This window comes from Hyperoodon ampullatus, assembly GCF_949752795.1.
Source record: "Hyperoodon ampullatus genome assembly, chromosome: 11".
Lineage (NCBI taxonomy): Eukaryota > Metazoa > Chordata > Mammalia > Artiodactyla > Ziphiidae > Hyperoodon > Hyperoodon ampullatus.
This window is the reverse complement of record NC_136924.1, coordinates 54,167,606-54,237,734: the sequence shown is the minus strand read 5'-3', so window position 1 is coordinate 54,237,734 and position 70,129 is coordinate 54,167,606. Positions and strand designations below refer to the sequence as shown.

Sequence of the window (70,129 nt, the reverse complement as noted above, 5' to 3'; positions counted from 1 at the left end):
TCAGGCATCCTGCTCCGGCACAGGCATCTTCCTGCCCTGTTCACAGACAGTTCTAGACATTTCCTCTCAGTGCAGAGCAGCGTGTGGCCTGGGGGCCCAGGGACCTGTGATGGTGGGATGTCCTCGGAGCTGGGTGGTCCAAAGGTGGGCTAGAAACTCCTGGGGACACCAGTAGGGCAGGTCGCTAAATAAAAATTTAATCATGTAATCTCTGCTATTTGATTTTTTTTTAAGCATACAGGTGGTCATCATGGTAAAAGCCAAAACTTTGTTGGACTTCTTTATGCTTACTTTACCATTTGAATTGCTTTTATTGGAATATCAATCTTTTCAAAGCTGGCACTTGTAAAAGTTTTAATCCAGCTCCAAGGGCTCTGCATTGTCCCTAAGCAAAAGGAAAATCAGCCTGGAAAAGTCAGTCCTATGTGGCCCCCAAAATGGGGGTGGAGTGATGGCAGTGTGCCAGAAATAAGGGGTATAGGCTTTGGGGCCAAGGGGCTTAGGTTCAGGCCCCAGAGCCATAACGTGCTACCTGAGAGACCCTCAGCTCACCCTGTGTTCTCTCCCCTCTAGACGGTGCAGTATTATTTGACTCTACTTCAGTGGACTGAAATGAAGGTCAGTAGGACTGCAGATGCCCAGGCATGTTGAAAACAGTCATGACATCAATATCAGTCATCATTAGAGCAAAGGGAATGTCCCAGAAAGACCATCAGACGCTTTATGATGGCCTCTTGTCCACCTCTTGGCTTCTAGTCCAACCCAAATATACACAGGGAAGGAGACCCCAGGCCTTCTCAGTCTAATTCTGGCCTCACCACACTGTGAGGGTGGTCTCTCCCTCTACTGCTGAAATAAACACCTTTGGGTTAGTAAACAACAACAGTTTAATTCAAGGTAAATTTCCAAAAGGATTCCTTTTGCTAATTACAAACACAATGCCACCGGGCCTCCAGGGAGACGGGACCCCACCGTAAGGAGCCCTGTCCAAGTAGGGCTTCTTGGTCCCTGTGGTGTCAGCGGGGACTGTGATCTCTGAGTTCACCCTCTTCCTTCTGGCCAGAGCAGAGTGCAGCCCCGTGTGCTGTTTCTATCGTGTGAGCGCACTGGCACAGCCTACTAGTTGAAAATTGGCTCTCCTTGGATGGCCCTCAAGCACTGCATTTTTTTCCAGCAAGTCTCACCAGACCCACAGATGAATTTATCTTCCCTGCGTGCGCCATTCGGCTGTTTCTGTTTCAGGAACTGCTAGCTCAATGAGTTCCACTGTTCTATGGAGCTGGCCAAACAGCCGTGGCTCTGTTCTCTCCGCCAGACCCTGGGGCCTGGAGTTCTGCCTCCGGGAATTCCAGAATTTGAGAATGTTAGAGCTGGAAGACACCTCAGCCCTCACCTAGTCTTGCCCCAACCTCTGTACAGATGGGGAAACTGAAGCCTAGGGAGGGGAAGTCCTTCAGGGGCACAGAACGTCAGCCTTTCCTTTAAGCTGTGCAGGCACCACTTTCCCTGGCCTGCTGGCCTCTCGGCCATGGAGAGCTGGGACCCTCCCAGGCAGCCCACTCCATTGCTGGAACACTAGGAACGTTCTTCCTAACATTGGGCTAAAACTGACCCCCTGACTCCCTTTGTTGCTCATCTTTTTGTGCAGCCTCCATGGAGAGACAGGACCGACCTATAAAGAACAATTTAGAAATCAGTTCGTCCTCAAAGGGGGTGGAGCAGACCGTCCCGGGTCTTCCCCGGGCAGCCTCTGCCACCAGATTGGAGAGAAGGCCCGGCATCCTCATCACAGATACTTGGATTCAAATCACACTCGATTGCTTAAGAGCTATGTGATGGTGAGCATGTTACTTAACCTCAGTTCCCTCATCTGCAAAAATAGGGATAATGGTAGTTTCCACCTCTAAAGGCTGCTGTGAAGATGCAACGACATAACATGAAAAGTGATTAAGCACAGAGCTGGTCTATGGTCAGAAGGCAAGCAATGTGGTTTGTGGATGCTGTTGGAAGAGCATAGGCTCTGGATTCATATTGCTTTCATTTAAATCCCAGCTCCTTCACTGCTTCATTTATGTATCATACTTGACTTCGAACAAATTACTTAACTTTCCTGGGCCTCATATGCTGCATCAGTTTGGATACTTGCAAGTTCCAAAAAAAAAAAAAAAAAAATTCCAACTCAACTATCTTAAATAATAATGGACTTTATTAATTCACACAACAGAAAATCCTAAGGTCATAAGAGTTTCAGGAATAGTCTGATCAGGGCTTCAGCTTGTACTCTGTGACTCTCTTGGCTTGGCTTTGCTGATATGTTGGTTCATCCTCACCTATGATTATGGCTCACCTATGATCCTAAGATCGCCACCAGCAGTCCCAGGCCTCACACCTGCACATATCACAGTCTAACATAAAAAGGAAAGAGAAGAGCGGTCTTTTCTTTCCTCATCATTAAATCAACTTCTGCTCTGCACTTCGTTTGGATCAACCTGAAAGAGTTTCTTGGGCATGAGTGATAGGATTACTGATCTGATTGGCTCAGATCTACCAGGTTCTACCCTTGGAATTGGGCATGGTGTCAACCCTACCAAACTGCAAGTTTGCTCCATAGTGGGGCTGGGGTGTGATGGATGCTGAGGAAGTAACCACCATGTCCTCTACAGAGGACATTTGTCAGGGCTGGATTAGATAAGGTAGGAAAAGTGTTCAGAGTAGCACCCACAGGTTTGTGTGTGTGTGTGTTTGTTTGTTTTTGTCTGTAGCACCATGCGGCATGTGGGATCTTAGTTCTCCAACCAGGGATTGAACCTGCCCCCCCTGCAGTGGAAGCACGGGGTCTTAACCACTGGACCACCAGGGAAGTCCCAGTGCTAACCATTTTTTATGAACTGCCATCGTTATTAGCATCCTGAGCTCATGCGGTGAAGGAGTTTTCAAATGCATTTCTGATGGCCAGTTTGGGGTACAGTCCCAGCAGCATCACCAAGCCTATTCCTTTCTCTTTCACAGCAACCATGTTGCTGCCACCCTACTCCTTGTTTCTTTCTCCCTTAGGACTCTGTTCAGCCTCAGGCCACTGGGAACCCTTTAGGCGCTGCAGTGCCGACAGCCTGCTTGTGATTATGGCTTCTGTAGCTCCCCAGCCCTCTCCTAGCTTTGCTGGACAGCTGTGCTGCATGTCTCTTTGTTCCCAAAGTAGAGCTTCCTTTATAGTCTTTCCACATTTTAACTTCTCCCTCCAAAAGTTGCTTTAAGGCATCCAGGACCCCAGCCTTATTCTCCCCTTTGATCTGTGTCACTCAAAGTACCCCAGTTCCAAGTCCCAGGGAGATAATATGTCCCCTCTGCTGGCCCCATAAATTATCTCAGGAGAGATAAACCTTCCCTCCTAGACAAAAGTTTCAAGGGTGTCTTCAATGGCACGTGTCCTACCAACCTCTGATTTTAAGTGGATCAATCCCAAGTTTGGGTGATAAAAAACTATGGGAGGTTTCTTACAGCAAAGGACTTCACTTATGTGGTTAATATTAGAACCTACTCTTCTCCAAATGGCTGATGCTGGAGGCTCCTCTTTGACCTTCTGGCTGCAGAACAGAGAGCCTCTCCTGCAGCTTTCAGGTGGCGTGAGTGGTCTGGTTACTAAGACTCTAATGACGTCTAGGTCAGCATCAGCCCGTTGCCAGTGCCTGGAGAAATGTGTCCGAATGGGTCATCCCCCCTTGTCATCTTGCTGGCACCGTACAGCTCAGAGAGCTGTACATTGGACACCCTTCTAGGGATGTGCCCAGTGGCCCTGGCAGTTGGGGATGGCGGGGGGTAGTTGTTATTTTTCTAGTTTACAGAGAAGAGAATGAGGCTGGAAGACTTTAAATGGTTTGTACAACACCACTCAGCTCAAAAGTGGGAGAGCTGGGACTTGAATCTAGGGCCTCTTGACTCCAATGCCAGTGTTCTTTTTACTCCTGCAGATTCGTTTCTTGCCTTTGGACCTGTCTCTGGGGAAGGAATACCCTGAGAAACCTCAGTCAGGCTTGTCTTCCTGCCTAGCCCAGCCTGAGCCAGAGCAGGAGCTGGCGCAGCTAAGCAGGAATGGGCCCTGAAGCCCAGCTCTGCCCCTGCGTGGCCTTCCCTTGGGGCTGGGGGCACACAGAGTGGGGATCCCAGGAATTGGACCAAATCCTTAGTTACATCTGTAAACATGGCGGCAGTCTCTTCCGATCCCTCGAGCTCCACAGCTGTGTGGGTGGACATTTCTCACTGTTTTCTTTCTCCTTTAACTTCAGTCTCCTCCCCAGGCCTCCTCTCCATTGAACTTGCTTTTCCTGTTAATTTCTCTCTTGTTACCCAGCGTGTCTCAGTTGGCCTTTATCTCTTGTTGATTTCTTCTTTCTGCCTTTTCTCTCCCTCCTCTTTCAGAACTTCCTGGGTTAAGCAGGCAGGGAGATGCTTCAGCAGTGCTAGTGGGGAGAGGCTGCCGAGCTGCCTTCCCCTCCCCCTCCTCTCCCCCGTCCCCCTCCCCACGCCCTCCATCGGCAGCTACCCTGCACCCCTCTCACTTGGGCCCTGGACCCTCCTCACCTGAGCCAGCTCCTTCCTGATGTGTAGGGCTGAGACGAAGGTACACGGGGGCCGTCAGAGCCACTTCTCCGGGTATAAAAGCTTCTTTCTCCCCTTCAGAGATGAGGTTTCCAGGCAGGTTATTTTTATAACAAGGCTCAGGCAGGAGCCTTCAGAGAAAATAAACAAAGTCACACACACCAGTCCTTCACACTCCTCAGCCCCTTCCCTGGAGAGGGGCCCAGCCTGGCTGTGCCGACACAGGGACACCCACCTCCCCAGAGGGGCCGCGGAAGCTGCTGCCTGCGTGGAGAGAGAACGGGAGGTCCGTGTGGGGGGAGGGGCTCCTGCGAGGGAGACAGACAAAAGCCCTCTGCCGCTGGTCCTGGTCGTCCGAGGAGAGTGTTGAAACCCTGGGGCCCCATCTCACAATCTGGGCCAGGGTCTTGGGTTCTGCCTCTGTAGGGGAGAGTCAGATTTAAGTTCAGATTTAACCCCGATTTTCTAATTGCCCGCCAAAGCCAGTCACTGTGCTTGGAGCTTTCAGACACATTGCACTTACTCCTCATCACTGCATCCAATAGAATTCAGTTCAACAAATTGCTACTTTGCATCCTCCGCTATGTGCCCTGTTTCAGGCGCCTGAGAGACAAGAATACACAAGACACATAGAGGCGAGTCCTCAGAGGGCTTTCTGGACTGGGGAGAGGTGCAATATGGGACTACAAGAACCTGAGGTAGGTATTGTCATGCTCACTTTGCAGATGAGAAAACCGAGGCTCAAATGAGGTAAAGTGGCTTATCCAAGGGAAGCCTGGGCCTTGGAAATCAAGGGCATCAGGGATTTCTCGGGGCAGGTTTCTGCTAAGAGGATGAGGAGGGCAAGAAGCCTGAGCAGGGGTGGAGGACAAGGCACAAGTCCACGTCCAGTTTTCCTGGGGTCCCCGGTGCTCACATTCCAGACCTAGGGTGGGGCATGCACAGTTCCCAACCCTTGAGGGCAGGCAGGCGGGCAGCAATGCCTTGTCTACCAGATCCCCAGAAAGGAAGGCCTTTCATAACTAGGTTCCCTGAAGTCTCCTCAAAGCTCCTTTATGAGGAAGCATCAGGTTAAAAAGGCTTCATAAATCACACACATTCCCCGTTGGGAAGGACAGAAATATACAGCCCCCGAGCATACCTGCCCAGAGAAGGCAAACAGCTCACGGCAGTGGTCCGGAGTCCACCCAGGCCGGCACCCTCCCCGCCCTCACAGAGCCAGTCCCTGACTTAGGGGCAGGCCCTCGCCGCCCCCAGGACAGGGAATTCCAGATCCCAGCGTTCACACTGATGACCCTTCAGGAGGAGTGAGCTTCAGTGCTGCCTCAGCCCCAGTGCTCATTCAGCCTTTTTATGACTAATTGTGGAGTGAAGGAATGTGTCCCCAGTTCAGCCGTCTCGAGGATCAGGAGGTCACGTTCTAGTGAGTTCTTGAAGAGCCAGAGGAGCCCCAAATAACACATTCTGGTATCTGTACTCCCTTATCTTTGAAATGGAGCTAATGATACTTGGGCGGTGGGGTTACTAAGAGCTTCTAGATAGGCAGTGCTTAGCACAGCGCCTGACGCACCGGAGGTCTGAGCTGTTGCCGGCCCCGCTCCCCAAGGACCAGACTAAATATACATTCATTCATCAAACGGATGTTGAGCGCATGCCGGCACTGCGTACGTGCCAGTGCTGGGCACTGGGGGCTCAGGGTCCCCTGAGGCCCAGCCTCCATCTCCAGATGTTCACATAATGGAAGATGTTCAGACCTCACCTCTGGGGCCCTTAGGATCAGGCAAGAGAAGCTGGCAGCCCTTCCAGGACCCAGGGCCTTCCCTTCCTGCCTTGAGCCCAGGGCATCCCCTTTTAACACCCCCAGTTCGCGTCCCACCCCTCTCCCAGGTCGCAGTTGATTATTTTCATTCGACTGCCGGCTGACCTCAGTATGGTTTACTGGCCTTTTCCTCCTGCGGCCACTCTCATCTGACACCTGGAATGCCGCTCTGAGCTGCTTCGCGCCTTTCTGTCTCTGCTAATGAGGCTTTCTAACAAAGCCCTGCGTCACCGGAGTCTGCTCACAGAGGGACCGCTGGAACGCCGCCTGGGGACCCGGGCTCTGTGGGTGGAAGGGGAGGGCTGAGGGAACACAGCATTTCTTTCAGAAAAGGCTGAGGCCTGGGCGGGGCAGGGAAGGCACGCTGCTTCCTCCAGGCCGGCTCCAGGGTGGCCACCGGCCATTTGCTGGAGAATTCGTCCTAAGCCCCAGGCTCTGGGACTGTCTCTATAGCCAACCTGAGCAAGGGCAGAGGGGCCAGACCAGGGAACAGGGCCTGGACCTGCAGGGGGCGCCCAGCACAGGGCCTGGGAGGAGTCCTTGGTGGGTGTGGGCTGCGGGCCTCTCTCCCCTGTGCACGCAGGTGGCCTTGCACGTGTCCAGGCACCGTCCTGTCTCCACCCACCTGCTCTGGGGACTCTTCGTGCTCCACCTCCACTGGCCTCTCCCGCTCCTGGGAAGAAGACTCCAGCTATTGGACCAAATTTGAAGAATAAGAGGTAGATGGTTCCACAAAGAGCCCTGGAGGCTAAAGATAACTTGGTCCAGAGAAGAGAAGGCCATGAGATGGCCCAGGAATAGATGCTCTTCAAGGCTCCAAAGGGTCCTTAGACCCAGGAAAAGGAACGCAGCTCTCAGGCTCCATGGAGCCTACTATCAAGAGAATGTAAGAAAACACACCACAGGACAGCCACGATCAATCAACAAATGTCTATCAAACACCTACTCCCTGGAAAACAAGTGCCAAAAGGCTGCTCTTGGCAAGAACTAATTCAAGGAAAGTGAGGGGTCAGAGGATGGAGGAATCCCTCAAGAAAATGAATTGACCCAGAGTAAAATGGTGGTACTTGGTGAGAATTCTGGATATAAGACAAAGGTTCAATTAATGCACACCTGACACTACTTCTACCCTGAAAATTGACTCAATCCCAGTCAGGCCTTTGACCTGGGCTGGACACTGAACCCTGAACTTGTCTCAAATTAGGTCCCAATTCCAGTCTCAGAGGACGCCCCTGTCCCAGCTACAAACTAACCTCAAGACTGAGCCCTGGTCCCAGCTACAGATTCTTCTGAACAGTGCCTCATGAGCCCACAGATCTCTGAAAATAGGATTCACCTCAAAGAATCCCAAGACCAGTAGGATTCCTTAAAATGGTAAAATAGTCCCACACCTCTGAGGCATGCTGGCTTCCAGGAGCAGCTACAAAGACCCGGGCTGAATCCCTCTCAAAACCCAGAGCGAACGGACTCTCCCCTCCCTGCTATGGGAAGGTCTTCTGTTCAGATGTAGCCCTGTGCCATCCTGAGCTCTTTCCAACATGAGAAAGAGAACCTGGAAGGAGGTCAGTGGACCAGGGGTTAACCTGACCCGGAGTCAAGACGCTGTTGGAGATAGAGATACAGACTGTGGCGAGAGAGAGTATCTGGTGCTATGCCAGGAGCATCTCATTCGGTTCTCCCAACAAAACTGGGAGGAGGTAGATGTTGCTGTCATTACCCACTCGTTACAGATGAGGCAATTGGGTAACAGAGAGGGTAAGTAACTGACTCAAGGACACACAGCTGGTAAGCAGTAGAGTCAGAGTCAGAAGTCACAGCCTGCCTGTGAGCATTGCGCTGTAGTAGCTGTCCCTCCTCAGGGAGGGGGAGGTTTGGGGGCCTCGGAGGAGGTTGAGGAGGAGCAGGACCGGTTGGAGGTGGGTGGGCAGTTCACCTCGGTGGAGCAGTATGAGCAGAGGGGAGATCAAAGGAAGGAGACCAGATGCCTGGGCAGTGAGTGCACTGCGCCAGGGGCAGAGACCGGAAAGACGGATTCAGAAGGGCTTCGAGTGCCAGGCTGAGGAGTCGGCCTCCATCCGGTAGGCAATGGGGACTCACAGAGGGCTTCTGAGCAGTTCGACTGAAACTCCATGAGAGTAGCATTTGAGGACAGCAAGTCGGGCCAGGTGTGCAGACCACAGCGGGCAGACAGAACCACCATCCAGGGAGCTGTGACATGTCACCAGAGCTCTTTGGACATGGAGCAGCCCCTCTCTCTGCCCAGCCCAGGGTAGGACCCTCCTGTTTAGATCAAAACCTTGTGCATGTCTAGGAAGCCTTAGGTGAGGGTTGAGATCAAGTATGCAGTGTTGCCAGATGGACCTGTCAGATCTGAGGGCCACCTGCACTACTGTTGATTTAATAGTTTCCTTAAGTCAACTCTCATTCTCTTTTCCTTTACTCAAGTTTACGTGAACTGAAAACTCTATATCATGGCATTGATATTCTACCTTTTCCTCCAATGCACATTAAAATAAATACATTACAAAAATTTATAACTATTAAGATGAAAAATATTTATCCATGTTCCACCTAAGGTCACCCCAGGGACCTCTGTACTTAGGAAATATTGGTGACCCTCCCCCGGCTCCCCCACTCGAAGTGACCTCATTCAAAGATTTCACATTTGGAAAAAGCAAGTCAGAGATCACTCAGAGCTCAGGGAGGGGAGGAGGCCAGGCATGGGGGGTGGGATGCTCTGTAAACCAGGCCCAGCCGGCTGGGTTCTGGTGGGTGTGAGACTGAGGGGCTGGGGGCAGCAGAGCGAGCTGCCCGGGGAAGTGAATGAGGTCTTGTTGAGAGCCGTGGCCGCTAGGCAGTGTGCAGAGACCATGCTGCAAGTGTAAAGTTTCCAATAACTTTTATGGATGGTTTCTTAATTAAACATTTGAGCCATCTGTCTGGACTGGAACATCCATTATCCCAGGCTCCTGGAGATGGGGCTGGGGGAGGGGCTGCTGTCTCGTGCACCTCTCCCACGATGTCCCCTCTCCCCGTCCTCGACTTGTCACCTTGTTCTTCGTTTTTGTCATAATTGGAATAACTTCCGTCTGCTGAGTGTCGACTGAGCCCAGTGCTGTCCGTTGTGGTCTACATTCTGCCTTATTTAATCCTCACAATTACTTTATAAGGCAGGTGCTTGAATGGAGCCACTTTTACATGTCCGGAAACGTGTAAGCACATCAGGTTGCAGAGCTGCTAAGTGGCAGAGCCTGGCTAGCCCTTTGGGCCCAGATCTGTGTGACCCCCAAGCCCATGCTCTGAGCCACCTGATAACTCTTTCTCGCCCATGTCAGCACACTGCCTGCCCTTTCCTCCTCTACTTCTCCTTTCAAAGCCAATCTCAGCTGGTGCCTCTCCTCTCAGACATCACTAGGGAAATACCTCCCCCCACCCCAGGTGTCAGAACGGGCATCACTCATGAATAGAGCAGGCCGGTCCATAGGGCAGCTGACCTTTCTGTGATGGGACTGATTAATCTAACGCAGAGAAACCTTCTGAGCCATTGAAAGCCACTTGGATTATTGGCTCTGGCTTCAAATAAACAGGATAAATAAACTTCAGCCAAAAAAGAAATGGTTCCTGGTGTCTTTCTCTGAATCTGGTGACTTTCTCTGAATCTGGTGCATCAAAAACAACCGAGTTCTAGTTGGAAGCATGATCTTCTTACAAGCACCTTCCAGTGGTGTCCCTTGCTTTGTTTAGTTGATGTATATGAATTGATAATAATTTTTTAAAATATTATAGATGCTTAATGGCCTGGCTGGGCCTATCCAAAGATAGAATGTTATAGGAGAGGAAAACATCTCAAGGAGAAAGGTTCTCAGATGTCAAGAGGCAGAAATGGTGGCCTTGAAGCATTCCATCTACAGCCCTAGTAAACCCTCGACACACAGCTCATAACGAATCAGTCAGCCTGTTGCGTCTAGTCCACTAAAACTAGCCAAACTGACTTCAACCCTGTATTTCTTGGGTCTGGAGTTTTGTAGGGCCCATTTGATCTGTAAATGTATAATTTTCAAAAAACCCCAGTGAGGAAGCAGCCAGCTGGTAGTTATAACCCATGAATAGGAGGTGCTCTCATCCTCTGTGCAGAAAAAAAGTCAATTTAGATTATTCAAAACTCTGGATCGACTGATACATATATGTGTGCACTCAAACCCTGCCATGACCTCTCTTACTTTGTGTTTGCATGCAGATTATAAGCTTCCTCAGGGCAGAGACCATGGACCAGGGAAGTCCTTCTCCTTCTAAGATGGAGACCAAGTCAGAGAGACCCTCAGGGTCCATGGGGTGCCATGTCCATGTGTCACCCTCTGATTAGCATTTGGCTCGCAGGGCTGTGGGCCTCTGCGGTTGGAGGACCCACATTTGTTTTACTCTAACACAATCAAGAAGGATAAAAGATGGAAAGATAAAAACATTAGCTAAGGAACCTCAGCAGCTGATGAGCCCAAGTACCAGCCATCCAATGGATGGAGATGAAGCCCTGGGCCAGGGGTCAGGCCTGAGAACTGGTCCAGTTCCTCCCTTTGCCTGGTCTATGAAGGCTGCTCAGAGGGAAGAGTCATGGACCCAGGCTCTGGACGGCTTCACTGAAGGACAGAGAGCACTTGTTACAAGCAGCTCTTCAGGGTTGACATTCCACTTCAGGTCTCAGTACCTAAAGTCATTTTTCTTCCTTATTTATGTTTCCTGTGGAAAGTCTGAAGAAAAACCTGTGGAGCATCTTTTGAGCATGCATTTGGAAGGGAGGAAATATGTTCCCTCTCTGCTGGGCAAACACAGCAAACATTGGTGCTTTCACAACTCGGACACAGCTGGTTGTCAAAGCCACCGCTTGGCAGCCCCGAGGAGCTCGTCGGAGGGGTGAGGGGAGCAGCACCTGGGCCGAGGAGGTTTGCTTTGGAAGCAGAGCTTGGAATTTGTGAGTCTTCCGCTCCAAGCACATCCAAACGGAGCAGCCACGGACCCCTTCGGCACAAGCTCGCTCAGGCAACTGGGGCTCCGTCTGCCCGGGGAGGGGCTGGGGGGCCAAGGGCCTCAGATGACCGGCTCCCTGATCCCACGAAACCTGTGCTGGGGTGTTGGAGGCTTAGCAGAGAGGATGCAGATGAACAAAGATGGCCTCAGGGACTCTGGTCCCCCCCTCTGGGTGATGCTGAGGAGAGAGGGTGGAGGTGAGTGCGAAGGGGACATGCTTCTGCACCCACAAATATTTCCAGGCTTCCAAACACGAATCAGGGAAACCACTGGGCAGCAGTTGTTCCTGTAAGGCTAGAACTGTGAGATGGCAGCTACCCACTGTGGGTTGCCTGGTTTTTTTCAATGTGGTCTGCAGCAAGGGTTTCCTTCCCCCACCCCGCCCTGCCTCCCTCCCTCCCTTCCTTCTTTCCTTCCTTCCCTCCATCATTCCTTTCATGAGAGAATAATATAATAAACTCCCAAGCACCCATCAATAGCAATGATCAACTCATGGCCAATCTTGTTTCACCTATAACTTCACCTACCCCACCCACTCCATGCCCTCCAACTGGAATCTACTGAAGCAAATTCTAGACCTCATCTTATCCATATTTCTTTTCTTTAAGTATTGGACTCTGACGAACACCAAGAACCCTCCTTCCCCTAGGCCTATGTATGCATTTGCAAATCACTGCAGGGGTTCAGAGAACATCTGAAGTGCATCCAAAGGCCTTAAATTGAAAACCTCTGTTATATAGGATAATCTCTATCTCCAAAGGAAAACTTTCCTTTTGATATCTTGGAACTCTCAGCTGTTCCTTCTAAGGAGATATACTTACTTGTTTTATTTGGAATGGCTGTTTATTGAGTGCAGGGGAGCATGCTGGGTGATTGTGGGGAGAGGTGAAAGAAGCCAGGGCAGGGCAGCTGCCTTCCAGGTGCTTTCAGTCCAGTGGTGGGGTGGAGAGGGGGTGCTGTAGGAAGGAGCCCTCAGGCTGAGGGAGCAAGAACTCCGCCTTGAGAGGAGGAGGAAACTCTTCTGCAGAATCTCTCCTGGGGGGTTGTTTATTGGCCAGCATTAGTTAGGTCTCTTAGTGGCTGTTAATGTGTTTGTTTAGGGTCTGTTGTAATGTCTCTAAGATAAGGACCAGCTCAGTTTACACTCCACCTTCAGGAACTGGGCTTGGGGCCTAGGGTACCTGTGAGGGAAGCAAGGCGGTGACCAAAGGCCTTCCTGGGCTCCCGAAATTGGCAAGGAAGACACTTCGAGGATCAGCCAGTGCACAGGGGAGAAGGGTTTCCCTCTGGGCTGGACAAATAGCCAGATTTTTTAATGAGGAAACAAACTTTGTTCTCTTTTTGATTTTCTTTTGAGAGGAGGTATGGGAGCAAAGACATTTTTGACGTGGGGGTTCTTTGGAGAGAGCTTAGAATCTTTCTGATCTTAATAGCCAACTTTTTGCTATTCCCCCACCCCCATTCCTTCCCACCCCAGTGTCTGCAAACCCAGAGGCCTGCAGTCAAGTCCAAGTGGCACCTAAAGAAAAGACAGGCTGTGGTGCTGGTGCACGGGGACCTAGGCCAGTGGGGCAGCAGGGGAAGCACTGAGACAGGCACAAACACGCTCTGGAAGTGACAACATAGTAAAGATGGCATTTCCACCAGTGAGGAAAGATAGACTTCTCAATAAATGTTCTGGAACAACTGGGTAGACACTCGGGGGAAAAAGTTAAAGTCAGATTTATACCTCACACCTTAAAATGAAACAAATTGCGTATGGATGAAAAGTTTACATGTAAAAATTAAACTCTGAAAAAAAACTCAAAGAAACCATGAGGAAAAATTTAAATCTATGAATTAAGCCAGAAATCAAAATAAAATAATTTTGACCATAAAAAATAAAAGGTTTTTGCATGGCAAAACAAAAAATAAAAAAAATCACCATAGGCAAACTCAAAAGACAAAATGTTAAACCGTGAGAAAATACTTGCAATTATTATTGCAGCATTATTTCATCAAAAGACTAGAAATGGCCCAAATGTCCATCAAAAGAGGATTGGTTAAATAAATTACGGTTTATCCACACAGTGGAATACTAAGCAACCAATAAAATAATGAGGCCATTTTTAATGTGTTGATATGAAACCATCTCCAAGATACAAAAAAAAAAAATGAAGTCCCATGTAGACCAGTGTGTAGAGTATGTTACTATTTGTGTTAAAACAGAGGATGGATGATATTTACCATTTGTAATGCGAGGTGGGGGAACAGTTGCTGAGCTATGCTTGGAATCTCTGGGGAAGGATACCTGAGAACTTGTCATGTTGGTCTCTTCTGGGAGGGGAAGTAGGTGACTGGGAGGGAGACTTCACTTTTTGTAACTTTGGAATCTTGAATCATGTGAATGAATTACCTATTAAAAATAATAGTAAAGTTATGATATTTTTTCTTTAAAAAAAAAAGAAGAGAAAAAAAGGAGAAAAACCAAGAGTACTTTCCTTTCTTTGTAGATGATGCAAAGTTGACCCAACCTGGTTCATGGTGAGATGGCACCTCACTGCACTCTCCTCTCCTTCTTTATGGGCTCTCCCAGCAGCCATGCCCACAGAGATTTTTAGGGAACGGTTGTCTGTAAAAGCTTACCACCAAACCACGATTTCCATAAATTTGGGTTTCCAAGCCTTTCTTTTGAGTGGGGGACAGTTGATCCTATAGCTAGAAGATGTGAATCACAAGCAGCACTGATTCTGGGCAGGGACCATGTACTCTTTCTAAGAAAACTGTGTGCTTTACATGACTGTGCAATGGAGAACCCTGGAGAAACAAAAGAGGGTTATCCCCAGCCAAAAAGTTAGAGGGGAGAGAGAAAGAGAGATTGAGAGAGAGAGGAGGGGAGGGGAAGGAGAGAGAAAACAAAAAGAAGCAACTGAGTGTCCATCAACCTGTGACTGGTGCGCCATGGTGCATCCATGCAGAGGAACGCCATGTCACATGACCGTACAACGAAAGAAGAGGTGCTTCATCGGTGCCCAGTTGTTGCATATTGTTCACACTTTACGTGCCTAAGGCTGTGCTTTATGCCAGGAGCATGGGGTGAGGAAAAGAACCACAGGTATGGTGAAGCTGTATCAAAAAAACAAAACTATTCTGAAGAAGGCCAGCCTGGATTTGGAAAGGATGGAAAGGGCTTCCTCACTTCCAAAGTAGTACAGGTGAGAGAGGGTTGGGCAGGGGAACTGGCCCACATTTTAGCCCATGTTTCTACATCTCTTGTTACCTCACTGCAGTGTCACTATTCTGATACTATCATCAATAGCAATCTGTTATTTAGGGAATAATTTTGCAGTTTCTTAAATGTGCAGATATTGCTTCTCTGACTGGACAATAACAAAGCGAGAGTGTTATTATTCCACAAGTTCAGCTCCCTGCCTGTTGAAGCGCTCCACTTATTTGGAGAAACAAGATCTCACACTTGAAGTCGACAGAGAAGAAGGAGGTAGACGTCATTGGAAGGCCCAAGCTCTCCTTTTGCCTCTGGTCAAAACTAGCACTGCTTTGGTCAAGTCCCTACCCTTCCTGCCAGGGCCAGCCAGGCCTAGGGCGAGAGGCAAGTAAGGCACTTGCTTTGGGTGCAAACTTTTAAGGACACACAAGAAAGCCTTAGTAATCAAGATAAAGAGTATTTTAAGGTAACATTTTAAAAATAAAAATTAATACCAAAAATCCATGAGGAACAGAAGGTCCACCTTTGAAATAAAGATGGGGACAGCATGACTGATTTCTCCTTTAGCTTTAGGCTCCATTGTGGCTCACAGCTCTGTTCCCTAGGTCTCATTTCTCCAGCTCTAAGTCAAGAGGGTTGGACCATTTGACCTTCCAGTAGCCTGCTGGGCCCTGATGATTTATGGCTCAGTAATGAAGTACCATTGAAGAATTAGGGAGCATTTAGCAAAGTGCTAATTGTGCAGCCTAGATAACAGTACAGGTCAGGTGGGTGACAGAGAGTCTTCATCAAGTCAGTGGGACAGCAATAAAGTTAAGAGAGTTGGAGGAGATAACATTTAGCCAGCTTTCTTTCTCTGTTCCCACTGGGCATAACCTACCTATGCAGCCATGGAGGGAAGAAAATCCTCTCACTGTCTCTTTTCCTGATTCTCCCCCTAGAATTAGGTTCACATCCAGTCGGAGCAAAGAGAGAGCTTCATTCAGATGTGGCTTGCGGCCAGGGGCCTGCTGGCCAACAGAACCTCCTAAGGATGTCTGGATGTCTGCAGGATGCTCGGTAACCTGCAGGTGGAGGTGGATTTGGAGGAGACAGCAGCAGATGTCCTTGCTCCAACACTCCCAGTGTTGGCCCTTACTCTTCTCTTGCCCCAAATGGGCAAAGCATCATAGCTTGTTCCCTTGTTTCTGAGGTCACCCTTGTCTTGACAGAGTCTTCTAAGGTCGACATGGAGAAGAGTTATGGATAGAAAGCTTAAGAAACTCTATGGACACATCAAGACAAACGGTCAAATAATCATATAGCTGTGGATCCTATTTCCACAGTGCATCACTTGCATCTCCAAATTACCCAAGTCAAGGATGAAATTCCTCAGTGAGACTCTGGAAATTGATGTTCCATACAGGGGCTGCAGCTCCAGCCCTTGGGACAGCCATGCTGTTCATGGGACCCAGTTTTCTCAGAGCCTAGTTTCAGATATGCTTTTCCTGAGTCTTTGCCAGCTGGAGGATGAAGACTCATCTTCTAAAAAGTCATTCATCACTAGAAAGTGACTGGGGCCTTTAAGGTCCTGTTCGAATCAACAGGATGAGAGAGTCCGGCTCTTCAGGAAAATCCACCTTTTCTCTTTGGCTCCAGTGACCCTTGGACATTTGCTGAGCTACAGGGAAGGACAGCTGAAGAGAGTGGCATTGGAAAAACCAGCCGCCTCCACCCTGGATGGGAAGAATATCTCCCTTCATAGGGCTGCTCTGGGATGCCAGTGGTATCCAAGTCCCAGAGTAAGGAAGTGAATCAGCCCTTCCCAGCCTTCCAGTCATCAGGCCCGTTCAGTATCCTCTAGTGGTGTGGCATTTGGATGTGTTTTGTCAAAAACTTATGAACAACTCACTTAGGCATTGGAAACAAATATAAGCCCCAGCCAGTTCTTTTACTTGCTGAGGATGAATAACTCCCTTTGGCTTCCCAGCCAGCCGGGCCCAACAAGTGAATTTAGAGGCTGAGAGATGAGGCACTGGTCCTCACACACACTCATCCATCAGAGTGTGACCCAGGCTGGCTGCATGGCCCAGGAGCAGCCATTCTCAAACTTGGGAGCACACTGGAATCACATGAGGAGGGGGCTTAAAAAGCACTGGTGCCTGAAATTCTGATTTAACTTGTCTGGGATGCAGTCACAGCTTTGGGAATATTAAAAGCTCCCCTTATTAGGAATTTGAATACACAGTCAAGTTTGGGAAGCACTGCCCCTGGACTAGTACTTCTCTAACTTCATGTGCAAGTGAGCACAAGACCCTGGGATATTGTTAAAATACAGATTCTGACTCAGCAGGTCTGGGGTGGGGCCTGACATTCTGCATTTCTAACAGTCTCCCAGGCGATGTGATGTTGCTGGTTTGTTTGCAGGCCACACTTTGAGTAGCAAAGGTTGTGACATGTGGTCCAAGATGATAGTTACTAGCCTCATGTAGCTAATTAATTAAAATGAAAACCAATTAAAACTTAAAAAGTCAGTTTCTCAATTGCATTAGCCACTTTTCAAGTGCTCAATCATCACATGTGGTTAGTGACTACCACACTGGACAGCACAGATGTAGAATGTTTCCATCATCACAGAAAGTTCTGTTAGGCAGTTCTGTCTTAGAGCATCTCTTTGTCTCTGAAGCTGTATTGGAGCAGCTTGAAATGTGGGTCATCTCTTGAAATGTGGGTCAAAGCTTTCTTGGTGTGAGGACTACAAAACACTTCTTTTGCACTCCTCACATCACACCTGTGCACTGGGCTTGTGGAAGATGCTTGGCTAACACGTGCTCAGGTTAGCGCACTCAGGCTTTTGTCCACAGACAAGCATCACATAAACACTGGCTGAATGACTGATGTCTACTTGGGCATCAATTAGCATTCTCATGGAGTTTTATCCAGGACAGCTCAATGGGCTTGTCAGAGGTTGATGACCAGGTTGCACTGGGAATGCCTCCCCTACCTCTGGCCAGCCACTGATTCAGGCAAGAAAATGCAGGGCTCCAGGTGATGGCCTCCCAGAGCATCTGCTGTTGTCAGCCCTTATAGCCTGGAAGATGGACCAGGATACACTGGTGCAGCTGATGGGTGCTTCATCTTGTAAGCCCAACTCAGAGGTGACAAATCTAGACATATTCTCTCTTCTCAAGGTATTTTTTTCTGGGTCTTGGGGACAGGGAAGTACTGGAGGCGGCCTGCTTCCTGTGCCTGAGTAACCACTCTGCTTCTCCTTGGTGACTAGCATGGACCCAGGTGGAGCTGGGAGAGGGGTGCTGAGCCCAAAGGCAGAGGAAGTGCCCTCTGACTTAGTCACACTGGATGGGAAAGTTAAACCCTCAGCCAGTTGATCCCTTAGCTTCACAGTGGTTGATTTTCAGATTCAACTGATGGATCATTGATAGTGAAACTAGGATTAGGGTGAAGTGATAGAGGAAAAGAAACTGGAGCTGGTGCCTGTCATTGTAAAACCACACGCAGCTACCTCATTTTACAGATGAAGCATCTGAGGCTCACCGAGTAAAGCAATTGGATCAAGATCACGAGGCAGGGCTTCCCTGGCGGCGCAGTGGTTGAGAGTCCACCTGCCAATGCAGGGGACACGGGTTCATGCCCCGGTCCGGGAAGATCCCACATGCCGCGGAGCGGCTGGGCCCGTGAGCCATGGCCGCTGAGCCTGCGCGTCCAGAGCCTGTGCTCCACAACAGGAGAGGCCACAACAGTGAGAGGCCCGCGTACCGCAAAAAAAAAAAAATAATAATAATCACGAGGCAAGTTAGATGCATGGGTAGGTGTAAAATTTAGGTTTCCTGACCCCAAGGCCAGTGTTCTTTCCACTGCTCCATGCCCAAGAGATTTGCAAGGATGCATAAGCCATTCAAGAGAAGAAATAAAATATTACATACATTTTTATCTCTAGTACAATACATAATGTAGGTAGGTGTTCATTAAATGTTTGCTAGTAAGGATGATAATGAAACTGCTTTTTTCTCATCTCCTCACTCCCAGCCACCACATCCTACTGCTGGATTCACCTTGCACACACTGCTTCTGGGATAACTAAACCTCCCCCCGACCCATTACTTTTTCAATAGTAAATATTACAGTACTACACAATGCGCAGTTGTTGAATCCTCAGAGGCAGAACTGTATATATGGAGGAACCGTACATACAGAGGGTCAGGGTAAATTATATGCCGATTTTCGACTGCCAGAGAGTCGGCGCCCCTAATGCCTCTCCCCGTCAGCTGTAGAGCATTGGTGCTACTGTGACCTGAGAAGAACCAGCTCTGCTCTCTCCCATCTTTGAGTTAGATCCTCTGGAGCTTCTCATCAAACTGGATCAAAAAGACTTACAGGGTAATTTCCCCCCAAATCTTGGTCTTTCCACGGTTATGTTTTTGTTTAAACTGATAGGTATTGAGAAGCGTAACCACTATCCTAGTCTTCCTAGCTTTCATGGTAAACTTAGAAGCTCCTGTTTTCCTTCTCAGGGAGAAGTTGTGCCCAAGTATTGGGTCCATGTATCCCTAGTGCCAAGTTTCCTTTTCAGGTAATACTAAATGTTTGTGAATCCCGAGTTTGTGTTACTGACTTCAAAACAATGAAAACACTTTCATTTCTATACCTCAAATCCCAGGATCTTCATCAATCAAACTAGATACTATCAGTTGTCATCCAAACTCATGGAAACATAACTGGTAAGACAAAAATGTTAACAGGACTAGACTAAATTAAAAACAGAGAAGTGAGATTGTTTCTTTATGGTATGGTAGGCAGGTGGGGCAAGGGTAAATACATAGGGTGGGGACCACGGAAAGCCGGGATGAAGATAATGAATGTGACTCTGAACCTCCTCTGTGGAGTGCGCTGCCGAGGCTCCACATCTGTATTTCATTTATCCTCACAATGAGCCCAGGAGAAAATGGCTATTATCCCTGTTTTATGGATGAAGTTCAGAGAAACCGAGTAACTCGCCCGAGGGGACAGAGCTGGGAAGTGCAGTGGCCTTGTCTCGCCGGGGCAAGTCGAAGGGCAACGGTAAGGGCATGTGCGTCTCTAAGAACTTTTAGGATTAAACCAGACAGGCATCTTGACGGGCTGGCATAGGAGGGAACTAGGGTGTAAGTGGGATTCTTTACTCTGGTTTCCATGAGAACGGAGCTCTTGTACAACTGGCTGAGGATTCCCGGGCAGGGTCCCCAAGTGACAATGAAAAAAGCCACTGTCGGGGCCTTGCTGCTGGTGTCTTAGTTAAGTTGCCCGAGGAAGAAACTTACAGTTGGAGGTGTGGAGGTGGGGTTGATGGCAGATCTCTGGAGATTCTAACGATTAGGAAGTAACACTTTGGCACAGATTCGACGAAGCTGCCTTCGCTACCCAAAGCTGTGCGAAGAAGAGCTATTCTCAGTTGAATGCCAGGCCAGAGGGCTTCCACGTACGGCATTGCACTGAGCTGCCTCACACCGCGATACACTATGTTGCAACCTGTTGACCTCGTAGTTTGCCTCTTTATGTGACTATCTCCCCTGAGGTGGTGGTCTCCCTAAGGACAGGATCCACATCAAACAGATCTTTCTGCGTTGGTGCTCAGCACAGTGCAGTGGAAAGGATGCCGGCTGAGGCATGGGAGAGGGAAACGGGCAGGGAGGGGGCCTGAGTGAGGGGAGACAGTCAAAGGGAAGTCCCTGCCTTTGAGCCCAGGAGTCTGGGGGGCGGTGTCAGGGGTAGTGGGTGGGTGTCAGCAGAGGGCCTGGCCTGCAGGCTGGAGTGGGGTGCAAGCGTGCAGAGCAGGGGCGTGTCCTGTCGGGCCCTAGACAGGTGCCTCGCTCAGCAGGACAGACGAGGCGCCTTCGCTGGGTTTGCGGCTGGGGAAGGGAGCACATACGTCCTCTGCTCTCTCCTGAGGTTGTTTTTGGTAGAGGAACCCACCAGAAGCTTACCACACATTCCCTTGAGCTTTTCAAGGACTTCCTGGAGGGCAGGTCCACCCCACCCACGGGCGGTAGAATAAACTTGGTTTCCAGGTGCCTGGCTTTCTTGAGGCGTAAGAGAGGGAGAGGCAGGGGTATGTGCCCTGCTAGGCCCAGGGGCTCCAGTCTAGCTCCTAGCTTTCCATGATAAATTCCCACCCAGGAAGAGTTCATGGGTCACGACCCTGAGTGGCAGGGCTGGTGGGAAAGAGGTAAGACATCAGCCTCCGCTCCAGCTCGGCCCCGACACTCTCTCCATGAGTTCCGGACTCAAGTTCTAGAATGGGTCCATCTCTTCCTGGCACCGACCCCACTTCCTATCAGAGAAATGGAACGGAAGAAGAGTGACCTGCCACCTACCACAGAAGGAGATGGCCCTTGAGAGTTAACACGCTCGCACCCCCAGCAGCAGGCTTTCCAGGGTCCTGCATCCGCCTCCCCCTCGGCCAACCCTCTGTCCGTCCCTCTCCCTCAACTCACTTCTCCTTTCTGCCACCCCTTAACTCAGGCCCCCTCCTTGCCACGCCGGCAGACAGTGCACGCACGATCGCGGCTGTCTGGAACTGAAGACAACACCCGCTCTATTAGCCAGGGCCGCAAATAACTATCCTCAAACCAACATTTAGACCAGCACTTCTCCAGCCTTATGGGCGCATGAGTTATCTGGAGATTCGGCAAGATGCCAAATCTGATTGAGTGGATTCTGTGGACCACTCTTCCAGTAGCAAGAACTTAGAACACTTACTACGTGACAGCACTGTGCTAGATAGACTTCGTGGGGAAAACCGTAAATGTAAAAATTACGGCCCCTGCTCTCAAGATGTGTGCATAAACTCAAGTAGGATTTTTCTACATGGTTGAGGCTTAGATGAATGGATGAATGAGGGCACAACGGTATGGTATGGGCTATATATTAGTGCAAAGAGTTCAAGGGAAGGAGAGAGATAGGAGATAGAAGCCACCCACTTTCACATGTCTGTCAGGTTGTCGGTCCCTCGAAGGGTGTCCCCTGGAGCCACCATGCTGTGCCATTGCCTGACGAGTGCCCAGAGCAAATGCTCCCTGGCTCTTGTAGACAGATGTGGCTGGACAACCATGACTGCTTCACATGTAACCTCTGCTGAGAGTGCTCCAGCGTCTCTGCATCAAGGCACTGATATTTTTCCCTTCACCCCATAACCAGCAAGAGCTGATGAGAGACACACATGTTCCGTTAAGCCAGAAAGCCACGTACTTCAAGAAGATGCAAGATATTGTGTGAAAGGGATTTGTTTTAAAAAAAAAAAAGTGAAAAGGGAAGGTATTTCCGTGTAAAAGTACAGCTATTTCTTCAAAAAGTAAGCCTTTAGAAAACCCAGACATCTTTTTCTTTTGCCCCAAAGGCCTACCTAGTAGGAGATAAGTAGAAAAGGAAAAAATGAGAAGTAAAAAAGGCAGGTCTGAGCCAGACCCAGTGACAACTAGTGGCACTCATGGAGTCCTCTGTGTCTGGCCTTTATCTCATCCCTAGTGCTACGTCTTATTCCCACTGGCCCCCATGGCTGACTCCACACTGTTCTGGGGCCCCTACCATGTCTTCTGGTTCATCTACCCTCCTTTGCTTTCTTATAGGTGCCTCCTGTCCTCTCACTATACCTCCACGTTTCAAAACCCCACCCACCCTTGGAGACTCACTTTTCCTAGGAAACCTTCCCCAGCTTGCTGTATGGCTTCCAGAATGCTGTTCTTTCTGTTTTTGTTTGGTTTGCATTTTAGGAGGAAGGAGGGTACCTTGCTTGCAGCATTTTTCACAGTCTTTTTTTCTCATTTCCCCTGCAGATTCAAAGACAGTCTCTTAATCCTCACCGTATCTCCATTTCATACAGAAGTGGGTGTTCGGTATGAGCGCTAAATGGAACGCGTATGGCGCCGGGATAGGACCGAAGAGACAGAGTTGGATTCTTAATGCTGTTTGCGCTGAGACTACATAGTAACACATTTATGCTCCCATGAAATGGAATGTACGCCATGAATCTAGAAACCCTACCCTGGACAGTCCTGATCCTGTTACTCTGCCCCAAAAATGCCAAAGAAAAACATAAACACATCTTGAAAAGGTGTCTCAACTGAGCCCAACCAACAGAAGCTGAATGTGGCTGAGCAAGTTGGCGCGGCTCTCCCTCCACCGTGGCTGGCTGTGTGAAGTGCGTGCATTCACCACCTGCCATATTTGGGGCTTACCTTTTTGGAATGTGAATCCTTTCTCACTTTATCACTATTTTTAAATGGGATTTGTGTAGAGGGAGAGAAAGCGATCTTTTCTTTACAGTTTACCTACAAATATCTTTCCCAATAAGGCTGTGTCCACTATAAGTCTAAATTTAATATCCCCATAAAAGAGAGAAAAATAGTGAAATAGTTATTTCATTTATACAACACAAAATGGTTTAATCCACCTGTCTCGCTGAGTTGGTCTGATTTGGGGTAGATACACTGATGGTGTCTGTTTAATTTCTAACTGTTCTACCAAGACTGCCGTACTTAAAGATGTAAGTGAACAATGAAGGCCACGTGGGACCTTCATCCTTAGCCATCGATGCCTTCCTTCCACTAAGTGGGGGGAAATAGCAGCTCTTTGATTCCACTTCTACAGTTCTAGACATTGCAGTGCTTCACATCTATTTAACACTGCTAGGATATAAGGTTTTCCACATTAAGTGAACAAACATTTACTTTCATTATGTTTAATGGAAACCTTTCTAAAATGGAATACAAATTTCCCTGTCTCCCCGAAGAGACCATATTAAACTTGAGTTAACATTTTATTGGACATTTAAGTTCATCATATGAACCACAGGGACTGCAGCACATGCTATAAACCAGGATACTCCCTGGAACTACTGAGGACTTTAGGACTATTGACCCCTAACCTATTGGCCCTAGGCAACCGTGTTCTTTATTGGTTCCTTTTCTATCTCCTGTCTTATTGTCCCTTCTTGCTGTTCTTCCTGTGTTTCATCAACTGCTCTCCTGTCTTACCTCGATTTTTCTGCATCTAATTGGTGAGGTCAGATGACTATCTATTAATGCAGTATCTAAACTATGAATTAATAGACGCGGGATAAGAGGGACACTGTTACACATAAAATGCATAAGGTTTAGCACATAACACAAATTCTGGCTGCCCAGAATTCTGAGTGCTGCTTCTCCCCCCAGCTCACAGGTTTATTTCTCTTTCTTTTCAGTTTGTTGGCTATGTTCTGGATAGTGAGATTGCTGGGTAAGTAATCTCCAAATCAGTGATTTTTTTGCCTCCCACATACAGGTTCAGTCCCAGTCTGAGTCACAAATTAGGGGTTTTTTAATTGTAGTTGTTTGGATTCATGGATGGGTAAAATATTAATACTGGTATTTAGTTGACTTTAGAATTTAAATAATTTCCATAGTTTATTTTGGCTTTGTCAATTTAAATTTTATGTTGCTTTTGTCAATTCTCATCTCTGATGAAAAATCTTCCCCCACCCCATGGGGAGTAGAGAACTAAATTTTGTATTCACAAATGAGCCATTATTACTGGGAAGACTCCAGAGCTCTTACATGTAGACACAGTTCACTGCAAAGATGAATCGCAGTGTTAGAGGATGAAATCAAGAGCAACTTACCAACAGAAATAGGTATGATTTTTGCCCACTGAACCAGATCACTTTGAAATAGGCTTCAATTTTTTCATCTATTTTAGTGTTTTCACCCAAACTCTTTTTTTTGGTTGAACTTTTATGGCCACTTGTATTTGAGGTCAGTTGTATAAATGCCTAGATTTGCTTGTATTGTATTGCTTGTATCTGAAAATATGTATTGCTTGTATCAGAAAATAAATCATATTTTGCATCTAAATGCAGTAGTCCACATGGGTTTTCTTAAATCCTCCTATGTCCTAAAATTGTGCTAGGCAACTGTGCTTGTCCCCAAGGAGCTTCTAGGCTCATTAGTAAGATAAGACCAAAGAATACGGAGGGAGGAGGGAATGAAAACCACACAAAAAAGTACGTAGCTTAGAATATAGTTGTGGATACAGGCTATAAGTGTCAGAGGGAGTCAGAAAGGCAGGGAGACATTGCATTCTAGAGATATCAGAGAAGGCTCTCAGGGGGCGTAAACGTAGGGGGTCTTGAATAATGTGTGAGATTTGGTCATTCTATCTTCCAGGTGGAGAAGATAGGACCCATGGCTCCAAGCAGGGCATGGGACACCTCAGGGGGTGAGACTGGCCTTCTCCCAGGTGGGACTGGGAAAAGGCTCAGAGCTTAAGGTCTTGAGCAGGAGGATGGGAAAATAGCCAAGGAAGACCCATGGCAGGTAGAGGAGAAGTTGGAGCCAGTGCTTTAATCCTTCACCCACCTCCATCCAGACTAGACAAAGCGTGGTGGTATTTCTTTAAACAATGCAAGTTCCTTCACTCTCGAGCCAGCACACTTGCACTGAAGTTAAACTCTGCACACTTGGAATTCAGGGCTCTACTCTGAGAAGCTTCAAAGCCCAAGGCGGGTGAAGACTGAGGCCTGTGTGGAGAAGCAGCTTCTAAGCTCCTTCAGCTTCAAGGAGGAAAGCGCTGCAGAAACCCCACCACTGGGGAGGGGATTTCTGGTTAAGTCAAACTCCAAATTCTGAGTTGCATTAAAGTTTGCCTTTTTGCCTAAAGTTCTTTGGGGGGCGGGCTTACAATCCTCAGGGATAGAAAACCATCCAGAGGAAGAAGGTCTGTTTGGGGGCTTTTCCTCCCTGGTATTAATGGAGACACCTGGAGCCAAGAGAGAGCACAGCTGAGCCCTTCTCCAAGGCAGCATTTGGGCCAAGGTGCCAGAGGGGCGCTCACCGGGGAAGGTGAGATGAGGTGGGAAGTGAGGGCCAGGGGGCCACCTAGGGAATTTTGGCTTCTCCTCTGGCTCACAGAACCCGGTCCAGCTGGAGCAGCCTCCTCCCTCCCTGGCCAGGGCTACAGTAGTGGCCCACCGTCCCTGGCCAGAGCTGCTCAATCCCAGCCGGCAGCGCCCACTCCCCCACCCCCTGCCCCCCGGGACTCCCGGACCCCGGCCAGGAAGAGCAGACACCGAGTTTGAGCCTGGAACTAGACAGTCCCCCACCTCGGCCGCGCGCACGGTTTAGTCTCGCCTCCCTCGGTCCTCTATGTCTCCTCGAGCCCCCTCCCCAGGGTCGGACGCCGCCCTCCACACCTTCACACAGGTCTCCCTCTGTGCTGTAACACGCCGGCCCCTTTCCTGGCGCTCGGCTCGGGTCAGCGCCTGCTGAGGTTCCAGACGAGGCTCATTCATCGCATAGTTGGATGGGGGAGGGGTTGGGGGGCTGTCGTTCTGAACCTCCAGGTGGGAGCCCAGGGGCCAGGTGCCCCGAGAAGCTGCTAGAAGACAGGTCGGGACGACGCCCCCAAACTTGGCCCTGCTTGCCAGTCTCCAAGATTTAGGGCTCCAGTTACTTCGTGGGCTCCCCCTGCGCCCTTCCCCTCGCCTCCCGCCCAAGGTCCCAACGCGATGCCCCCTCTCTCCCTCCCCCGCTGCTCCTTTCTACCGCTTCCCCTCCTCCTTCCCAAGTCTTTTCCGTCCACGGCCTAGGGCTCGCAGCCTGCGCCTCTGCAAACACCCCCCGCCCCTCCAATCCGGGCAGAACTCCGAGGGGAGGGGCCGGAGGCCCCCCTTCCCGCCTGTGGTCGGAGAGGGCAGCGCCGCAGCCCCGGGTGGAGGGGAGTACAGGGGCCGTCTCTGCGCCCCGCCCGATCAGGCCACTCGGCACACTAGGGGTGGGGGGCGGGAAGCAGGGCTAGCGGAGAGGGGGGTCCGGCCCGGGCAGGTGCGGGCTCTGGCTGGGCCCGGGCGGGCTCCGGGGGCGGGGTCTCAGGTTACAACCCCGCGGGGGGCCGGGGGCGGCCCGCGGTTTGGGCGAGTTCTCCAGCCTCGAGTAGGGCCGGGCGCATATAACGGGCGCCGCGGCGGAGAGAAGACGCAGAGCGCTGCTGGGCTGCCGGGTCTCCTGCCTCCTCCTCCTGCTCCGAGGGGCCTCCTGCATGAGGGCGCGGTAGAGACCCGGACCTACGCCGTGCTCCTGCCGCCTCGCTGCGCTCCGCCCGGGCCCGGCTCCGCCAGGCCCCGCGGTGAGCCATGATCCGCCTCGGGGCTCCCCAGACGCTGGTGCTGCTGACGCTGCTCGTCGCCGCTGTCCTTCGGTGTCACGGCCAGGATGTCCGTAAGTTGCCCACAGCCCCTGCCTGCCACCCTTCTGTGCCGTCCCTCCGCATCCTCTTCCCTGGCCCTCTCGCGCTCTGGAGCCTGCGGATGCGCAGAAGCTCATCGAGCGGAGTTCTGCAAGTCAGGGGCTCTGTCCGAGAGTCCTCCGTGCCGGTCGTGGTTGGAGGCATTTGCAGGTCCCTGCGTTGCAAAGGAATACTAAACAAGCAAAGCGTCGGGTCCGAGGTTTGCGCACAGATTTTAAGCGCGCTCTTTCCCACCAGCTTTGATAATTAGGCGCACACGCACACAACTTGGCTTTCCGAAGCACTCAGAGTTCAGCAAAACAGGTTGCGGCCCATCGAGCTTAGGAAAAGTAGGAGAGAAAGAGCGCGAGCAAAGGAGCGAGCAAGCGCCAAGGGGTTGACGGCCCAGGAGTGTCCAGGGGTTGGTGCCTGGGGGTTCAAAGGGAAGTTAGACAAAGGAGATGCTCTGAAACTGGTGGGCTGAAATCCGAGGCCACAAAGAAGGGCTTCGGAGAGACACTCTGAGACCTCATCGCCTCTCGAGGGTTTCCTCCCCCTCACGGCTGGCCCAGGAGCAAAGTGCAGCCCTCTTCGCATCTCGGCTTTCCCCTTGCCTCGAAAGGATACAGAAACTTCCCGGTAGGAGAGGCCATCTGAAAGGCGATAACATTCCAACCAGACCGTGCTTTTCAAACGCCCAGGAAAATAGCGCCCCCTCCCCGCCGTCTTCCCCCCTAACACCCCCACCCCCGCCCAGGTACTACAATGAGTTACTTTTCTAAAAGTTTCTGGAACTAACCGAGGCTCTGCCAGGTGTGTGTGTGCGTGTGCGTGTGTGTGTGTGTGTGTGTGTGTAGCAGAGGAAGGAGACACGGTTGGTCGATTGCTATAACAATTTCAACCGAATATAGCTAGAGATGGCAGTTTTACACTCTGGTCCAAAGGCGGTTCGAACCGCACCTTTCCATCGCCTCCTTTGGTGAAGTCCCACTGTCTGGGATTATATTTAGGACAAATGAAGCCTGGAAAGTGTATTAGGTAGAGAAGTTATTTTTTTTTCCCACGTGTTTGGGCACGTTTCCGACGGCTGGGATTCCAGCCCTGTCTTTGTATGTTACAAATTGTAAATCAATCGCAGGGGAAATTTTTTGGCTGGGGGAGTAATGGAAATCAAAGTCCGTCTGCCGACGAGGCTGTCTGCAGTCTCGTCTGCCACTAGGCTATCTCCACAGTTTAGAAGGCTGCGGACCCAGAAGGACTTTCCATTCATTAGGGTGGTTGACCGGGACAGGGTCAGGACTGGGGCCTGCGGTGCAGCTGCAAGGAGCCCCGGGCAGGAGATTTTGGCCAGGCGGTCGGATGGTGCACTAAACTGGAGGCCCACTCCCGGGTACTTGTTGGAATACGGTGCGTCTATAAGTGGCCCCAGCTCGGACTGACTATATATTTGTCCTAAAGTTGCATGCACACACTCACAAAACTGTCTTCTTGACTGACCTCTGCCTCAGTGCGCAGTGGAATTAGCTAGGTGACTCGAAAATAATTCCCCAGTTCTCCATCTGGTATTAGAGGCTCTCACTTAAGTGGCAGAGCGTCTCAGCGCCGCAGCCTTCCCAGGAGGTAGTGAATTCCACAGTTTCTTGGGCCTAAATCTTCCAGTCGTTCCTCCTCCTCCCCAGAGGGAGTGCTTTGGAGCCGCTGACTTTGCACCCTGGCGCATCCCGGCTCCGTACCCTCCTCCCCTGGGTCAGCGGACCCAAAGACGTGACGTGGGGAAAGACGCAGTCTGCGTGGACATCAGGAATGTCAGAAACCTAGAACTCTGGCACGCCCCTCCTCCCCATCTTTCCACAAGTTTGAGAAACTTATTGGCTGCGGCGTCTTTGACCCACATCTGCATTTCACAGCCCTCGTCTCTGAATGTGCCCCTCGGCTCAGGGGAGAGACCTCAATCCTCCATTGTGAGGCTTGTTTGCGTTGGGAGATTGGCAGCGATGGCTTCCAGATGGGGCTGAAACGCTGCCCGTATTTATTTAAACTGGTTCCTTGCGGAGACCTGTGAATCGGGCTCTGTGTGCACTCGAGAAAAGCCGCATTCATGACAGACGAGGTCCGGTGGGTTCCCCAGGACTCCCCGATCCCCTCTCCCACAATGCTCCCCTGTGCCCGCCCGCCGACACCTCCCGGGCTCCAGCCCTGCGCAAAGCGGCTGCGAAGCAAAACAGTTCCCCGAAAGAGGTAACTTTTTAATTGGCCTGCTACAAAGAATCACTTATGTGGCGCTGCGGTAATGAGGGGAACCCGATCAGGCGCGCCGGGATGCTATCGGCAGCCGTTTCGAGCAGCAATTATGGTGGCGCTGGGCTCCTCCGTCCACACCTAGGGGATCCGGTTACGGCGCTGGCTCCTTTCTGGGGCAGTCATTTAATCCCACTTTTCACCCTCCCAGTGTCTGTGGGCGAGCCGTGTCCAGAGCCGCAGCCACAAAGAGTCACCCGACGGCTCTCACGCCCAGCGCTGCGGCCCCGCCCCTGCGCCCGCTCATCCCCGGCCACCCTTCCAACGGAAATCTGATACGCCTTCAGGGTGCACCCCGCTCTCCCAGCACTTTACTCTCTTCCCCCACGGCCCCTCTTGGGTGTAGGTGTGTGTGTGGGGGGGTTCTTCCAGTCGCTCCCCCGCCGCTCGCTTTCTACAGCTCCACCTATTTATAGCGGTGCGTGCGCCCCAGCAACAACTGTATATACCCTAGGCTCCCTCTCCTCCCCCCTTCCCCGTGATTATCTCGCCTGAAGGCTGGGTGGAGTTTTTCTAGTGGAAAAAAAAAGACAGAAAAAGATTTATCTTTCAGTCTCCTTAAAGAGCACGGGGCGGGCCGTTTCTCTCTCCGCCCACCTGGTTTGTGGCCCTTTCCTATTATTCAACTCCCGCAGTCGCCAGGGCTTTGGGGATTTTGATGAGAAAAACAGCACTGGGCGCTCCCCGGCACGTGGCGCGGGCTCGGCCGCGCTTGGCGCTCTCCGGAGCGCTCTTGTCAGCACAGGCTTCGTTTGCAGGGCGAATTCCGGAAGGCAGGCCGCTCGTGGAGAGGGACTAGTGCATGCCGTTCTTGGTCTGCGTTCCTGGAGGAGGCCAGGCCTGGACTGGCTAATCTTAGCCCGGACCAGGCATTCAAAGCCCCCCTCCACACTCCCCTTCCTCCAAGCTGGGCTGTTGTCTTCAGATGGAAGCAGGGTCTCTCCAGAGAGGGCTACAGCTGGAGGTCAGCACCGGCAGCAGCAAGGGCGGGGTTCTTTGGCGCTGCTTGCCTCCCAGGGCATTTTGTTATACCCTTGGGTCCCAGGTGTATTGTTTAACTGGGCCTATGCCCCTCCCCAAATTGGTCCTAATCCTAATATGATTTAAAGAATGGAAGAAGATCCTAATTGTAACAGCTCCTCCTTTCACACACACCTCACCCTCATATATCACTTTTGGAGCCTGGCTCTTTGCAGAGTCTGATTTTTTGTGGGTAGAATTTTCTGCACGCCTTCTAAATGTTAGCTGTCAGTTGTACTTAGCTAGATGCCTGAAGACAGTACGGCATAGTCAGTCCCCCTCGCCTTCCCTGCTGGCTCAGGATTTCCACTGGTGAATAGACAGCAGAGTGCAAGGCACACAATAAATGTTTGTTGACTCCGTGGAAGAATGAATGATGTCTTAGAAAAACCATTTTCAAGTTCTCTGTGTTCGAGTGGCCCACCTTCTTCAGCATTTGGATTATGTCAAGTTGACTTGCAACCTCTTTCTCTTTTTCCCTTCTGACTCCTCACCCCCTCCTTCCCTCGGCTGTCTGCTTCCCCTGCCCCACCCCCGGTGCAGAGAAGGCTGGCAGCTGTGTGCAGGACGGGCAGAGGTATAACGATAAGGATGTGTGGAAGCCCGAGCCCTGCCGGATCTGTGTCTGTGACACTGGGACTGTCCTCTGCGACGACATAATCTGTGAAGACATGAAAGACTGCCTCAGCCCCGAGACCCCCTTCGGAGAGTGCTGCCCCATCTGCTCAACTGACCTCACCACTGCCAGTGGTCGTAATTTATTTATTTCCTGTTCCATATAAATAAATTACTTGCAGGGGCAGCAAATGCCCTGCCATGGATGCCGGCCATCTCTGCGAAGCAGAGGGGCTGGTTATCCATGGGATCCCAGCAGCTGAGGCTGAAAGGAAAGGCCATTTCTCGCTTGCAGGTTGACACTGGGTGAGCCTGACACACTAGAGGGGTCCTTCCTCACCCAACACCTCCAAAAACTACGCTTCCAAGACATGGAGGACAGAGGTGGTTCCACACAAGTATCCACACTGGAATCACCTCTGCAGGTCCCTAGAGCCACCGTGGAGATCCAGTGCTCCTTCCGGCCAAACCGCAGACTAACTCCTCCTCCAGTACCCACACCTTGGCTTCTCTGTAGAAGGCCTCAAATATATGGTCTTCAGCGTGGAGCGAGCTCTGCTGGCCAGCGGGCAGACAGAGAGGGCAGGCCCCCTTCTTGAAATATGGACCACTGGTGGCAGTTTCCTTTTGGTTTTGCCTCTGTTGGCGTTGACTGCCAGTTAAGAGGCAAGTTCCTAGGAGAAGGGCAGAGATGGGGCTGTGACAGAGCCCCGTGTGCCTGCACCCTGGTGGGTTGTTAGCTCCCAGCTGGAGCCAGGGCTGGTGGGTGTGCAGGTGACCCCTCCTCAGCTCTGGAACACATGCCCTATCTCCCTGGAGGGTGGCTGGGGACACACATCTAGGCCTCTTGGGTGGCCCTCACTTTTCCCTTCCTGCTCAAGTAGAGAAGACAATTGAAAGGGAAGCGAGCAGTTGCCTTTCCTTAACACTTCACCCACCCTGGAAAGCTGCTTGGGGAAGCTGCTTTGATGGTCCAGATTCCCAGATCATTTCTGAGGGGACCTGTGTGAGTGAAGCGTTGATCACCTTTACTACTTCGCTGCTACAAAGGGGGAAGGGGTTATTGACTCGGGGTGACACTGGCGGGGGTGACACTGGCTCCAATGCCCTCTGTAACTCCTGTGCTCTGCTGTTTTTTTGTGCTTGCTTCACGGAGATCCAGCTTGAATGTAAGAACTTTCCAACTACCTAACTCTTCTTCTGGGGTGGAGGAGGTTGGTGGGGGGGTGGCGCTTGGGCTATGGAGGGGCTTCTTACCCTGTGAGGAAGAGAAGGGACTGAACCTCTCAGTTTCTCAGTTTCGGGTGCTTTCTTTCTTGGCGGCTGATTCGATCTTGAATTCTTCATTTTCTCTTTGTACCACCCCTACTCCATTCTTGTGCATGCTGACTGCCTTTTGAATAACAAAGTCTGGATCATCTCCATTCCTCATGGGACCTCAGCAACTCCAGGACCCCAGTGACCCTAACACCCCAACAGAGGGGTTCAGTGGAGTAACAGGAAGCTGCCTCGTTCCCTGGTTGTGTCCCTTTCTTTGTTTGATCCGTTAAAGAGTGTCTAAGTGACAAGAAGTTATACGTATCCATCTCATGAATCTTACATTTTCCTTCTCTATTTTTTTCCATTTGCAGGGCAACCAGGACCAAAGGTGAGGATTTTTGTTGTTTTTTGCTCTTTCATTTGCCTTTATATTTCCTTCTTTAGAAGCAGTGCTGTGCTCATTCAGCCTGTGGTCTTTAGACATCAACAGGGATCTGTTTCAGAGGGCATCTCGATGCAAGGGCTCCTGGGCAAGGTTTTGTGCTTGGGGCTTGGTGGGCTTGCTCGGCTCAATCCTGACGGTGTTTCATGTTTCAGGGACAGAAAGGAGAACCTGGAGACATCAAGGATGTAAGTACGCATTATACTCCCATGTTGCATCTACTGCTCTAACTGGGTCATTTCCTTGAGGTTCCCTCTAACTTGCCATCCTGTGGGTCTCTCTATCACAGATTGTAGGACCCAAAGGACCTCCTGGGCCTCAGGTAAGAAAGGGAGAAACCCCTTCCTCCGTGTCTTCCTTGAGTTACTGAACTGCAGGCCCCTGGTCTTGCTGTCATCTCAATATTTTCTTCATTTTCAGGGACCTGCAGGTGAACAAGGACCCAGAGGTGATCGTGGTGACAAAGGTGAAAAAGTGAGTAGAGAAACAATGCTGTCTGACCCTTGTGGACTGCCAAGGTTCTCTAAGCTCCCCCTCCCCAAATGACTGACCACCTACCTCCTCAAGGGCAGCCTGTAGACAGATGGTTCTCGCATAAACACTGCTTCTCATCGGGGCCTTTTTCTCTTTCTGCCAAGGGTGCTCCTGGACCTCGTGGCAGAGATGGAGAGCCTGGAACCCCTGGAAACCCTGGCCCCCCTGGCCCTCCTGGCCCCCCTGGCCCCCCTGGTCTTGGTGGAGTAAGTATCCTTATGTCCCCTTCCTTCAGGCTGTCCCTCCAGAAGCGTGGCTTCTAAATTGCTAGTCACACTCACCTGGCTGGCTCCCAGGGCTGCCAACAGTGTGTACACAGCCTGTCCATGGGCTTCTCCCCCAGGCCTATAATTTAGTGGAACCACATAGTAGGCATGAGACTGTGGCGCTAAGGGATGACTTTTTTCACTCACTGGGTTTCTGCAAAGCAAGCCTTCGGTTACCTGGCTTCCTGGCATCTGTACTGTGTGGCTGATTCTTGGGAGTGGGTGTGGGGCTTGGGGGAGAGGATGACTGGGCATTTGTAGTTCCCTGGAAGAAGAGTGACCGCTGTCCTTGGAAGACATTGAATCTTCATCTTTGCCAAGTACATTCCAAGCAATTATTTAGTCTCATGAAAGAGCCCCACTGAGTGAAGGTGTGTGGCTAAAGTCATTTTTGGAATCAAACCAATCAACAAATTATATTATTGCCCAGTTTTTGCAGGTTTGCCATTTTGATGTTTGCTGTGATTTAAATTTTTAAACTTGAATGGTTCATAGATGCCTACTACATCCCCTGCTAAAATATTTCAAGACTGTTCATTTTAGTCTTTTGCTGGGCATTAAAGTCTTGGAAAAGAAACTTTAAAAGTGATATTTTTAGTTATATTTCTCAATTTATGTTAAATAATGTATTTAATATCTTAGAATTTTTTTAAAAAACTTATAAAATGAAATGCAAGTAATGGATACTCTTCCAAATAACACTTCATCTCCCAGGGGAATGACTATGCCACTGTCATCTAATAACCCATTTCCAAAACTATTTTTCAGGAATCATTAGTGATTCAGATCAATGCTAGGTTATTCTCCAACAATTAGAATTTATCTAAATAGAGTATTTGCTATCCAGATATAGCTTACCTGGCCAAGTAGGAAAAGCACAGGGCCTCTCAAGCTTTTACCTTTGTTGGGTTTATTTGCAGAACTTTGCTGCTCAGATGGCTGGAGGATTTGATGAGAAGGCTGGTGGCGCCCAGTTGGGAGTAATGCAGGGACCAATGGTAAGAAAAAAACACCAGTTCTTTGCAGCCAGAATGGCAGGAGGTGGCCCTTAGCAGAGCCAGGGACTGTGACAACCTCACTTTACAGGTAATTGCTTAGAGCAGCTCTTCCCCAGCAGTTACGTAACCTCCCATTTAGCTAGCCCAAAGCATTTGGGTTTTAACGGCGATGGATGCCAGTTTTAATGATGCACTGGAGTGACTAAGAAGAATGAGGATGGAGAGAGGCATATAGGCTGATCTGTCAGAAGGCCAGTTGCTATTGCTCTTGGAATGAGAACTGAAGAATGCAGACAGCAGCCACTGTTCTCCAGCATCCACAAGACTTCCAGCAGGAAATCTCAGCCCTGCAGCTCCCACTTGGCACATGCTAAATGAAACTCAGACTTTAGTAAACATGGCTGCTGTCCAGGGGAAAGCAAGGCCAGCTTCTCTGTCCAAATGATACCTATAAATAAAAATAGATTGTTGCGAGGGGAGTGGGAAATGAGAGGGGGCAGCCACTGCTGGCCCCCTGCTCACAGAGTAACTCCTTGTCCTTTGTCTGGGCTGTTGGCTGGGAGGAGGTGGCACCCTGGAGGCTGTGGGTGAAGCATTTCCAGTAAAGCTCCTCATTTTCTGTTCCAATGCAGGGCCCCATGGGACCTCGGGGACCTCCAGGCCCTGCTGGTGCTCCCGTAAGTACTGGGTCTTTCCTTTTGGAAGGTGGAGACACAGATGCTTTCAAGCCCTCTAATGTCAGTTTGCGGGGGGCCAACCTGGTGTCCTCACTTTACATTTTAGGGACCTCAAGGATTTCAAGGCAATCCTGGTGAACCTGGGGAACCCGGCGTTGCTGTGAGTACCTCCGTGGGCCCTGCCCTCCTGGGGGGGAGCTTCCAATGATGTACCACTCCGACCCCGATCCTGTCGCCTCCTGGGCTCTGCCCAGCACTTTCCACGGTGGAGGGCTCAAAGGAAACCCAGGTGTCCCCTCTTAGCTCTGGGGGAACAGAGAGCCAGATGTGGCAAGAACCACCCAGGACTCTGTCATCTCAGTCCTTTTTCTGGGTCACCCCTGGCCCGTGCTGTCCACTGCCTCCCACTATGATCTGCTCTGTGCCTCTGCTCTCTCTCAGCACAAAGTGGGTTCTTCCATCTTTTTTTTTTTTTTTAAAGAAGATGTTGGGGGTAGGAGTTTATTAATTAATTAATTTATTTTTGCTGTGTTCCCTCTTCGTTTCTGTGCGAGGGCTTCCCCTAGCTGTGGCAAGCAGGGACCACTCTTCATTGCAGTGCGCGGGCCTCTGACTATCGCGGCCTCTCTTGTTGAGGAGCACAAGCTCCAGACGCGCAGGCTCAGTAGTTGTGGCGCATGGGCCTAGTTGCCCCGCGGCACGTGGGATCTTCCCAGACCAGGGCTCGAACCCGTGTCCCCTGCATTGGCAGGCAGATTCTCAACCACTGTGCCACCAGGGAAGCCCCATCTTTTTTTTTAAGTGGAGTGTAGTTGAATATTTTGGCCAAGCCACGCAGCCTGCCCGCATGGGGGATCTTAGTTCCCTGACCAGGGAGCAAAGCCACAACCCCTGCATTGGAAGCATGGAGTCTGAACCACTGGACTGCCAGGGAGGTCCCAGGGTTCTTCCATCATTTTTTCCTTAGAGAGGAACTAGCTTCCAAAAGCTGCAATCCCCAAATTTTGTCCACTGATTAGGTATCTTCCCCCTCCAACCATCTCTTAAACTCTCCTATTTCGTTCGTAGGGTCCCATGGGTCCCCGCGGTCCTTCTGGCCCCCCTGGAAAACCTGGTGACGATGTGAGTACACCTGAGGAGTCAAACAAGTGGCCGCCTCACTTGAAAGGGCCCAGAGAGGGGGTGCTGGGCAGTGATACAGAGGCACCCTCGGCCTGACCCAAGGGGGAGGCAACCTGAGGGGCAGAGGGGGTCTGTTGGAGACTCGGACTCCGCCCACGGTCCACATTTCCACTGGCAACTTAGCTTGCAATTGCCTTGGGGACTGCTTCGGACCCACTGGGAAGGGAAATAATTAAAACATCATTAACTCCTGGAAGGGAAATTGAGAAGTGAGAGAAGGAAGAGGGAAAACACAAGGGGAAAGATGTAGAGAAGGAAAAACAAAGAAAGAAACACTCAACGTTATCTTAATTGTAAATGAGTTAGGAAAAGCTCAGCCTGAGTCAGGATGTCTGCAAGGGATGCAGACAAAGGGAAGAGACAAGAGTTGGCACTCGTGAATCCCATTAGGCAGTGAAAGTCTCTGAGGTTAGGGGGCCCTAGGCCAGTCAGCAGCGCCTATGAGAGGAGACAGGGAGCCCACCAGGGGAGGCTGGAGGCCGTGGGGTTGGGGACGGAGGAGCTTGCCCAGGGCACAGGCAGCTGTGTGAGAGAAGACACGGTGACCCAGGGGAGGCATTTGGGGAAGTCTGGGGCCTGAAGGAGGGGGGTGGAGATGAGGAAGCAGGTGGGCAAAGGCATGGCGGGCTGGGAGGAGAGACGGTGCTCTGGAGTGTACCAGCTGTGCTAACGTGTCTTCTGAGGAAGCTGAGGTTCATCTCTCCCCCTTCAGGGTGAAGCTGGAAAGGCTGGAAAACCTGGCGAGAGAGGCCTTCCTGGTCCTCAGGTAAAGCCCCACCTTCCCCAGCCTCCAACATCATTCCCAGAGTCTCCCTCCTTGCAGCCAAGGCAGTGGCCTCCCGCCCAGCTCATCCAGTTCCGTTAGCTCACTCCTAAAATTCCAGCAGTCTCCACGTACATCACACCTTCATGCTGATGACGATGTCTCTGATCCTAGCATGGGCCCTGGGAGGCTGGCAGTTGTTCATACGCACTTTGCATAAGATGGGGTGAGGCCCAGTGAGGGGGATTCTGGGATTGACTGAAAGATGGTCCCAGTGCTGGGCTTCCACTGCTCCCTGGCTCTGAGGGCTCTGTAGCAGCCCAGGGCAGTCTTGATCCGGTTCTGCTTGGTGCCCTGAGAATCGCTTCTTTGGACTGCAGGGTGCTCGCGGCTTCCCAGGAACCCCAGGCCTTCCTGGTGTCAAAGGACACAGAGTAAGTATCATGGGTGAGGGTGTTGGAAGGAAGGGATTGGCCAAGGGAGGAAAAAGCTTTTGAGGACATGAATCTTCCTATTTGGCTTCCCCAGAAGTGCGATTGAATGTCTTCTCTTGTCCCGTAGGGTTACCCAGGTCTAGATGGTGCTAAGGGAGAAGCTGGTGCTCCAGGTGTGAAGGTAAGGACCAAGAAGCACACAAGGATGGGGGACGGACAATGAGGAGATGCTACTGAGCTCAGTGGAGTTAGGACATCTGGACAGCTTGGGTTAGGACAACCAGTCCTACGTCCTAATGTACAAACGGCAGTTCTGGAGAGCTCTGGGAATTGTCCCTCACAGAACTAAAGTTTGGGGTGTCAGTGCTAGCTGAGATGACCAGAGCTTTCGGCTTCCTCCACGGGAGTCGTCTGGGGGCAGCACTGGGGTCCCAGTCACTGACGCTCTGCCTCTGTTTTCCAGGGTGAGAGTGGCTCCCCAGGAGAGAACGGTTCTCCAGGCCCAATGGTGAGTATGAGCATTGCCCCCGGGAGGGCCTCTCCAGACACTCTTCAGATACCTTCTAAAGCCTGGCAGGTGGCTTCACTGTAAATGCCATGGCTCCCTTTATGCAAAGTAGATACTCAATTTTGTAGATTGATCTGATTATGAGCAAAAGGCAAAATGTACCAAGTAGATGATTTGGTCAAGGTTTCACCAACATTTCCTTGAAATATCCCTGTTAGCACACTTGAGGTGTGCTTCAATTTTTACAAATTTCGTTTATTTTCAACATTTTGGGGAGCTCATCTATTGCAAGAAGCAAGATGTACCTCGAACAGGGCTCCCAGTAGGTAACCACAGGCACACCTGTGTGCTCTGCCATGGCAGAAGAACCTTTGGTGTGATAGGAGCATCCTGAATCAGGAAGGTGAGGTCAGGGGCATCCACACCTTTGCCTCCTGGGCACTGCACGCTCCCTCCCCTCAGGTGTCCAGGAAGGGCCTGCAGGTTAAATGATGGTGCAGAGTGTCCTTGAGTCAACTCATGCTTGTGCTGTCCTGGTGTGTGTTCCAGGGTCCCCGTGGCCTGCCTGGTGAGAGAGGACGGACTGGCCCTGCTGGCGCTGCGGTGAGTAATTGACAAGATCAGGAGCCACCATTTGTCCAGCACTTTCAAGTTTACGAGGCACTTGCATTTAGGGTTATTCTGCCTGACCCTCAAAGCAACCCTGCGAGGTGTAGAGAGTATCATCCTCCCGTGAGGATTCACTCTAGTGTGCCCGTCACAAATTCCCAGGCTGGGTCCGCAGTCAGAGGACTGGGAGTGGGCCATGGGAGGGCTGGGTGGTAAGGGCAGGAGTATCCTTAACCAGCCTCGGTTATTCAGGTAATCCCCTCAACAGCCCCACCTGCTCCCCGTCAATCCCGTTCGAATTTATGGACAGACTTTAATTGGCTAGAGTACTGTGCTCCTTTTTGTTCTTTCTGGTTGCTCAGATGATGCCCTAGAAAAGTATTAACAGTCCAGGGTCAGCTCACATACTTGACATTGGTGCCCTGCTGGTGACACTATGATATACCAGTGGCCACCACTTCACGGGCACTCCCTCTGTTTAATACCTGAGATGCTTAGTCTCCTCCAATCTTCCCTCATATCCTGTGAGGTAGATTCTATTGTCCTCCCCATTTTAGAGGAGAAGAAACCGAGGCACCGAACGGTTAAATAGCTTAAGACAAACTATACTTTGCAGCCTCAGACTCTGGTGGCCTCTTGTTAATGGGGGAAGTTAAGAGCACGGGGATTTGCCATGGTGGAGGGTGCAGGTGTTTAGCTCTGATCCCTTAGCAATCGAGAGCCCTTGCGGGCGCCTGGTCAGGCGAGTGATGCGATGAAAGCTGTGTTTAAGAAAGATTATGCTCTCTTGTTGATTTCACACCCAGCCACCCAAGCTCTGAGGCCCCTCCTCACGGGTCCTTGCAGGACCGGCCAAAGTAAATCAGCTTCCCTCAGTTTTACTGCTTTCCAGATAATATATCTGTTTTGGCAGAAATTTCCCTCAAAAGCAGGTCAGTGAAGTACCAAGCAGCCTCGACCCCCACTTGTCAGCCAGAGCTGTTGAAGTGGCTTGTCCCCGGGTCGCTTTGTGTGAGGGGATTAGAGAGCGCTGGACCTGCCGAGAAACACTGCGATTTCGGCAGGTTGTCAAGACCTGGCTTGTGGGGGCCATGGTGGCCACACTCCGTGAGGGGCACAGATGAGCTGCATCCCTGTTTTCCCTCCTTCCCGGGCACAGTAGACCCTGCTTCTTGCTCCTCCTCGCTGATTCCTGTCCCCGTGGTAGTCAGGCTGGCCGGGTGTGCACAAGATTAGGCATAGAAGATTGACAATGTCACGTAGTTCCAAGCACAGGCCGGGGTTCAAGGCCTGGCCAGGGACTGGGCTGGGTTGGCCTCTGCCTGCTGTGGTCACGTGCCCCCCACCTTGGGCCAGACGGTGCCCACTCCCCAGCCTTGCTGCAGGAGGAACCCTGGATGCCCACCCAGCTCTGGCCTCTCGGGCAGCACTGCAGCTCCCCCTCACTCGCGGCCAGGGTGGGTGCTTCTCGAAGTGGCCAGCCTAGTCCAGAAGGGGCTCTGGCCAGTGCTGAGGCTTTATGTTCCCTGTGACATTTTCTTCTGTTAAGTCTTCTCTTGTTTCCCTGTTTAATGCCAACGGGGAGAGTCTCAGGAGAAATGGACCATAGCCAGGAGGAAGAGTTGAGTCTTCTTTAAAACAGGGGCTTCTTCATCCTTCTTCAGCTTCCAAGGAGAGGCAGAGGCAGGCAGACGGGGCTCAGCCGAGGTCCTCCAAGGACCAGGTGCCAGGCCCAGCTCCACCTAGCCTAACGGTCCCCTGGGCCTTGAGGGGCCTTGAGAGAGGCACTAGGGGTGCTCACCACAAAGCCAGGAGAAAACCTTCAAAGGGCAAGGCCCGTGGAGGAAATGCCGGCAGCCTTGCCTTTCTGTGAAGGAAGCCTTGGGGCAGATGTGGTCCTCGGGCTGTGCCCAGTGCCCTGTCCCCATCACAGAGCTTCTTCCTGGGCTGCTGGCAGATGTCCTGCAGCTTCTCTGTTTTCCATAGAAGCAGGTGGTTTTACGGGTTGGAGGATGGCGGGGCGCAGATCCTGGAGTTAACCAAGCCTTAACCAGGGAGGTTACCCAAGTCCGGAGACTGCTTCCTGATGTAACAGGCAGGAAGCACTCAGTCAGGGTCGATGCTTGGCTGTTTTGTTCTCCTTTGGCCCAGTTCACCGAATCTTTAAATGATAACTCAGCCTTGAAGTTAGGGATACTTGGGTTCTAAACGGAAGTTTAAGAAATGATGAAACAGGGCTTCCCTGGTGGCGCAGTGGTTAAGAGTCCGCCTGCCGATGCAGGGGACACGGGTTCGTGCCCCGGTCCGGGAAGATCCCACATGCCGCGGAGCGGCTGGGCCCGTGAGCCATGGCCACTGAGCCTGCGCGTCCGGAGCCTGTGCTCCGCAACGAGAAAGGCCACAGCAGTGAGAGACCCGCATACCGCAAAAAAAAAAAAAAAAAAAAAAAGAAAAAAAGAAATGATGAAATAGCTGGAAAATTACCCAGGCTTTGTTAAGCTGAGAACAAGCCCACTGCCCTCCCGGTTCTCCCAGCCGCCTTGGAGGACCTGCCATCCTCCTGCTCAGCCCTGGGGTACCATGGGGGTGGGCTGAGGCAGGGAGGGACTGGACGTGTGCACGCCTCTGACGGTGGCTGCTTCCTTCTCGCTCGCAGGGTGCTCGGGGCAACGATGGGCAACCCGGCCCTGCAGGGCCTCCGGTAAGTTCGCTTCAGCCCCGGCAGGTCTACCTGCGTCCCAGTCAGCAGCCCAATGAAGTTGCAGTGTTTACTCAGTACACAGGCCATGCTCTGGCTTCTACCGGAAAGGAGGAGAAATAATTTTTCATTACTGCAAGAGCATGTTGAACAAGCTTTGACGCAGCGGGTCATTTTTCTCAGCCACCCTTTCGGTAGTTTACTTGAGGAGGGATAGAGAGGGAGGTGAAAGAATCACCTGCTTCTCACCATGTATTTAGTCAGAAGCCTGCTTTGCCTTGTGAAGCCAGGCTTGGGGACACTGGCAGTGGGGGCAGTTTTCACCCAGGGACTTTTGGCCACAGTGGATGTAGGGCGATATCGGTACAAAGGTGGGACGGCATGTGAGGCGTGGGGTGGGGGGGTCTCACTCTGGAGGCTGGAGAGAGTCTGCCCCGAATGAGCATTCACCTCTCCATCCACTTGCTTCCTCCAGGGTCCCGTGGGTCCTGCTGGCGGTCCTGGCTTCCCCGGTGCTCCTGGTGCCAAGGTGCGTGTCCTGCCCGTTGTGTCAGGAACCCCGCTTTCCCCATAGCCCTTGCTGACTGCCCCCTGGATGACCCCCTTCCCCGCCCCCTTCCCTTTGGAGGCATGTCCCCCACCCCCTCCCCACCTCCGCCCTCCACGGAAAACGAGGAAAACGCCAGGCACTTGGCAGAGTCACCAGCTGGAAGGGAAAGTAAGATGGAATGATAAAAAGCTGGAGATACAGTTACAGCTTCAGAGTGGGGCAAGGCAGAAAGAGGTGGGGAGACACCTGAGACCTGGGAGGGAGCAGAAGACCAGGAACCAAAGGGAAGACGGCAAAGCTCAGCCGACTTAGACCCGGAAGAGAGCTGGAGGGAAAATGGGCTCAGAGATGGTTCCACGCTTCCCTCTCGCCGCTGCTTCATTTGGGGGCCTTGGCTCTCCCAAGCCGTGTTAATAGAGTTCTTCCAAGGATTAACAGAGGCCAGTGGGAGGCCAGCCAGTTCAGGGAAAGGCCCCTGTGGCCCAGGAGGGATTCCAATGCGCGTGTGTCCCTGGGAATTCTCTCCTGGTGCCCGCCAGGAGATGAATAAGGAGCCTCCATGCGGTCACTGGCATCAGGTTGCTTTTTCCCTCCTGGGGGTTTCCATGGCAACCAGACAGTGTCTGAGGCCCCAGGAGCCGGGTGAAGGAGACCCATTGTGAAGAGGGACGGCGGAAGGTGAGGGGGCCTGACCTTTAGAAAATAATAATTACAGAAGTAAAGCAAGAGTGTTCTGAGAAGAAACCTGAGGAGGCTCTGCCCTCCCTCCAGGTCATCCGCCCTCCCCAGGGACTCCGCTGTCCAGAGAGCCTAGATCGCAGCCAGTTGTAGCGTTCAGGAAAAAAATGAAAGTAAAAGCAGAGGCCATTTTGGGAAAAGTAGTGTTGGGGTGCTGGACCCAGCTTGCTTCTGCCCTGGCTTTCTGGCTCCCTTCAAACAGGCTTGGCCCAGAGCCTGGGTCACACATCAGCCAGATAGATACAAGCCAAGTGGTGCCCCGAGCTGAGCTGTTCGAGAGCCTCAATAAAAGAGAAAATAGGTAGGAAAGGGGAGGTAGAGGTGCCTGTCCATCTCAGCCATCTGTCCATCATCCCCAGGACACTGGGCCGGCAGGGGCCCCCAGCTTGGGCTCTTCTGAACGGCGCTGACGGGACGAGCACGATGCCCAGGCTGTGGCATGAAACTGTGTGCTTGCTACTGGTGGTCACCGTATAGGGGGCAGATGGAGAGTGGAGTGGGTGGGGTAGGAAGTCATTAGGGCAGCGAGCTCAGCCAGGCAGCCCATGTGGGAACCCAGGTGCTCTGGAGCAGGACTCAGCTCTTTGGTGCGTGTGTACAGCTTGCCCTGAACTGTTGCTGGCCCACGAGGTCTCTGTCCCCCTGACTTGCCCTCACTCCATCCCTCCCTGTCTCTTCCCAGGGTGAAGCTGGCCCCACCGGTGCTCGAGGTCCTGAAGGTGCCCAAGGTCCTCGCGGTGAATCTGGTACTCCTGGGTCCCCCGGGCCGGCTGGTGCCTCTGTAAGTCTAGCTTCCCTTTTGCCTGAAGGGTCTGGGGTCTGAGGCCTTGGCACACTTGACTCTGTGCTTAGCTGTGAGGGAAGTGGCGTCTCGATCATGAAACCTTCATTCTGGCTGAAGGCCCCACCCACCCCCCGCCCATCTCTAGAGACATGTCTCCCTCCATCGCCCATCCTCCCCCTGAAATGTCCAGCAGGGCCATGCCTGGAATGGACAGCAGCTGCTGCTGCAGCCCCTGGACCTGGGGCCTGGAGGGCTAGGAGATGGCTGGGGTTTATTCTTCGCTGCTTATTTTATAATGACAGTCTCCTTTTTCAGGGTAACCCTGGATCGGATGGAATTCCTGGAGCTAAAGGATCTGCTGTGAGTGCTGCCCTGGGACTTGGCACCTCCCGGTGGGGTCAGTCCCTCCTTGCCCCCTCTCCTGATGCCTCTCTCTCTGCTCATGCTGATAGGGTGCCCCTGGCATTGCTGGTGCTCCCGGCTTCCCTGGGCCCCGTGGTCCACCCGGCCCTCAAGGTGCAACTGGTCCTCTGGGCCCGAAAGGTCAAACGGTAAGATCCAGGATGAGCCCCAAGCGCCCCAGAGTCAAACCCGCCACCCCTCCTTCCTGTGCTCACACCATGTCCTTTGGTGGGGCGCCTTTAAGGGTTTCGGGACGTAGGGACAGGGCCGTGGAGAGAACCGAGTGTGAGAACCTGCCTTTCTCCTTTGTTAAGGGTGAGCCTGGTATTGCTGGCTTCAAAGGCGAACAAGGCCCCAAGGGAGAACCGGTGAGTATCTGGCCACCACGCCTGGCCCACTGCCCACCTCTGCAGGAGCTCTGTCCCCTAATCCAGGTCGTCTCAGGCCATGTCGGAGACGAGATATGACAAGGTTGAGAAGCTGTTGCAGCTTCAGCTCCCATCGTTGGCCTGACCAGCTTGACCAGTTTGAACTTTATACTCTCTCTCTTCCCCCTGGGGCGCTCTGCTCTCCCCCATGCTGATCCTTTGTGGCCTCACTTCCCCAGGTCCCCCAGCCCTGAAACAATAGTCACAGCCACTTCCTCCACACACCAGGCCGGTGCTCGCCCCAGGGCCTGGCGAAGACTCACCCTGTTTCTCTTTTGTGCTGGTTCTCAGGGCCCTGCTGGTCCCCAAGGAGCCCCTGGTCCTGCTGGTGAAGAAGGCAAAAGAGGGGCCCGTGGAGAGCCTGGTGGTGTTGGGCCCGCTGGTCCCCCTGGAGAAAGAGTAAGTGGGCCAGGAGTCCCCACGCTCATTGGGGTGTGACCTAGAGATGCAAGTCCGGTCCCTGTGGCTCCGGGTCTTTGCTGAGTCTGTGGCCTCCTAGACGTCCTACTTCTTTTTTCTGCACCCACCACCATGGGGATAGGGAACCTTCTCCTTCTTTGTGTCTCTCCCCCACCCCTGGGATGGCATGAAATAGCTGCAGCTCCTTCCCAGAAAGGTGGGCACAGGCCCAAGAAGTTAATCTCTCAGAACCTTGCAGGCTGTAGCTACTGCGCCACAGAAATTATGGTTGGCGGGTTCGTGGGATGGACCCCCGGGGTCTGGCGAGGCTCTCTGCAGCCGCGGTTGGGTCAGGGGCCACCCTAACTCACAGCCTCTCCTCTCTACTTCTCCCTAGGGTGCTCCTGGCAACCGTGGGTTCCCAGGTCAGGATGGTCTGGCAGGTCCCAAGGTGAGTTGGGGCACAGGGGCTGGGGTCCCCACATCACTGGTCAAATGGCTTTCTGCTGACCCCCTGCCTCCTCCTGTGTAGGGAGCCCCTGGAGAGCGAGGGCCCAGTGGCCTTGCTGGTCCCAAGGGAGCCAATGGTGACCCTGGCCGTCCTGGAGAACCTGGCCTCCCTGGAGCCCGGGTAAGTAGCAGAGCTGCTTTTGTCCTCGGCTTCTGACTTTGAGCAGACCCCCCATGCCCCGCCCCACCTGGTCCCTCCGCCCCTGTGCTGCCAGGTTTGGGCGGTCCTGGGGCTGCCCTGACACCCATCCTCTTCTCTCTCCTACACAAAGGGTCTCACTGGTCGCCCTGGTGATGCTGGTCCTCAAGGCAAAGTTGGTCCTTCTGTAAGTCCGTCATCTGGGGTCGTTGGGAGGGGTTGGGGAAATCCTTGGGGAGGCAGATGGGAAAAGAGACAGGAGTTGGGTAGGGGCAGCCCGTGAATTTTGAGAATTGGGGTGGGGGACAGACGGTAGGTAGTAGGGCCAGGTGTGGCCTGTGCAGTGGCTGTGAGTTCTGAAAATGCCACCCCCTTGTGCATTTGGGCCTTCTGTTGGAGGAAGACAAAGCACGGTGTGCATTTTCAGGGACAAAAATTATGAGCAAAGGAGTGCCTTGTCGCCGATGGGGCCTGTGTGTGACGTGGGCTGCTATTTGTGAACTTGGTCCATCCCACGTACTGTCTGGCCAGTGCCCAGCCCTGAGCCTGCTACATAGTAGGCACTTAGTAGATACTGGATGGACGAATGTGGTCGAGTGTCCGTGTTCTGAGAATGGTGTCCTCTCTTTCAGGGAGCCCCTGGTGAAGATGGTCGCCCTGGACCTCCAGGTCCTCAGGGGACTCGTGGGCAGCCTGGTGTCATGGGTTTCCCTGGCCCCAAAGGTGCCAATGTAAGTAATCACCTGCCCTTCCATTTCCTTCCATATGGTGCTACTACCTCCCTGCCCCTGGGGAAAGGGCTGGCCCTGAATAGAGTTATCCCAAGGGCCATGATGAGCAGGATCCATGGTACCCTGGGCAGTTGGACCTCCACGCCCTGTAGGAGTGGATGTGATCGGGGGAAACCCAGGACTCTTTAGAGCCCTTGGGACATCTCAGCCATGACGTTGATCCATGGGGCAGCGCTATCAGTTCACACCTCTGAGCATAAGAGAGGTGCTGACACTTGGCTTTGGCCTTTGCTGTCCACGAGGCAGTGACCCCAAGCCCCAGTCTCCCAAGCTGGCCATACCCCCGCTCCCACCAGAGCCCTCCACCTTATGGCCCTGTACTCTTTCTTCCAGGGTGAGCCTGGCAAAGCTGGTGAGAAAGGACTGCCTGGTGCTCCTGGTCTGAGAGTAAGTACCCTCCCCACTGCCCATGCCTTAGCGTTTGCTGGACCCCTGTAAGGAGAGAGCATCCCTATGGCATGCTTCTGGGACCCCTAGTTGGCAGTGTGGATTCCTGTGGCTGAGCCCATGCTGCTCTGGGCCCTGCTCTGGGAGTCCGCACGGGGAGACTTCTGGTCGCTGACAGCAGCCCAGAGAGATGGAGGAGGCTCCCATGCTGAGAAGGACTGAGGGAAAGAAGGGGGCCGGGGAAGGACAGGAAGGGAAGGTGTGGAAATGGAGTTCAGGCGGGGGATCATCTAGAAACTCTGGGCCACATAGTACACCTGCCTGGTCCTGGGGCCTGTAGAACTGAAGAAGTGCATCATTACATCACCCCTTTCTCTCCCCTCTAGGGTCTCCCTGGCAAAGATGGTGAGACAGGAGCTGCAGGCCCCCCTGGACCTGCTGTAAGTACCTGCCCAGCCTCTCCAGGTGGCACGTGGGCAGGAGCTTTGTGGGTAGAGGTGGGGAGTAATGGAGCTGACAGGTGTGGATCTGGGCTGATCCAGGACACCTGACCCAGCCTGAGCTGAGGCAGGGCATCCCAGGAGGCAGCCTGGACCCCATCGGGGTTGTCAGGGGTGCGGGTCACTGGTGGGAGGACAGCGAGGCATGCACACCTTGCTTGGTCCCAGATTCTCTGGAGGCTGGCTCAGCTCGCCTTTGTCTTCCTCTGCAGGGACCTGCCGGTGAACGAGGCGAGCAGGGTGCTCCGGGGCCATCTGGGTTCCAGGTAGGTGGCTGGATCAGTCCTGTTCAGTCTCCGTCCACACGCAGGACTCTGGGGCAGCAGCAGTGCCCCCTTGAGGGGGACCCAGGGATGAGTCTTCCCTGAACCCCCTCCCCTACACCTGCTCTCGCACTGTGCTGGCCTCCCTGCAGGGCACGCCAGCAAACGCACTCCTTTCCTAACTAAGTCACCTTGGCTTCTAGGGACTTCCTGGCCCGCCCGGTCCCCCAGGTGAAGGTGGAAAACCAGGTGACCAGGTGAGTTTGGGGCTCTTTGAACCTGTAGCCTGTGTAGGTGGGAAGACCTATTCTCATGCCCAGGAGGCAAGGGCAGGAGGGGGCACAAGGAGCCCCATGAGGCCAGGGAATGTCCAGGACCTGCTGCCCAGCTCTCCACAGAGGACAGTCTGAGCTCAGCCCCCAGCGGGAGGGCAGCTCAGCCGAGGATCTGGGGCAGAAAAGCCTCTGCTCTCTCACACATCCTTCTTTGTTCTTCAGGGCGTTCCTGGTGAAGCTGGAGCTCCCGGCCTCGTGGGTCCCAGGGTGAGTGTCCCGCCCGCTGTTCCCGCGCGGCCTCCTCGGGCCTGCTCCTTCCCGTGCGGTTCTGCCGCGCGTCCCAGCACAGCCATCCTGGCTCTCCTCTCTCTCTGGGCCTCCGCCCCATCTCTCTTGCCTGATTGCTCCTTGGTGTCTCTGCCACAGGGTGAACGAGGTTTCCCAGGGGAACGTGGCTCTCCCGGGTCCCAGGGCCTCCAGGGGCCCCGCGGCCTCCCTGGCACTCCTGGCACTGATGGTCCCAAAGTGAGTGAGGCGGGTCCTGCTGGCGGGGGTCCTCTGGGCTGGAAGGGGAGGGGGCTCAGGGGGGATGAAGATGGAAGAAGGGAGGGATGGAGGATGAGACAGAAAGGGATCTGGGCAGAGGAGGAAGGGAAGGAAAGGGGGCTTGGGGCCTGGGGGGCCCGGGGGAAGTGCTGCCCTCCACTGATTCCTCTCCCACCGCAGGGCGCAGCTGGCCCAGGTGGCCCCCCTGGGGCTCAGGGCCCTCCAGGTCTGCAGGGAATGCCCGGTGAGAGAGGAGCAGCTGGCATCGCTGGGCCCAAGGGAGACAGGGTGAGTACCAGGCTGAGCGCGCTTCCGCCACAGCTGGGCTTCCCCACACTCCCTCCCGCTCCCCACGGCACCTGGCGGTGAGGGGCGGTGAGGGTCCCCGTTACCCTCTTGAGGAACTTGGAGACCCCTCCCAGGCTCTCCGTTTGACCTTGAGTGACACGACATCCTGCCCTGACACTTCCCTCCGTCTCACTTCTGTTACTCCTCGTCACCCACCCTGAGACTGCAGCAAAGCCCTCTTGGCCAGGCTCTGAGCTCTGCCTGGAGCCCCATTCGGGGGGTGGGGTGGGCACTGAGCCGGCAAAGGGGATCTTGGAGTGACTTCCTGAGGTGGCCCGTTTTTCTCTATCCCACAGGGTGATGTTGGTGAGAAAGGCCCCGAGGGAGCCCCCGGGAAGGACGGTGGACGAGTAAGTGGTTGCTGGTTGCAGGCTCCCTGGGGTTGGGAGGGGGACGGATGCAGGGGACCTCATGCACGCAGGGGACCTCATGCACGCAGGGGACCTCATGCACTCAGGGGACAGAGGGGCAGCGTGTGAGCGTGGTCTCTGCTCCTATCTCAGTTTTGTGGGCTGGGCAACTACAGGGACTTCCCTGTCAAAAGTGGGGACCCCAGGGTGAGAGGGAGCTCTGGGGGCCACACGAGGGTACACCAAGGTCCGCTGGGTGCGGCGTCTCCAGGCTCCCTGTTGGGACTCCGCGTCCCTGGCTGCCTCTCCCTGCCCCTCACTCCACCTTCTCCCCCGCCAGGGTCTGACTGGCCCCATTGGCCCCCCTGGCCCGGCTGGTGCCAACGGTGAGAAGGTGAGTCGTGGATCCCTTTCCTCGCTTTGCCTCGCCTCCCCATCAAATCTCCTTCTCATCTCCTGCCAAAGACTGCTCTCTCTTCCCCTCGCTCGATACCTGTCGGCCTCCTGCCCTGCAGCGGCTGCAAGGAGTGGAGGGTGGGGGCTCTTCTTAGAGGCAAAGTCACGGCTGTGTGCACCACGGAGGGAAGCAGTTGGATGGGGGTATGGGTGTCTTCAGCAAAGGCCCCGAGTAGGTGCAGGTATGGCCAAAGCAATAAGGGGAGAACATGCCGTGGGTCGGAGGGGAGACCAGAGACCCTGTCCCACCGTCAGGGCTCTCTGGATGCACTTTGCTCTGGAAGGGACCCCCTCTCACCCCACATTCCTCATCCTTGGCTTTTGTCCGCGCCCCCACCCCCGCCGGCCCACTTTAGGGAGAAGTTGGACCTCCTGGTCCTGCAGGAACTGCTGGTGCTCGCGGCGCCCCGGTGAGTATCTATCTGTCCCTGAGCCTGGCCCTGCAGGCCCCCCGGGCATGGCTCCCACCCTGCCCTCTGGGCCTGGGGGTGGGAGGAGAGATGAGAAAGGGAGAAGACACGTCCCCCCCATGAGGTGATCAGGGTGGAGGGCCTTCGGGTCCCCAGATCCTCTGACCGCGAGAGGCTTTCTGACCTGGGTCCCTTTATTTAGGACGGAGCTTCCCGACCCCCTGTCTGAGGGTTACTGTGCAGTAGGCTGGGCTGGGCCAGAGCGGGCTCTGGGCTCACAGGAGGGAACAGAGTAGGCCGGCAGCTGAGCCTCACCCCTCCCGGCCCTCTTCTCTCACAGGGTGAACGTGGAGAGACTGGACCCCCCGGGCCCGCTGGATTTGCCGGTCCCCCTGTGAGTATCTCTGTCCACCCTCCCTCCCTCCCATGCCCTCCACTCTGGCCAGCTCAAGTCATTCCCCAAGGACACCATCCCGCCTGCGGGGGAGGGAGGGCCAGGATTTAAAGAAGAGGGAAATGGCTCCTCTCCATCCACATCTCCACACCGATGTGACAGTCCTACCTGAGGCTCGGTGTCCAGGCCCAGGGTGGACGCACACACTCACACAGTCTCTGGCCCCTTTGGAGGAACCTCGAGTGTTCGCCCGCACTCACTGGCCTCCTCCTTCCCGGGACAGGGTGCTGACGGCCAGCCCGGTGCCAAAGGCGAGCAAGGAGAGGCTGGCCAGAAAGGTGACGCTGGTGCCCCGGGTCCTCAGGGCCCCTCTGGAGCTCCCGGGCCTCAGGTGGGTAACACTGAGCTCCCCCCAGCAACCGATCCCACAGGGTAGGCAGTGCTGGGTGCTGGGAGAGGGGCCTGGGCAGGCAGAGGTGGCTAGAAGGCCTGGGGATGCCCGCCTGTGTTTAGGGCCCTCCACCCAGCAGACTCCGGAGCCTGCTGCTGCAGCCACAGGAGGGGGAGGCTGCAGGGAGGAGGAATTTGTGCTCAGGGGTAAAGGTTCAAGGAGCTAAGCTGGCTTTCAGAGCCGTGGGTGTGGGTGTGGGTGTGGCCGGGGGCCAACACAGGGTACCAGCCGCTGGATCTCCCTGAGCACAGATGGCCTGGGGCAGAGTGGCCCGTCTCCTGGGAGACCTCGGACTGGCTCTGAGGACACCTGATGGGCCTGCCCTCCCCGAGGTCTCCTAGAACACGAGTCTCCTATGGGTCGGGGTGGCAGGCCCACCTGTGACAGCCTCTCCAGGCTGGGATTTTAGTGCTGACAAAGCTGTGTCTTTGAGAACCTAGCTCTCAGGAGTCCACGGTCGGTCGGGGGCTCAGAAGGAACCCGCGCCCAGAAGCCCACAGCCCTCCCCCAGGGCGACCGGGCCTCACCATCTCCCTCCTTCCTCCCCAGGGTCCTACTGGTGTGACTGGTCCTAAAGGAGCCCGAGGTGCTCAAGGCCCCCCGGTGAGCAAAGCCCCCATTCCCACTGTCACTGGGCCGGGTGGAGGGCACTGTAGGGGCAGTGGCTTCTCTCGCACCCACCCGCCCGGGCCTCAGGAAGGAGGCCTGGCCCCAGAGACCCCACCCCGCCTCCTTCCCTCTCAGCCCGAGCCCCTCCCACACAGAGCCCATCCCACAGCCAGGTGGGAGAGAGGGCGCCCCTACAGCGCTGACTGCCCCGGCCGCATGCTCCCCCTGCAGGGGCTGGAGGCTGAGAAGCTGCGGCTGCCCGAGGCAGTGGCCCGACCTGGGGGCCCTTTCTCCCTCTGTAGCTCTCCCCTTGCTGCCGTGCGCCCCCCGCCCCTTTCCACGCCAGCCTATGAGACCCCCGCCCCCAAATTTGATTCTTGGGCCTCCTGAGGGTCTGAGATACTCAGGGTCCTCCTCTCGTCACATAGGGGGCCACCGGATTCCCCGGAGCTGCAGGCCGCGTCGGACCCCCAGGTTCCAATGTAAGTGCTGCCCCCGGCTGTTTCCTCCCTAACTCCAGGCATGGGAGGCACAGGCAGGGGTCGAAGAGTCTGGCCCAGTCCCCCACATGTCTTTGTGCCCATCCCCACTCCTGGGAACAGTAGTTAACTGACCATAGGGACCTGCTCTCCTTGTAGACAGCTGGGAGCAGGGCGGTGTGCCCTCTTGCTGGCCACGCGCTTCTGGCTCCATGGGCAGGACAGGGCTGGTACAGTTGCTTTCATCGTGGACGCACACTTCTTGAGCACACTGTGCTTTGTAAGAATGTCTGCACCTTGCTCCTGGGGAAAGTCCCCCAGCTCACCAACACCACCAAGGGCAGAGGGAGCAGGCGCAGAGGCTTAGCGGCCAGGGGCGAGGCTGGAGCTGTTCCTTGAGGACGGGTGGTGGGACTGAGGCCACAGGGAAGGAGGCAGAAGGGAGTCCAGGTAGATCAGAAAAAGCAAAGTGTGCAGAGGCTGGAGAAGCCAGGCTGGCTTGAAGCCAGAGCTCATGGGGGAGAGAAGATGGAAGAGGTAGTCCGGGGTGGGGATCAAGCTGCCCTTAGGGTGGAGGAAGCCCCCAGAGGGTCACCGTGGCTTTGGTAGCCTGGAAGGATGGCAAAGGGTGAGATGAGTTCTCACGTCCCGCATTTGTTCCTTCTAGGGCAACCCTGGACCCCCCGGCCCCCCTGGTCCTTCTGGAAAAGATGGTCCCAAAGGTGCTCGAGGAGACAGTGGCCCCCCTGGCCGAGCTGGTGACCCTGGCCTCCAAGGTCCTTCCGGACCCCCTGGCGAGAAGGGAGAGCCTGGAGATGACGGTCCTTCTGTAAGTCCCACCCCAGGCTGGGGAGCCCAGGGCCAAGGTCCCTGGAGCAGGAGTGTGAAGGGCACGTGGGCTCACAGAGCCCAGAGTGGGGGGAGCAGGACTGTGGGGCTGCCGGGGAGGGGTGGGCGCTGCAGAGAGAAGTGCCCTGACCCCTGCAGTGGGCAGCTGGCCACCTCACAGATGGGCAGGGGGCGGCTCCGTGTCACTTCTCAAGTTCTCACCTCCCTCCTCTCCTCCCTCAGGGTCCCGACGGTCCTCCAGGTCCCCAGGGTCTGGCTGGTCAGAGGGGCATCGTTGGTCTGCCTGGGCAGCGTGGTGAGCGAGGATTCCCCGGCCTGCCCGGCCCGTCGGTGAGTGGGGACGCCCCTTCCTCCGGGCGAGCTGGGCCCAGCCTGGCTCAGGTGGAGGCTCTTCACCTGGTGCTCTCGGTGGCCTGGCCACCCCGAGGCTGCCACCACTCCGTACCATCTGAACTGACCCCCGGTCAGTGCTCTCCCCAGAAGGGCTCAGAGGGGCCTCGGAGCACGCACTCATCCTCCTCGTCGCTGTCCCCCAGGGTGAGCCTGGCAAGCAGGGAGCTCCTGGAGCATCTGGAGACCGAGGTCCCCCTGGCCCCGTGGGTCCTCCTGGCCTGACTGGTCCTGCGGGTGAACCTGGACGCGAGGTGTGCAGTGGGATCCACTGTGGGGTAGCCCGTTCTAGGGAGAGGGGAGCCCTGGAGAAGGGGGTGACAGATGGGCCGAGCCCAAGCACCCAGATGTGATGGGAGGGTGGTGATGGGAGAGAGAGGGCACGGAGACTAAGAGCTGGGCCCATGGCGGGGAGGCAGGAGGAAGCTGGCTGAGAAAACTTTGGCTGGATGGAGGGCACAAACCTGGGCTCCTGAGAGAGGACAGGAAGCAGAGGCGGGGATGGTGGACAGCTCTGATGGCGTCTGTTTCCCTTTGCGCAGGGAAGCCCTGGTGCTGACGGCCCCCCTGGCAGAGACGGTGCAGCTGGAGTCAAGGTGAGTATTGGGGTCTCACTCAAGGTGAGTATGGTGGGGTGGGGAGGACATTCCATTGGCCTGGCAGGGCTGGGGTCAGAATCACGTCTCTCCTTGCCTCTTCTGGAACGTTCCTCTCTGAGCCGGAGACCTCTCTCCTGACAGGGTGATCGTGGTGAGACCGGTCCCTTGGGTGCCCCCGGAGCCCCAGGGCCCCCTGGCTCTCCTGGCCCCGCCGGCCCAGTCGGCAAGCAGGGAGACCGAGGAGAAGCTGTGAGTATCTTCGAGTCAGTAAAAGCCACGGTGGAGGAGGGTGGCTGCGTGGGTAGGGAGCTTTCCACCACCCCAGGCCCTGGGCGCGTCCCTGGGGCTGGGCTGTGGAGCAGCAGCCTCAGTGCCCAGCCCGGGGGCAGACACAGAAGAGGGCCGTCCCTGTCCTGACCGTGCTCTGACGCTGCCCCCACTCTCCCCACAGGGTGCACAAGGCCCCATGGGACCCTCAGGACCAGCTGGAGCCCGGGGAATGCCAGTGAGTATCTGAGCATCCTGTGCTGGGTCCCTGACAGGCAGGTTCAGGGGGCAGAAGGGACCTGGGGCTCCTTGGTTCGGGTGAGGCTGGCAGAGACTGGCCTGAGCTGACCAAACCTGTGTCTTTGTGTCTTGTTCCCAGGGCCCTCAAGGCCCCCGAGGTGACAAAGGAGAGACGGGAGAGGCTGGCGAGAGGGGACTGAAGGGACACCGTGGCTTCACTGGTCTGCAGGGTCTGCCCGGCCCCCCTGTGAGTGCCGCAGGCTGCGCTTTGTTCCCCAGGGCATCTCACTTCACAGAGCCCACTTGAGTTTCCCATGCTGCTAAGGCGACTTGGGATCATCCTGAGAAACGTGCAGGGCCTCCTCAGGGTTGGAGGGAGGAGCACATGGAAGGGGAGCAGGGGCGGGACGTGTATGCGCTCCCCCAGCTCCCAGTATATATACATATTCAAGAAGGCCCTCCTGACGTGGAAGATGGGGCCCTGTCTGTGCTGACCTCTGACCTTTGCCTCTTCCTGCTGCACAGGGTCCTTCTGGAGACCAAGGGACTTCTGGTCCTGCCGGTCCTTCTGGCCCCAGAGTAAGTGAGACGGAGTGAACCCTTCCTCCGGGGTGGGACCAGGGTGCTGGTCAGCTGTTTGGTGAGGAGGGAGATGTGGCTGCTTCTGGGGAAGCCTCGGGCTCAGGTACCTCACTCAGCAGCAGAAGTGGGACTGGCTTGGTGACACTGTGGCCAGAGAAGTACCTGAGGTCACAGGACGAACACGAGAGCAGCTCTCGGCTGTCAGACAGACTCCCTGGGAATAGGATTTTACAAAGAGGATTGCAGGGAGTGAGAGAGCCGTGAAGCCGTCCTGCCGGTTCTTGGCCACACGGAGACCAGCGCGGGGTTCCATGACTGAGAAATGGGAAAACCTGGGAAGAGAGCAGCTATGAGTGCTGCCAGGATGGCCGCCTCACCAGCCCCAGCTTCCCCCGGACCTTCCCTTTGTCGATGGCTCTCTTCTCACTGCCTTTCTCCCTCCCGGCCTGCAGGGTCCTCCTGGCCCCGTCGGTCCCTCTGGCAAAGATGGCGCTAATGGAATCCCCGGCCCCATTGGACCTCCTGGACCCCGTGGACGTTCAGGCGAAACTGGCCCTGCTGTGAGTGTCCTTCCTGCTGTCTGGGGTGTTCCCAGCACCGGGAGGCTTGAGCTCTCTGATGCTAAGGGCTTCTTCTGGGGCATCAGCCTGCAGCTAATGTGACAGCATCCTTTATCCTGGGAGCTCCCTGGAAGTTCAGAGTCCATGAGACATAGAAGAGAGGGACTAATGAAAAAACAGGGAGCATTCTATGGTTTTCTTGGTCTTGGCCTGCTGTGCACACACACACACACACACACACATGCACACACCCAACGTCATGGGACTGGGAAGAAGACATCCTAGTACATTCTAGCAGGTGGGGATGGACATAGGAGGGGCGTCTCCCTGTAATTCCTGGCTGATTTCTCTGTTTCCTGCTGCAGGGTCCTCCTGGAAATCCTGGACCCCCTGGCCCTCCAGGTCCCCCTGGCCCTGGCATTGACATGTCCGCCTTTGCTGGCCTAGGCCCGAGAGAGAAGGGCCCCGACCCCCTGCAGTACATGCGGGCCGATGAGGCAGCCGGCAACCTGAGACAGCACGACGCCGAGGTGGATGCCACACTCAAGTCCCTCAATAACCAGATCGAGAGCATCCGCAGCCCCGAGGGATCCCGCAAGAACCCCGCTCGCACCTGCCGGGACCTGAAACTCTGCCACCCTGAGTGGAAGAGCGGTGAGCCTGGAGGGCAGGATCCCCGCCCCGGAGAGTAGGAAGTCAGCCCACTGGGCATGGCCCCCTTCAGAAGGAGGGAGCAGGCATCTCTTAGTGCCGGGCAGAGTTGGGCCTGGAAGGTTCTGGCACTGGTGGCTCCCCCATTTCACAGCAGAGAAACTGCAGCCCTGGTCCCGTCCTGCCATGGCCACATGGTGGAAGTGACTTCAGGGTAGAGTTCCATCCACCGGGCAGGCCCTGCTCCTGTCCCTTTGCCTGCACCCCCGTTTAGCCCTGGACCTTCCCATCCGGGTCTCCTCGCCCGGATCCCTCCCTCTCCCCTCCCTTTGGCCGCATGTGGCCCTCACACCCTGCTCCTCTCCCCCTGGTGTCCCCGTAGGCCTTTCTGTCACCCCAGGCAGGCCTGGCCCTCTCGGGAGCGTGTGTCTGTGCCTGTCTGAGCCCCGATGGGGTGTTGCCTCTCCGCTGCAGGAGATTACTGGATCGACCCGAACCAGGGCTGCACCCTGGACGCCATGAAGGTTTTCTGCAACATGGACACTGGCGAGACCTGCGTCTACCCCAGCCCAGCCAGCGTTCCCAAGAAGAACTGGTGGAACAGCAAGAGCAAGGACAAGAAACACATCTGGTTTGGAGAAACCATCAACGGTGGCTTCCACGTGAGTCCCTGCTTGCTCTAGGCCAGGGACGGTGCCTCAGAATCCTCCTCTGCTTTCTCCCTGGCAGTTTTTAGCGCCTTGCTCCCATTCTCACTGGATGGGGTGGGGGGAGAGTTAAGGGGAAGAAGGAAAGAGGAGGAGGAGGATTTTTTCCCACTTCGAGGTAGAGGAAGAGTCCTCGGAGGCTTGCTCCACTCCCCGCAAGCAAACATGTCTTCCTAGTGACCCCTCCCCCAGCCCCCTTCAGCTCCTGTGAACCCCGGTCGGAGGCCCCTGTGCCCCCGGGCCTCACGCCACTGCTCTCTGCCCTCCCAGTTCAGCTATGGAGATGACAACCTAGCTCCCAACACTGCCAACGTCCAGATGACCTTCCTGCGCCTGCTGTCCACCGAGGGCTCCCAGAACATCACCTACCACTGCAAGAACAGCATCGCCTACCTGGACGAAGCCGCTGGCAACCTCAAGAAGGCCCTGCTCATCCAGGGCTCCAACGACGTGGAGATCCGGGCTGAGGGCAACAGCAGGTTCACGTATACTGTTCTGAAGGATGGCTGCACGGTGAGTCAGGCCGGCTGGGCCACCAGAGAGATGAGCCACCCGGGGCCCCAGGCTGCAGCAGGCAGAGGGCTGGTCCACAGCAGGCATTGTAGTCCTAAAGGGGCACGAGCGTGACGGGCTACTTGGGGACGACACGCAGAGCGACGGGTGAGGGAGAGGGGCGTGTTGTTCTGTCTCCTCCCCTCCCTTGGCTCAGCGTGTCCGGTGACTTGGAGGAACACTCATGCGATGTGTGGGCCTCTGCCCTCGCAGGCTGGGTCACTGCGGACAGTGGGGAGGAGAAGGGCAGGGGGAGGAGGCCCTGCTGCTGAGGACTGGAGTCGAGGTGGAGGCCAATCCAAGAGAGGTCTAGGCCCCCCGGGTGTGTTCTGTGCTTCGTGTTCAGTTTTGGGGTCCAGGGCAGCTGGCACCAGATTGTAAGGCATCCACCGACTCTCCTCTCTTTCTCCCCTAGAAACACACCGGTAAGTGGGGCAAGACTATGATTGAGTACCGGTCGCAGAAGACCTCACGCCTCCCCATCATTGACATTGCACCCATGGACATAGGAGGGCCCGAGCAGGAATTCGGTGTGGACATAGGGCCTGTCTGCTTCTTGTAAAAACCCGAACCCAGAAACAACACCATCCATTGCAAACCCAAAGGACCCAAGTACTTTCCAATCCCAGTCACTCTAGGACTCTGCACTGAATGGCTGACCTGACCTGATGTCCATTCATCCCACCCTCTCACAGTTTGGACTTTTCTCCCTTCTCTAAGAGACCTGAACTGGGCAGACTGCAAAATAAAATCTCGGTGTTCTATTTATTTATTGTCTTCCTGTAAGACCTTTGGGTCAAGGCAGAGGCAGGAAACTAACTGGTGTGAGTCAAACGCCCCCTGAGTGACTGCCCCCCAGCCCAGGCAAGAGAACCCCCCCTTCAGGTGCCGGGCGCAGGAACTGTGTGTGTCCTACACAATGGTGCTATTCTGTGTCAAACACCTCTGTATTTTTTAAAATGTCAATTGATATTAAAAACAAAAAAATTATTGGAAAGTACATATTGGCTTGTGCTTTGTTCTTTATCTTTCATTAGTCCTGGAGTCTGTGGGCAGGACAGAATCCTCTTTCGCAAACTTTGGCACCAACTGGAACCCAGGGGTGAACTAGGAACAGAGACCAAGGTTTGGGAAGGGAGGCACACGAGAGGGGGTGGCCTTGTTCCTGAGCATAAGCCCAGACACACCTCCAGGCGGATGAGTGCAAGAGGAAAGATGCGCTCTGAACTCCGACGGGGAGGTGGGGCCTGCGTCGTGCCACTCGGGAGAGACCAGAGACGCCCCGAGGGAAGGGGGGTGCACGGTGCAGGGGGGAGGGCAGGGGAGGGAATCCACAGAGGCCCGCGATAAGTGCACACAGTCAGACAATCTATTTATCTCTTTCCCTCAGACCTCAGTTCAAGGAGAAGTGCTAGTGCTCAACCCCACCCCTTATTCCTTTCTCCTGGCCCCTGCTCCTCACTTGCTGGGCTGGCACCTAAAGCTTCCATGGATGTCTTCTCAACACACGGACGGACAGCCGGCCCCTTCTTGCCTTCCAAAGACTTGTGTTATGTGGGGCAAAAATGAGGAAGTGGTCACCTTTTCCACTAGAGGGGGCTAGTTCCTGACAAACTAAAGGAGTGAAACGCAAACATAAGAACATACAATTAGAAGAGCTATCTCATAATTTAAAATAAACAACCCTTCCATATGCCAAGAGAGCTAGTGGGGGCAAGAGGGAGAGGTATGCGGACGCTTATGGAAGCCTCTCAGACCACATACGGAGCTGAATAGTGGAGTTTGGTTCCAACCTGTCAGCTACACTCAGCGCCTATCCCGTTCCTTAGCTCACTTCACTGCCCACAGTGGTGTCAGAGCTAAAGCAGCTCAACAGATTGTAAGCATCAGCTCAGTCCCTGGTAAGAGGAGTCCCATTTGCATCAGGATATAAAGCTGGTTCCTCATAGCCCACCCATTTCCAGGGTACCCAGTAAAACCTAGAAATAATAGCAACTGCTGCATAGGTAACTGATGAATGAACCAGAAGGGAAGAGAAGCAGCGAGACAGAAAGCCCTGCATCTGTGGTCACAGCAAAACGCACCACCCTGGGTGACAGTGCTGCACTACAGTATTACTGCCCCCTTGTCCCGACCTGGGCCAGAGGCTCACCACTAATTCCCATGATCCCTGATGCCCCAGGAAAGGCAGAAGATCTCTCCAGGCACAATAACCTCTCAGATAACATTCTGACCCCAGCAGGACAGAGTGGACAGACCTGGCTTACTAGCTGTAGGCCTCAGTCAGGCTACTGTTCCTTTCTTGAGCTTCCTCGTCTCCAAGGGCTTTTGCTTTTTGCACTGAGTGGAACCCAGGAGTCTGACTCCAGTGAAGACTTGCTCAAGACCCTGGATCCTGGGTAAATCACAGACCAACTTCTGAAATAGTTTCCCCTTCTAAACAAGAGAAGAAACACAGAATGCACAGAATGAATCTCGAGGTGATGAAGAATCTTACTTATAAAGGCAAAGAATAAGGATTATTTTGCCCAGAGAAATACTTAGGACCCCTTAGATTCATGTAGAGCTTTTACAAACAGGCTGATTCTTTTTTTTTTTTTTTTAATGTGGACCATTTTTAAAGTCTTATTGAATTTGTTACAATATTGCTTCTGTTTTGGTTTTTTGGCCCTGAGGCATGTGGGATCTTAGCTCCCTGACCAGGGATCGAACCCATACCCCTCGCATTGGAAGGCGAAGTCTCAACCACTGGACCACCAGGGAAGGCCGGAGGCTGATTCTTTTAATAACTGTTTCAGATTTGGGGCTAGAATCCCTAGAAGGACAGGTGACCCAGCGGTCTCACAGATCCTGCTTTGGGGTAACTAGTGTTGCAGAACAGACGGTGGAAGTATATTGTGGCCTATATGGGACCCAGTGAGTATCAAAGGCTTATGATGGCATATGAAACATCTACCTATGACTCTGGACAAAAACGCATAGAAAATGCAATCCTTAGCATATAACAGGTGCTCAATAAATACTTTTTTGGAACGAGTAAATGAATAAATGGAGATTTCAACCAGGTGACATGGTGTAAGTACTTTGAAAGTAAGAAAGAGGTCACAGGGCTTCCCTGGTGGCGCAGTGGTTGAGAGTCCGCCTGCCGATGCAGGGGACACGGGTTCGTGCCCCGGTCTGGGAAGATCCCACATGCTGCGGAGCGGTTGGGCCCGTGAGCCATGGCCGTTGAGCCTGCGCGTCCGGAGCCTGTGCTCCGCAATGGGAGAGGCCACAACAGTGAGAGGCCCACGTACAGCAAAAAAAAAAAAAAAAAAAAAAAAAAAAGAAAGAGGTCACAGCAGAGGCCAACCCAGAAGCTACAGAGAAAGATCTCTGGTGAAGCTTCATCTCCAAGAAACAGATTCCTGCACTCCAGTCAGGATGGTGGAGTAGAAGGATGTGGAACTCACCTCCTCCCACAAATACATCAAAAAATACAAATGAAAACTTCTCACAGAATACCTACCGATCACTGGCAGGAGACCTCAAACACCTGAAAGGACAAGAAGGATCTCCACGTAACCGGGCAGGATGAAAGAAAAAAAAAAAAAAAAGAGGAAGTGGGATGGGACCTGCTCCCCTGGGAGGGAACTGAAGGAGTGGCGAGGTTCCTGCACCCTGGGAAGTCCCCTCACTGCGGGGGAGAACAGCCAGGACAGAAAGGGAGCTCCAGAGGTTCAGAGGAGAGCACAACTGGTTTGTGGCAGGCAGAACAGAGAGAGACGTACACAGGTGGTCTATGCCACTGCTTTGTGCACCCCAGCCTGAGATGCGCAGCTGCTGGTATGGGTGCTGGAACGCGGGGTTTAGAGAACAGACCTGGGGAAAGGACTGCTGTTGGCTGCACGGAGACAGCCTGAAGGGGCTGGAGTGCGGTACAGCTGCAACTGGGGGTGTTTGCAGAAGCTTGAGCCCGCCACAAAAGTGAAGCGCCATTAAGCGGTGTACAAAGGGAGGGGTGGAGACGCCATAGCAGCCTCTACAGGCTCTGGGAGCACGCACCCAAGCCACCACCTCAGTGGGCTGCCGCCTAGGTGGGCTCCTGCCTGGGCTGGAGGAAAGCCACCAGCGGGTTGCCCACGTGCAGAGGAGGGGCTGAAATCACAGCTGAGCCCAGGGGCCACGCAACTTAGGAAGCAGGGCTGAAATCTCTCCCTGCGCGGCTGCCTCGCTCAACATCTAGTGCAGGCTCTGATCACCACAACGCCAGTCACACCTCCTATCAAGGGGATAATGGCCAGCATACACTAAGGAAAGATGTGACAGGCATCCATACTAAAAACAGCCCTCGCACCAAAAATATTAAACCCAAGCAGGCTACACAGGGATGTTCCCCCATGTAAATAGCCCTCCAAGACCACAGTAGATAATTGTTTCTCCTAAACTCATAAATCAACAGAAATATAAGTAAAATGAAGAAGCAGAGGAACTGCTCCCAGTTAAAAAATCAGGAGAATTCCCCTGAAAGAACAAGTGAAACAGATCTCTTCAGTCTAACAGACACAGAGTTCAAAAAGGAGGTAATGAAAATACTAAGGAATTAAGAAGGGCTATTGACAGAAATGCAGATTACTGTAAAAAGGAACTAGAAACTATAAAAGAGGAACCAAGAAAAATTAGAGAACTCATTCGCCAAGAGGAAAGCTGAGCTAAAGGCAATGAATAGCAGAATGAATAACGCAGAGGAACAAATAAGTGATCTGGAAGACAGAATAATGGAAAGCACCCAATCAGAGCAGCAGACAGAAAGCCAAATTTTAAAAAATGAAAGCAATATAAGAGACTTATGGGATAATATAAAGCATGCCAATCTATGCATAATAGGGATCCCAGAAGGAGAAGAAAGAGAAAAGGGAATTGAAAACGTATTTGAAGAAACCATGGCTGAAAACTTCCCAAACCTAGAGAATGAAACAGATATCCAGTTACAGGACGCACAGAGGGTCCCAAACAAGATGAACCCAAACAGACCTACACCAAGACATATTATAAGTAAAATGGCAAAAGTTAAAGAGAGGATTCTAAAGGCAGCAAGAGAAAAACAAAGAGTTGACTACAAGGTAACCCCCATAAGGCTATCAGCTGATTTCTCTACTGAAACGTTGCAGGCCAGAAAGGAGTGGCAAGACATATTCAAAGTCCTGAAAGGGAAAAATCTGCAACCTAGGATATTCTACCCAGCAAGATTATCATTTAGAATAGAAGAAGAGATAAAGAACTTCTCACACAGGCAAAAACTAAAAGAATACAGCAATACTAAACCTATCCTAAAGGAAATATTGAAAGGTCTTCTCTAAATAGAAAAGAAGAATCTACAGGGAAGAGAAAATCACAATTGGAAAGTAAATCACTTAAATAAGCTAGTACACAGATTTAAAGCAAGACAAAACAAAAAATTTCTGTGAAAGTGATGATAACGATGATGAACGGCAAAAGGATGAACATGAAGATGTAAAAGAGGACATCAAATCATAAAATGTGGGGGAGGACAGTAAGAAAGTGTAGATTTTTTTTTTCCTAGAGTGTGTTTAAGCCTGTACGACTACCAGTCTAAAGCAAGTAGATATAGGAAGGGGTTAATATACTTCAAAAACAGGGTATCCAAAAATCAAAAACATAAAATAGGTTCACAAAAACCAAAAAGAAGAGAACACAAGCATACTACAAAAAAAGTCATCAAACCACAAAAGGAAAAACAAAAAAAGAAAGGGACAAAGAAGAAATATAAAGTCAACGGGAAAACAAGGTTTAAAATGGCAATAAATATCTACCAGTAATTACCTTAAATGTCAATGGACTAAATGCTCCAATCAAAAGACATACAGTGGCAGACTGGATAAAAAGGACAAGAGCCTACAAAACGCTGCCTACAAGAGACCCACTTTAGGGCAAAGGACACACATAGATTGAAAGTGAGGGGATGGGGCTTCCCTGGTGGCACAGTGGTTAAGAATCCACCTGCCAATGCAGGGGACACAGGTTCGAGCCCTGGTCTGGGAAGATCCCATATGCTGTGGAGCAACTAAGCCCATGCACCACAACTACTGAGCCTGTGCTCCAGAGCCCACGAGCCACAGCTACTGAGCCTGTGTGCCTAGAGCCCGTGCTCCACAACAAGAGAAGCCACTGCAATGAGAAGCCCATGCACCGCAAAGAAGAGTAGCCCCTGCTCGCCACAACCAGAGAAAAGCCTGCGTGCAGCAACGAAGACCCAATACAGCCAAAAATAAAAATAATTTTTAAAAAACCACTTTATTTAAAAAAAAAAGAAAGTGAGGGGATGGAAAAAGACATTTCATGCAAACGGAAATGACAAGAAAGCAGGGGTGGCAATACTCATATTAGACAAAATAGACTTTAAAACAAAGGTTATAAAGAAAGATAAAGAAGGATACTATATAATGATAAAAGAATCAACACAAGAAGAGGATATTACACTTGTCCACATATATGCACCCAATATAGGAGCACCCAAATACATAAAACAAATACTAACAGACATAAAGGGAGAAATTGACAGAATACAATAATAGTAGGAGATTTTAACACCCCACTCACACCAATGGACAGATCTTTGAGACAGAAGATCAATAAGGCAACAGAGATCCTAAATGATACAATAGAACTGTTATACTTGATATTTTCAAGATATTACAGCCAAAAAAGCAGAATACACCTTCTTTTCAAGTGCACATGGAACACTCTCTAGGATTGGCCACATACTAGGGCACAAGTCTCAACAAGCCTCAGCAAATTTAAGAGGGTAGAAATTATTTCAAGCATCTTTTCTGACAATGATGGCATGAAACTAGAAATCAACCAAAGAAAAAGAAATGAGAATAAAAACAATACATGGACTAAACAACATGCTACTAAAAAACCAATAGGTCAACGATGAAATCAAAGAAGAAATTTAAAAATATCTTGAGGTCAATGACAATGAAAGCACAACCATATGAAATCTATGGAATGTAGCAAAAGCAATTCTTAGAAAGAAGTTCAGAGTGATATAGGCCTTCTTTAAGAAACAAGAAAAATCTCAAATAAACAACCGAACCCACCACCTAAAAGAATTAGAAAAAGAAGAACAAAAAAACCTAAAATTAGCAGGACGAAGGAGATAATAAAGATCAGAGAGGAAATAAATAAAATAGAGATTTTAAAAAAACAATTAAAAAAATCAATAAAACCAAGAGCCAGTTCTTTGAAAGGGTAAACAAAATTGACAAACCTCTGGTCAGGCTCACCAAGAAGAAAAGAGAGAAGACCCAAATAAAAAAATAAGAAATGAAAGAGGAGAAATCACAGCTGATATACCAGAGAAATACCACAAACCACCAGAATACTATGCACAGTTATATGCCAACAAATTTGATAACCTGGAAGAAATGGACAAGTTTCTACAAACATACAGCTGACCAAAACTGGAGCAAGAAGAAATAGAGGGACTTCCCTGGCAGCTCAGTGGTTAAGAATCCGCCTGCCAAAGCTGGGGACACGGGTTCGATCCCTGGTCTGGGACGATCCCACATGCCACGGAGCAACTAAGCCCGTGAGCCACAACTACTGAGCCCCTGTGCCACAACTACTGAAGCCCGCATGCCTAGAGCCTGTGCTTTGCAGCAAGAGAATCCACCACAATGAGAAGCCCGTGCACCACAATGAAGAGTAGCCCCTGCTCACTGCAACTAGAGAAAGCTTGCACGCAGCAACGAAGACCCAACGCGGCCAAAAATAAATACATTAATAAATTTTAAAAAAAGAAGAAATAGATAACTTGAACAGAATGATCATTAGAAGTGAAATAGAATGTGTAATTTAAAAAACTCCCTACAAACAAAAGTCCAGGACCATATGGCTTCACAGGTGAATTCTACCAAGTATACAAATAAGAGTTTATACTGATCCTTCTCAAACTCTTCCAAAAGATTGAAGAAAAAGGAACACTCCCAAAGACATTCTATGAAGCCACCATCACCCTGATACCAAAGCCAGACAAAGACACTGCCAAAAGAGAAAATTACAGGCCAATATCTTTTTTTTCTTTTTTTTTTTTTTTTTTTGCGGTACGCAGGCCTCTCACTGTTGTGGCCTCTCCCGTTGCGGAACACAGGCTCCGGACACGCAGGCTCAGCGGTCAGGGCTCATGGGCCCAGCCACTCCGCGGCATGTGGGATCTTCCCGGACCGGGGCACGAACCCGTGTCCCCTGCATTGGCAGGCGGACTCTCAACCACTGCGCCACCAGGGAAGCCCCAGGCCAATATCTTTGATGAATATAGATGCAAAAATTCTCAGCAAAATATTAGCAAACCAAATCCAACAACACATAAAAAAGGTCATACACCATGACCAAGTTAGATTCATCCCAGGGTCACAAGGATCATCACAGGGTCAAAATACACAAATGAATATGATACATCACATCAACAAAAGAAAATACAAAAACCACATGATGATCTCAAAAGATGCAGAAAAAGCATCCAATAAAATGCAACATCCATTCATGATAAAAACCCTTACGAAAGTGGGTATAGATGGAACATATCTCTACATAATAAAAGTTATTTATGACAAACCCACAGCCAATATAATACTCAATGGTGAAAAGCTGAAAGCCTTCCTGCTAAAATCTGGCACAAGACAAGAATGCCTACTCTCACCACTTTTATTCAACATAGTATTGGAAGTCCTAGCCACAGCAATCAGACAATAAATAAAAGGTACTCAGATTGGTAGGGAAGAGGTAAAACTGCCATTATATGCATATGGCATGATACTATATATAGAAAACCCTAAAAACCCTGGAAAACACCAAAACTACTAGAACTGATAAATGAATTCAGCAAGGTAGCAGCATACAAGATTAAGATACAGAAATTGGTTGCACTTCTTTACACTAACAGTGAAATATCAGAAAGGGAATGTAAAGAATCTCTTTTAAAATCACATCAAAAAAATTAAAATACTTAGGAATAAACCTCACCAAGGAGGTGAAAGACTTATATACTGAAAACTATAAAACATTAATAAAGGAAACTGAAGATGATTCAAAGAAATGGAAAGATATCCCATGCTCTTGGACTGGAAAAAACTAACACTGTTAAAATGGCCACACTACCCAAAGCAATCTACAGATTTAATGTGATCCCTTATCAAATGACCCATGACATTTTTCACAAAACAAGAATAATCCTAAATTTTATAGGGAACCATAAAAGATCCAGAATCGCCAAAGCAATCCTGAGGAAAAAGAACAAAGCAGGAGGCTTAACCCTCCCAGATTTAAGACAATACTGCAAAGCTGCAGTAATCAAAACAGTGTGGTATTGGCACAAAAACAGACATATGGATCAATGGAACAGAATAGAGAGCCCAGAGATAAACCACATACCTATGGTCAGTAAATCTTCAACAAAGAATATACAAGGCAAGAATATACAATGGTGAAAAGATAGTCTCTTCAGCCAAGTGGTGTTGGAAAAGTTGGACAGCCATATGCAAATCAATGAAGTTAGAACACACCCTCACACCACATACAAAAATAAACTCAAAATGACTTAAAGACTTAAACATAACACATGACACCATAAAACTCCCAGAAGAGAACATAGGCAAAACATTCTCTGACATATATTGTTCCAATGTTTTTAGATCAGTCTCCCAAGGCACTAGAAATAAAAGCAATAAACAAATGGGACCTAATTAAACCTATAAGCTTTTGCACAGCAAAGGAAACCAGAAACAAAATGAAAAGACAGCCTATGGACTGTGAGAAAATATTTGCAAATGATGCACCTGACAAGGGCTTAATTTCCAAAATATACAAACAGCTCATACAATTAAATAACAACAAAAAAACAAACAACCCAATCGAAAATTAGGCAGAAGACCTAAATATACATTTCTCCAAAAAAGACATACAGATGGCCAATAGACACATGAAAATATGCTCATCACCACTAATTATTACAGAAATGCAAATCAGAACTACAATGAAGTACCACCTCACACTGGTCAGAATGGCCATCTTTAAAGTCTACAAATAATAAATCCTGGAGAGGGTGTGGAGAAAAAGAAACCTCCTCTTACACTGTTGGTGGGAATGTAAATTGGTGCAGCCACTATGGAAAACAGTATAGAGGTTTCTCAAAAAACTAGAAATAGAGTTGCCATATGATCCAGCAATCCCATTCCTGGGCATATACCCAGACAAAACTATAATTCCAAAAGATACATGCACCCCTATGTTCATAGCAGCATTATTTACAATAGCCAAGGTGTGGAAACAACCTAAATGTCCATCAACAGATGAATGGATAAAGAAGATGTGATGTGTGTGTGTGTGTGTGTGTGTGTGTGTGTGTGTGTATCTCACATGGAATATATGGGAATATTACTCAGCCATAAAAAAGAAAAAAATAATGCTATTTGCAGCAACATGGATGGACCTAGAGTTTAAGTGAAATAAGTCAGACAAAGAAAATACCATATGATATCATTTATATGTGGAGTCTAAAATATGATGCAAATGAACATATCTACAAAACAGAAAAAAAGACTCACAGAAATAGAGAATGGACTTGTGGTTGCCAAGGGGGAACAGAGGTGGGGGAGGGAAGGATCAGGAGTTTGGGGTTAGCAGATGCAAACTATTATATACAGGATGGATAAACAACAAGGTCCTACTGTATAGCACAGGGAACTATATTCAACATCCTGTAATAAACCATAATGGAAAAGAATATGAAAAAGAATATATATTGGGTGGGCTAAAAAGTGCCTTTGGTTTTTTAAGTAAAAATAAAAGACACATTTTTCATTTTCACCAAGAACTTTATTGAACAATGTATTCACCCTTTTGTTCCACTATCTTCTGCCATTTTTCAGGCAACTTCGTAATTCCATCTTCCTAAAACTTTTTATCTTTTTAAGCAAAGAACTGTTCCAGGTGCCTTTTACAGTCTTCCAGGGAATTGAAATTTTTTCCATTAAGAGAATTTTATAAAGACTGAAATAAATGGAAATCTGAAGGTGCAATGTCTGGTGAATATGGCGGATGAATGAGAACTTCCCAGCCAAGCTGTAACAGTTTTTGCCTGGTCATCAAAGAAACATGCAGTCTTGAATTATCCTGATGGAAGATTATGCATTTTCTGTTGATTAATTCTGGATGCTTTTAGTCGAATGCCATTTTCAGTTGGTCTGGTTGGGAGCAGTACTTGTTGGAATTAATCATTTGGTTTTCTGGAAGGAGCTCATAATAGAGGACTCCCTTCCAATCCCACCATATACACAACATCACCTTCTTTGGATGAAGACCAGCCTTTGGTGTGGTTGGTGGTGGTTCATTTTGCTTGCCCCATGATCTCTTCTGTTCCACATTGTTGTACAGTATCCACTCTTCATCGCCTGCCACAATTTGTTTTAAAAATGGAACATTTTCATTAGGTTTCAGTAGAGAATCACATGCAGAAGTATGGCCAACAAGGTTTTTTTTCTTTTGCTTAACTTATGTGGAACCCAAACATCAAGGTGACTGGAATAACCAAACTGGTGCAAATGATTTTCAATGCTTGATTTGGATATTTTGAGTATGTCAGCTATCTCCCATATGGTATAAAGTTGATTGTTCTCAATTATTGTTTCAATTTGATCCGTATCAACTTCAACTGATCTACCCGACCATGGAGCATCATCCAGCGAGAAGAAACTTCGCAAACCACTTCAGACGTGTTCAATCAGTCATAGTACCTTCTCCATACACTGCACAAATCTTTTTTTGCGTTTTAGTTGTGTTTTTACCTTTCTTGAAATAATAAAGCATAATATGCCTAAAATGTTGGGGTTTTCCCCCCATCTTCAGTGTTAAAATGGCTACACAAAAATTCACCAATTTTGATGTCTTTTTTAAAATGCATGCTGACATGACAGCTGTCACATACAATCTAACAAAATTGTTTCAGATGAAGTTAAAGACAACTAAGTGCTACTAGAGCCATCTTACAGAAAAAACCAAATGAACCTTTTGGCCCACGCAATATATGTATAACTGAATCACTCTGCTGCACAGCAGGAATTAATACAAATTGTAAATCAACTATACTTCAGTAAAATTTAAAAAAGAAACACACTCCTTCCAAATCTCAATCCAGTACAAATACAATGGTGATAGCAATGACACTGGACCCAACCACTTCCCCTTTCTATTTTGGTGTTGCCAAGAGCAAATTCTATGTATTTGTTCAAGAATTAACAGAGAGCATGATACAACTATGCAGAGCATCCTGAAGTGCAGTATGGGATGCTGAGAATAAAAACAGGTATGAGAGTTCATAGCATTATTAGATCAGACTTACTGCTTACTGCTCTAATTTGAATACCATAGCTGCATTTAAAGATAACATTGACTCCCTCTTGTGAGAGCACCGGAAGCACAACTAACTGCTGAACAATCATCAACAGGAAGACACTGGAACTCACCAAAAAAGATACCCCACATCCAAAGACAAAGGAGAAGTCTCAGTGAGATGGTAGGAGGGACGCAATCATGATAAAACCAAATCCCATAACTGCTGGGTGGGCGACTCACAAACTGGAGAACAATTATACCACAGATCCACCCACTGGAGTGAAGGCTCTGAGCCCCATGTCAGGCTTCCCAACCTGGGGGTCCGGCAACAGGAGGAGGAATCCCCAGAGACTCAGACCTGGAAGGCCAGCAGGATTTGATTGCAGGACTTCGACAGGACTGGGGGAAAGAGACTCCACTCTTGGAGGGCACACACAAAGTAGTGTGTATAGCAGGACCCAGTGGGGAAGGAGCAGTGACCCGAGAGGAGACTGAACCAGACCTACCTGCTAGTGTTGGAGGGTCTCCTGTCGAGGCGGGGGGTGGCTGTGGCTCACCACGGAGACAAAGACACTGGCAGCAGAAGTTCTGGGAAGTACTCACTGGTATGAGCCCTCCTGGAGTCCACCATTAGCTCCACCAAAGAGCCTGTAGGCTCCAGTGCTGGGTCGCCTCAGGCCAAACAACCAACAGGGAGGGAACTCAGCCCCACACATCAGCAGACAAGCGGATTAAAGTTTTACTGAGCTCTGCCCACCAGAGCAACACCCAGCTCTACACACCACCAGTCGCTCCCATCAGGAACCTTGCACAAACCTCTTAGATAGCATCATACACCAGAGGGCAGACAGCAGAAGCAAGAAGAACTATAAACTTGCAGCCTGCAGAACAAAAACCACAATCACAGAAAGATAGCAAAATGAAAAGGCAGAGGACTATGTCCCAGATGAAGG

General features: G+C 51.9%; 1 protein-coding gene across 2 annotated transcripts; it reads left to right on the top strand.

The window, feature by feature from the left end:
- Window positions 1-26,781: 26,781 nt before the first annotated feature.
- Window positions 26,782-57,345, top strand: COL2A1 (collagen type II alpha 1 chain; the record flags this gene model as incomplete). 2 transcript variants are annotated; one of them, XM_079715662.1, is made up of 54 exons in its annotated part: window positions 26,782-26,866; window positions 30,735-30,944; window positions 32,438-32,454; window positions 32,664-32,696; window positions 32,798-32,830; window positions 32,929-32,982; window positions 33,147-33,248; window positions 34,229-34,306; window positions 34,939-34,983; window positions 35,090-35,143; window positions 36,052-36,105; window positions 36,878-36,931; window positions 37,309-37,362; window positions 37,490-37,543; window positions 37,826-37,870; window positions 38,420-38,473; window positions 41,136-41,180; window positions 41,653-41,706; window positions 43,148-43,246; window positions 43,565-43,609; window positions 43,702-43,800; window positions 43,966-44,019; window positions 44,371-44,478; window positions 44,876-44,929; window positions 45,011-45,109; window positions 45,261-45,314; window positions 45,760-45,858; window positions 46,252-46,305; window positions 46,692-46,745; window positions 47,018-47,071; window positions 47,272-47,325; window positions 47,566-47,610; window positions 47,770-47,868; window positions 48,070-48,177; window positions 48,534-48,587; window positions 48,928-48,981; window positions 49,400-49,453; window positions 49,794-49,847; window positions 50,131-50,238; window positions 50,848-50,901; window positions 51,336-51,389; window positions 52,054-52,215; window positions 52,458-52,565; window positions 52,772-52,879; window positions 53,168-53,221; window positions 53,366-53,473; window positions 53,676-53,729; window positions 53,871-53,978; window positions 54,257-54,310; window positions 54,766-54,873; window positions 55,239-55,527; window positions 55,999-56,186; window positions 56,502-56,744; window positions 57,199-57,345. In XM_079715662.1, the coding sequence occupies 54 exons, from the start codon at window positions 26,782-26,784 to the stop codon at window positions 57,343-57,345; spliced, it is 4,467 nt and encodes a 1,488-aa protein (XP_079571788.1). The 2 variants fall into 2 exon arrangements, with proteins under 2 accessions (XP_079571788.1, XP_079571789.1); XM_079715663.1 differs by lacking the exons at window positions 30,735-30,944; window positions 32,438-32,454 and having other exon boundaries at window positions 26,782-26,901.
- Between the last annotated feature and the right edge of the window lie 12,784 nt (window positions 57,346-70,129).